Source organism: Bufo gargarizans, chromosome 1 (assembly GCF_014858855.1).
Source record: "Bufo gargarizans isolate SCDJY-AF-19 chromosome 1, ASM1485885v1, whole genome shotgun sequence".
NCBI classification, from domain to species: domain Eukaryota; kingdom Metazoa; phylum Chordata; class Amphibia; order Anura; family Bufonidae; genus Bufo; species Bufo gargarizans.
The window spans coordinates 534,742,305-534,814,393 of NC_058080.1; the positions used below are offsets into that span (position 1 = coordinate 534,742,305).

The 72,089-nt window shown below is 47.1% G+C and overlaps 1 protein-coding gene across 3 annotated transcripts; it reads left to right on the plus strand.

Moving 5' to 3' along the window:
* The first annotated feature begins 19,220 nt into the window (after window positions 1-19,220).
* LOC122924385 (T-lymphocyte surface antigen Ly-9-like) lies at window positions 19,221-52,661 on the plus strand. 3 transcript variants are annotated; one of them, XM_044275415.1, is made up of 5 exons: window positions 19,221-19,696; window positions 47,457-47,747; window positions 48,911-49,186; window positions 49,444-49,548; window positions 52,283-52,661. In XM_044275415.1, the coding sequence occupies exons 1-5, from the start codon at window positions 19,618-19,620 to the stop codon at window positions 52,540-52,542; spliced, it is 1,011 nt and encodes a 336-aa protein (XP_044131350.1). In that variant the 5' UTR covers window positions 19,221-19,617; the 3' UTR covers window positions 52,543-52,661. The 3 variants fall into 3 exon arrangements, with proteins under 3 accessions (XP_044131350.1, XP_044131349.1, XP_044131351.1); XM_044275414.1 differs by lacking the exon at window positions 19,221-19,696 and adding an exon at window positions 38,542-38,723; XM_044275416.1 differs by lacking the exon at window positions 19,221-19,696 and adding an exon at window positions 44,191-44,328.
* Window positions 52,662-72,089: the final 19,428 nt, after the last annotated feature.

The window sequence follows — 72,089 nt, forward strand, 5'->3', positions numbered from 1 at the left end:
CTACAGCTACTACTTCAAAGCAAGGCAGCATGAGTTGCGGTCCTGCAGGTGAGCTGACCCTGTAAAAAAATGGGCCCCACAGAAAATTTTTGAATGGGGCTCCATCCCACAGTAATCTTTTAGTGACCCCTTCCTTTCATTCATGCCGCCCCCATTCCTGTGGCTAGTAAAGATCGTTCTCTCAGACCAGGCCCGCCATCAGTTTTATACACTGTCTATACTGGCAATGTATATAATTTAATTGTGTGATACTGTTGTATCTGAGTCAACCTGTCAGCATTGCCAGTGGAGAAGCGGATACGCTTATCTGTTATAATGCCACCAGCAGCACTAAATACACGCTCAGACAAAACGCTGGTGGCAGGGCAGGCCAGCACCTCCAAGGTGTAGAGCGCAAGTTCGTGCCACGTGTCCAGCTTGGAGACTCAGTAGTTGTAAGGTACTGAGGGATCATTGAGGACGCTGACACGGTCTGCTATGTACTCCTTCACCATCTTCTAAAAATGTTCTCTCCTTGTGGCAGTAGGCCACACATCAGGGTGATGGTGCTGGTGGGGTGCCATGAAAGTGTCCCATGCCTTGGAGAGTGTTGCCCTGCCTCTGTTGGAACTGCTGTGTGTTCCCTTTGTCTCTCCTCCTCGTTTGGCCAAAGAAGTACGGACTCTGCCGCCAGCGTTGTCAGATGGAAAATTTTGGAGCAATTTTCCAACAAGGACCTTCTGATATTGCACCATTTTGCTCGTCCTCTCCACCAGAGGAATGAGAGATGAGAAGTTCTCTTTGTAGTTGGGGTCGAGAAGGGTGAATAACCAGTAATCAGTGATATCTAAAATGCGTATAACGCAAGGGTCGCTGGAAAGGCAGCCTAACATGAAATCAGCCATGTGTGCCAACAGGCAAGACGTCGATGTAGACATCAGGATGACTCTCCATCTCCTCATCCTCCTCTTCTGCCCATCCATGCTGAACAGATGGAATTAAAGTTCCATGGGTACTACCCTCTGTAGCAGAGGCAACTGTCTCCAGATCCTCCTCCTCCTCCTCTTCATGGTCCAATTTGCGCTGAGAAGACAAACTTAGGGTGGTCTGGTTTTCACCCTGTGTAATGTCCTCCCCCATTTCCTTGTCTGCCACATTCAGAGCGGCGTCCTTAATTGTGAGCAGCGATCGTTTGAGTAGACACAGAAGTGGGATGGTTACGCTGATAATAGCATTATCGCCACTAACCATCTGTGTGGATTCATCAAAGATTTTTAAAACCTCACAGAGGTCTGATATCAATGCCCACTCCTTACTTGTGAATAGCGGAAGTTGACTCCAAAGGCGACGACCATGTTGCAGCTAGTCAACGTATTGATTGGACCAGATTTTTTCCTTTACGGCCTCTTCCAATGAGCACGAAGAGGGCTAATGCCACAGAAAAATGAATCCTTATGGACACTAGCTAAAGCGGGTGCTGGGTTCTTAAGAGCAGGGGGAACCTCAAGGTGAGCAGGCTGCTGCAACTTGTCTAAAAGTGCCCATAGCAACAACTCCATCTCTGTACTAGCACCGCCCGCCCCCCATGCCCCAGTGTATTGGTACTCACCATTCGCAGGAAGGGGTGTCGCCGTCGAAGGACCTGGTACAGGAACCTCATCCCGGTGGACCGCCGAAGTGACCAGGCTAGGGGCCCTGGATGGATGGCTAGGCACCGGCCTCTTACGTTTTGACCGCGAGGTCATGCCAGACTCCTCAGATATGCCCGACGACCCATCAAAAGACACCTGGAGGATCTGGAGGGCCTACTGCTCCCGGAGACCCTGGAACTGCGATGGGACAGGCACCTGCGGTAATCATGCCGCCCCCGCCTCCTGTCTCCCTGTCAGGAGGAAGGGGAAATAGATAGCTCCCTGCGCCTGTGAGATCTGAAAGGCTCCAGCTGAGGCCCAGATTGAACCAATGGCCCTAAAGGGACAATGGCTGCGGCAGCGGGAACATCCCCATGCTGCATTACTACTGTAGCTGGGGGCACAATAGGTTGCGAGGGGGTTCTCAGGGGGAGGCAAGCTTTCACGCACGCACATTATGGCCAACAACCTTGGCTGCCACGTGTTGCCCGACACACACGTGCCGAGAAGTACTGGTGGAGGAAGGGGCGGGGCCACGGTGCAGCACTGTGGATCCTCCAAAGGCTGGCCCGAATAAGCAGGCAGAAGGGGGACTATGCCCCGTGGCAGCAACCTACTAGGTACAGGAGCAGGCACAGGGGAGAGCTAAGATCACTCAAAAAGGAGCAAAGCCAACCCTCACCAGGAGGGCCTCCTTAAGGGCAGCATCTCCCGCGGACATCATTGGAGTGGACAGAGCACGAAGGGGTACGTACCAACTTCGCTTTCACTGTCAAGAGGAAGTGCCAGGGACAGGGAGGGGGCATAAGTAACCTATATGTTCCCTGCACCGCCCCCTCAGAGCATTGGGGAGGAACCCCATTAATTTTGCCCTTACTGGCCAAAGTCCATCCCTCTTAACTCATTCCATACAGCAAAGGGGCCAAGCTCCCAAACACCATGAAAAAGAGAGGTGGGGGAGATACCATCAGTCCCTAAGCCCCCTCCCTATACTGTTGGTTGCTTGCCATATTGTGCCCAGTAATAATAATGCTCCCAACAGGGGCGTAGCTATAGGAGGTGCAGAGGTAGCAGTCGCTACCAGGCCCAGGAGCCTGAGGGGCCCAAACACCTTTGTGCCACATAAGAAAATACCAGTTCTACATAAAGTGCATGTTGGTCAAGTTACACCTCTGGCTGTGGTAGAACCTCATAATACAAACCTCAGCTGCTGCAGAACCTCCTAATACACACCTCAGCTGCTGCAGAACCTCCTAATACACACCTCAACCTCTGCAGAACCACCTAATACACACCTCAGCTGCTGCAGAACCTCCTAATAGACACCTCAGCTGCTGCAGAACCTCATAAAACATACCTCAGCTTCTGCAGAACCTCATAATACACACCTCAGCTGCTGCAGAGCCTACTAATATACAGTGCAGTGTTGCGGCAAATTACTTCATGGGGGTGCAGTGTGGGACAAATTACTTTATGGGCGCCATTGGGGGAGAAATTACTATATGGGGGCAGTGAGGGGGAAAAGTACTATATGGGGGCAGTGAGGGGGCAAAGTACTATATGGGGGCAGTGAGGGGGCAAAGTACTATATGGGGGCAGTGTGGGGGAAATTACTATATGGGGGCAGTGTGGGGGAAATTACTATATGGGGGCAGTGTGGGGGAAATTACTATATGGGGGCAGTGTGGGGGAAATTACTATATGGGGGCAGTGTGGGGGAAATTACTATATGGGGGCAGTGTGGGGGAAATTACTATATGGGGGCAGTGTGGGGGAAAATACTATATGGGGGCAGTGTGGGGGAAAATACTATATGGGGCAGTGTGGGGGAAATTAGTATATGGGGTAGTGTGGGGGCAAATTACTATATGGGGCACTGTGGGGTAAATTATTATATGGGGTAGTGTGGGGGAAATTACTATAAGTAAGAGGTATGTGACGCTGTATTCTCCTATATGTATAGCTGGCTAAGATTTTAATTTGTAGATGTCACCTGCAGTCCTATGTAACAGCCCAGATAAGGCCTCATGCACACGACCGTTGTGTGCATCCATGTCCGTTGTTCAGTTTTTCGTGATTTTCTGCGGACCCATTGACTTTCAATGGGTCCGTTGAAAACTCGGAAAATGCACCGTTGTTCATCCACGTCCGTGATCCGTGTTTCCTGTCCGTCAAAAAAATATGACCTGTCCTATTTTTTTGACGGACAACGGTTTACGGATCCATTCAAGTCAATGGGTACGTGAAAAAACACGGATGCACACAAGATTGTCATCAATGTCAGTGATCCGTGTCCGCCTGCATAAAAGCTTTTTCAGATCTAAGTTTTCACTTTGTGAAAACTCAGATCCGACAGTATATTCTAACACAGAGGCGTTCCCATGGTGATGGGGACGCTTCTAGTTAGAATATACAAAGAACTGTGTACATGACTGCCCCCTGCTCCCGGCCGGTCACAGACAGCGGCACCTGAGGGGTTAATTGTGCTGATATCAGCCCCCTGTAAGAGATCAGGTGCTGCCAGGCAGCAGGGGGCAGTCATGTACACAGTTCTTAGTATATTCTAACTAGAAGCGTCCCCATCCCCATGGGAACGCCTGTGTTAGAATATACTTTCGGATCTGAGTTATCACGATGTAACTCAAATCCGATGGCATATTCTAACACAGGCGTTCCCATGGGGATGGGGACGCTTCAAGTTTAAATATACCCTGACTTTACATTGAAAGTCAATGGGGACGGATCCGTTTGCAATTGCACCATATTGTGTCAACGTCAAACGGATCCGTCCCCATTGACTTGCATTGTAAGTCAGGACGGATCCGTTTGGCTCTGCACGGCCAGGCGGACACCAAAACGACTTTTTCTTTTATGTCCGTGGATCCTGCAAAAATCAAGGAAGACCCACGGAAGAAAAAACAGACATGGATCACGGACCAACGGAACCTGTTTTTGCGGACCGTCAAGTGCATGAGGCCTAACAGTGCTAACTTTCTGTGTGCAAATAATGTAGTAGATGTTCCCTGCAGTCCTATGTAACACTCCACATAACACAATAATTCACTCCCAACCCCCCCTATTGGCGATCTGTCTGCTTAGCCCCCCCCCCCCCCCCACATAAGCGGTCTGTTTACTATCCAACCCCCACCCCTGTTACCGCTTGGGTCGGTCGGCAGGCTCAGTGAAGGACGTGAAGGGACGTCAGCGGCACCGCGGCACCAGGGCGGAGCTTGATGGACGTCCCCTACGGGATTTCTCTGCACTGGTCAGAACATGATGACTACACAAAGAAGTGGTCACCAGAAAAAATTAAACAGCATTTGGTGTCTCAGTCAGCCAGCCAGCGAGAGTGGGGTGCACTTGACCTAATTGAGCTGCTGCCAGGGGGGAAAGGTGGTGCTGGGTCTCTAAGCTTTGGGTAGAGGGGCTTGGGGGGGTGACTCCATTTTCTACCGCACAGGGTGACACTAGCCTTAGCAACGCCGCGGCCTCCAGACGTGCCCGACCCAAGGTGGAGATGATACTCAGCTTGTCCCCGTCGCTAGACTAGCACTTCCAATCCCATCTGAGCCAATATCATCTTCCATCGAAGAGAGGACACATGACCACTGTTGCCAATCACAGGCAAGCAGGTCACTTAGGCCTATGATTGGCTGCAGTGGTCACGTGTCCTTTTTGTTTGTATTATGAGGTTCTGCAGCAGCTGAGGTTTGTATTATGAGGTTCTGCAACAGCTACTTTTGGCCCAGTACAAAATCTGTTACAGGCCACCATCTACCAGGTATGTGTGTTCTGGTGTCTTTTGTGGCAGAGATCTTTGGGCTCTAAGTCCCGGTGCGAATACTAAATCCTAACCTACTATAGCTATACCAGAGGCCAAAGATGTCTCTGTAGTCTTTGGGTGAAGTTGTCATGGCTGTTTGGGATCTATTAGTGTTGATTGAAAACCAAAGTGCTCGGATGCTCTACAGAGAATGGAAGTCAATGGGAGAACCCAAGCATTGAACCAGGAACCCCCTGCTCTGAAGAGGGGAGGGTGCTAGGTCCCACTGAGGTCTATGCAGAAGATCGCTGTACAGTGAGAGAAACCCTCAGTGAGTCCACACTTAGGAGTCCCTGTTCTGACTCCATATATACCTACGTCCATATATGGAGTCAGTGCTTGTGGACACCCAGTGTATGTAAATCTAATTTAGCCTCTATTTCTGAAAAGCTTCTGCCAGGATTTGAACTCACAACCTTCTACATTAGAGCCAAGACTTAACCACTACACTATAGAACGGCATGTTAACCTGCAGTTAAATATAAAATGTTACTTCTGCTATATAGGAATACTTACTAAATGAGAAACTACTATAAGGGTTTTTCTAACACAGTTTATCATTCAGCTTTATAACTGAGTGGCTCTTGCCTCTAATGTAGAAGGTTGTGAGTTCAAATCCCAGCATAAACTTTTCAGAAATAGCAGCTAAATCGAGATTTAAATACACTGACTCGAGCATCGCGCTCAAGCACGAGCATCATGATGCTAAAGTCAAAATTGTGTTCGGCTGAGCATGCTCGATCAACACTAGTATCTCTCATATATATATAATGACGAAAAAAGGACAGCACTCCAGATAAAAAGCAGTGGTGTTTAATAACCCATGTGGATGGCAACGTTTCAGCTGAAACAAGAGCCTTTTTCAAGCAATGAACACAGTGTATGCCGGGGTATATATAGTCCAACCCCCATTACATCATAAGACAATCAATCAACAATCAAGATTAAAACTAAAGTGCAGAGGTGCATATACAGTATCAAAATACAGGTACAAATGTGTATAACCCATAGGCGAACGTATCGCTACAGTGCTATGGCAAATATATAATACATAGTGTATATATTATAACCTACAGAGAGGTAATTGGTGCTCAAAAACAGGTGTACACAGGGTGGGAGGAACAAGAAATAATGACGCTACAAAAAGGAGGGGAGAGCGGTGACATACCCAGCGCCGCACATCGCGTCAAACATGTCACCTACCGTTGAATCCGCCGTTCAGCTACAGGCAATGCGCAGACGTCAGAGAGCGTCCGATCACGGCATGACGTCACCACCAGTCATTGCGGAGACATGCGCACTACTACTAAGTATCCTGGTCGGCCATTTTACAAAAGGTCAATGTGTCCCATCACTGTGTGTGCGCATGTCCATATGAAAAATAGATAGGACAGCGCAAAAAGGACCTCCCTGTTGCCAAACATTTTACGGAATTCAAACATTCCGATAAAGATCTTAAATGTTGGGCCATTGATCATGTACCCATACCTAGACGTGGGGGGAACAGGGTGTTGATCCTTAAAAAGAGAGAGCTCTTTTGGATCTACACTCTTAACAGTTTGAAACCCAATGGACTCAATGTGGATTACAATCCGGGGATTTATGTCTAGATAAGCGGTTTGCCCCCATTTGTTTGATATGCAATATGCGACTCCCCTTCTGTGGTACATAGTGTACTATGAACACTATTAAGCCAATTTTTCTGCTCTTTTCTTTCTTTTTCATTCACAGAGAAGAATGACGCTGCAGTATCGATAAGTGGGACGTACCCGGTGCATATACATTGTGTCTACATGTCTCCAGTTGTCTATATGAAAGTTTTTAACTTTATTCACACTTTTCTGGTTTGGCTAGCTACTCAATGTTTCATATTGTGTGTGATTCCACACTGGTGATAGAACTATGGGCGATTTATGGGCGACGTGTGTGAGGGTCGCAGCGTATCCCGTTGTGGTCTCCAATATACTTTGCCCATATAGTGCTGGATCGGTATCTCTATTGAGCTGCAGTTTCCCGCTTGTCCCCCATGAATTCATGTCACATAACACGGCTCTCTCCTCCGTGTTGCGCTGTCCTATCTATTTTTCATATGGACATGCGCACACACAGTGATGGGACACATTGACCTTTTGTAAAATGGCCGACCAGGATACTTAGTAGTAGTGCGCATGTCTCCGCAATGACCGGTGGTGACGTCATGCCGTGATCGGACGCTCTCTGACGTCTGCGCATTGCCTGTAGCTGAACGCCGGATTCAACGGTAGGCGACACGTTTGACGCGATGTGCGGCGCTGGGTATGTCACCGCTCTCCCCTCCTTTTTGTAGCGTCATTATTTCTTGTTCCTCCCACCCTGTGTACACCTGTTTTTGAGCACCAATTACCTCTCTGTAGGTTATAATATATACACTATGTATTATATATTTGCCATAGCACTGTAGCGATACGTTCGCCTATGGGTTATACCCATTTGTACCTGTATTTTGATACTGTATATGCACCTCTGCACTTTAGTTTTAATCTTGATTGTTGATTGATTGTCTTATGATGTAATGGGGGTTGGACTATATATACCCCGGCATACACTGTGTTCATTGCTTGAAAAAGGCTCTTGTTTCAGCTGAAACGTTGCCATCCACATGGGTTATTAAACACCACAGCTTTTTATCTGGAGTGCTGTCCTTTTTTCGTCATTGTTCATCTGGGGTAAGCAGCTACATCCCTGGACCTAGCACCCACCTTGTCTGTATCCAGTGCCGCCATTATTTTCATATATATATATATAATGAAGAAAATCCGCAGCACTCCTTGAAGTGTAGAAAAAATGTGTAGTTTTATTCACACATGTCAAATAAGACAACGTTTCGGTTCTCTCACAGAACCTTTTTCAAGTCAAGTCATATATATAGAAGGACGTATATATGTATGTATGTATGTATGTTCAGCGATCACTCAAAAATGCAACCATCGATTTCAGCGACACTTGCTATACACATCACTTGCTACCTGGAAAGAAATCTTGTGGGGTCTCAGCTCTCTAGGACGTACCGTTCCTGAGATATTCCCCAAAATTTACCTGCATTAGCCAATTTAAGACTGCAAGTCTTTCTCCTTATATCCCAACACACGGTCACATGTCTCTTATCAGCCAATAGAAGCTCGCAGGCTGTTAGTCTCCACATACATACAGTTTTACTCCAGCTTTCCATAACAACCCGGCCATTTTCCTTCACTGCTGTAGGTCAGCTTTAGGCTAGGGCTACACGACGACTTGTATCGCGCGACAATAAGTCTTACGACACATAGGGCACAACTACACGTGTCGCACCAATGTCGCGTGACAATTTTTCTAATGATAGTCTATGGTGTTGCGCTGCGACATGTGACATGCTGCGACTGCTACGCGACAGTCACAGGAAAATCCATATAAAAAATTGTTGAGACAAAATATCGCACGACACATGTCGTCGTGTAGCCCTAGCATTAAAGGGGCAGGGCACTGTGGAGGTCACTGTTAAAGAGGCGTTCACTGTAAATGTTACTGTTAAGGGGGCAGGCCGCTGTGGAGGTCACTGTTAAAGGGGCGGACACTGTGGAGGTCACTGTTAAGGGGGCAGGGGCCACTATTAAAGGGGTAACTGCTGTGGAGGTCACTGTTAAGGTAGCAGGGTACTGTGAGGTCAATATTAAGGCAGCGGGGTACTGTGGAGGTCACTGTTAAGGGGGCGGGCCCCTGAGGAGGTCACTGTCAAGGGAGTGGGGTGCTTTGAAACTCACTGTTAAAGGGGCGGGCTGCTATGAAGGTCAAAGTTAAGGGGATGGGCTGCTGTGGAGGTCCCATTTTAAAGTGGCGGAGCACTGTGGGGGGGATCAGTGTTAAGGAGTGGGGGACTGTGGAGGTCACGGTTAAAGGGGCGGGGTTCTGTAGAGGTGTAACAGTCCTACAGGCTCACCTGAGTCAGAGGACAGCTGGCTGGAGGTAGGAGTGGAGCCCAGTGGCAAGGACCGCAGGCAGGTAGTAGGTGCAGGAAGTCTGGCAGAGGCGTAGTCGGTAGGCAGGCGGCAGTAAGTGTGGTCAGACAATCCGGATGGCAACGGTGGTAGCAGTTCAGTAGGTAGGGACAAAGCAGAAGAGTAGTCGGTAGTCAATTCCTGGTCAGCAGTGGATTTCCAGTAGTAAGTAGCAAGAGCAGCAGATGAGGAGAAGCTTGATCAACGCTCAGGAGCTCAATAATCAGCAGGCTGGAGTACAAGGGGCTGGACTTATATAGGGAAGTACCAGGTGTGGGGAATCAAGGGTGATGAGCAAGGCTTGGCAAGACTGAGGTTAAATAATAGGCTTCAGGAAGAAATGGCCAGAGAGGACGGTAGCCTAGTAAGCAGGGCTACCACCTGGGATGTGGCTGGTCACAGGTTCGAATCCCGACAGTACTCCCCCCCCTTCCAAGGTGACCTTGGGACACTGCAGGGGCAGGCTTACCGGGGTGCTGTTGGTCTTTTACCAGTCTAGGGGCGTTGACATTTTCTTCTGGCTCCCAGGAGTTATCCTCGGGAGGGTAACCCTCCCACCCAATTAGGTATTGTAGTCTTCCCCGGTGGAGCCTGGAGTCGAGGATCTTTGCAGCAGCGCATTCTTCTTCACCCTGTACCCTCACGGGTGATGGAGGGGGCGAGAGGCGGCCTGTGAAGGTGTTCTCCACGTATGGCTTGAGGAGTGAGCAATGGAAGACAGGGTGCACCCTAATGGAGTCCGGAAGGTTGAGCCGGAACGTGACCTCGTTGATTTGTGCGGTGATCCAGAACGGATCCATGTATCTTTTGGCCAACTTTTTGGAGGGGACCTTCAATCTGAGGTTCCTGGTGGACAGCCACACCTTGTCTCCCACATGGAAGCTCGGGGTAGGTTTGCAATGTCTGTCTGCTCCCTGTGTAAAGCGCCTCTGGGCAAGCTGGAGGTTGTCAATAATGTTCTATTGTGCCTCCTGTAGGGTTGTTAGGCGTTTGGCCACTGCTGGGAGGGTGGAGGCGACAGGTAGGTGGGGAATAAACACCGGGTGCGAGCCTGTGTTAGCAAAGAAGGGGCTGTGCTTGGTTGAGCTGTGCTCAGCATTGTTGTAGGCGAACTCGGCCGTGGGGAGATGGTCAAGCCAGTCATCCTGCAGGTGGGAGCTGAAACAACGTAGGTACTGCTCTAGGGTCTGATTAGTTCTCTCCATCTGCCCGTTTGACTGAGGGTGGAAAGTGGAGGACAGGTTCACTTTAACCCCGAGCGCCAGACAGAAGTTCTTCCAGAACTTTGAGGCAAATTGTACGCCTCGGTCGGAGACCACGTCGTCCGGGATCCCATGCAGCCTGAAGACCTCTTTGAGAATAAGATCGGCCGTCTGTTTGGCGGTGGGTAGGCCTTTGTAGGGGATGAAATGGGCCATCTTGGCGAGACGTCGACCACGACCAGGATGGTGTTCATCCCTTTTGAAGGAGGAAGGTCTACCACAAAGTCCATGGAGATCGAGCCCCAGGGGCGGGAGGGAATCGGGAGGGGTTGTTACAGACCCACGGGAGAGGAACGAGGAGTCTTATTGCGGGCACAGACCGTGCACGAGGAGATGTACCTCTTGATGTCCTCCTTGTATGTTGGCCACCAGAAGGAGCGGGAGAGAAGCTCCTGGGTCTTTCTTGTGCCAAAATGGCCGGCCAGCTTGGAGTCATGATTGAGTTTGAGCACTTCGAGCCGTGCGATTTCTGGTACATATAGTTGTAGGTCCTGATGAAACCAATGACCGTTCTTAAACGTAAGGCTGACATTCCCTGTGGGGTGGGCGAGGAAGGGGTCATTTTCGTATCCTTCTTTGATTGTGCCCAGGAGTTCTTTAGAGTAGGTGGCCCCTACGACCCTTCTCTCGGGTAGGATGTAATTTTGGCCCTTGTTACTCTGTGAGGGCTCGGAAAACATTCTGGAGAGGGCGTCAGCCTTGCCGTTTTTTGATCCGGGGCGATAGGTAATAAGAAAGTTGAAGCGGGAAAAGAATAGGCTCAATCTGGCCTGTCTGGCTGAGAGTCTCTTAGCGCTGCGGATGAACTCGAGGTTCTTGTGGTCAGTTAGTACGATTATGGGGTTGGTGGCTCCCTCCAGCAGGTGTCTCCACTCGGAGAAGGCATCCTTGATCGCCAGTAGTTCTTTGTTCCCGATGTCATAGTTCTTCTCGGAGGGAGACATCTGGCGGGAGAAATATGCGCACGGGTGTAATAGCATCCTCTCCCCTGTCTGTTGTGACAAAACTGCCCCCACCGCGGAGTCTGATGCATCCACTTCGACTGTAAATGGCAGCTCGGGGTTCGGGTGGATTAGGATTGGAGCAGAAGTGAAGAGGAGTTTCAATTTGGTGAAGGCCTCCTGGGCCTCGGGTGTCCAGGAGAAGGGGACTGCCTTCTTGGTGAGTTGGGTGATTGGTGCTATGACCTTGGAGAAGTTCCGGATAAACTTCCGATAGAAGTCAGTGCCCGTTGCCGCTTCTGCCGACTTCCGTGCTCATGGAGCGTCCCCATCACCATGGGAACGTCTCCATATACTAGAATGTACTGTCGGATTTGAGAATTACGTTGAAATCGCAATTCGATTAATTCAAGTTATAATAATCGAATTGCGATTTCAACTTAACACTGCTATATTTTATATTCGTTAATTCTAGCCTAATATGGAATATAGCAGTGCTAAGTTGAAACAGCCATGCGATTTTTTTGAGTTATATTAATCGCATTGCGATTTCAACTTTTTACGTATATTCTTAATATTGCTCTAACTTCGTCTTTTAGACTATTCGTAATATTCTAGAAGACGAAGTTAGAGCAATATTACGAATATTCTAAAAGACGAAGTTAGAGCAATATTACAAATATTCTAAAAGACGAAGTTAGAGCAATATTACGAAATTTCGTAAAATACACATAGATTGTATTTTAGCTAATATACTGCTATAGTAATTTTTTTAATAGTGTACATATTTTACAAAACTTAAGTTCAGAAGAGGCAAAAAAAGATTAGAGAAAAAAAAAAGGATTATAGCACTATATTAGCTAAATTACAATCTATATGTGTATTTTACAAAATTTCGTAAAATACACATATTAGCCTAGCCATAGTCAATTAGCATAGGAACGTTGCCTTATACTATTAAAAGAAATAATCGCAATACGCGATTAATTAAATCGCATATTATTCGCGATAATTGGAATAATTGCGAATATTCGATTTCGACGAATATAACACGAATATTCACTCGAATATTCGCGAAATATCTCGAAATCGAATATGGCACCTCCCGCTCATCACTAATGGGCAATAGTAAATGTAACATCCAGAGTGTCAGCCGACTGGCACCCCCTGACTGGTGCAGGGAAGATGATGTCAATTTGTTTCCTGGTAACTGAGAAATATCAGGTGGGGACTTCCAAGATTACTTGCTGTTCTCTTGATTAAAGACGTAAAGGAAGTCATATGACTTTAAAGATTCAACAGGCTCTTTAATCCAGTGGACGTCTCAGTGACATACATGCTCTCAGGGGCGTAGCTAGAAATGACAGGGCCCCATAGCAAAAAAACTGTTATTGGCCCCCCCGTCCCGGATCTCCCACATACCTCTCGGACCTCGCCACCACATCCGCAGCTCCTCATGCGCTTGCGACGGTTACGCATAGGACTGAGCACAGACAGTTGGTCACTGGCAACGCATTTGTGCCAGTGTAGGAAATGTATGAATCTAAGTGTGGGTTCACACCTGAGCGTACTCTGTATGCGATTTTTCAGGCGTTTTTATCGTGCGTTTACATACGCGCGAGAAAACAAGCAAACGCCCATTGTCGCTCGTTCCCGCTAAGTCTATGTGCAGGAAAGTGCGACAATACGCCCCAAAGAAGCTCCTGTACTTCTGGGGGCGTAGGGCGTTTTACAGCGCGTTCGTACGTGCTGTAAAACGCTCAGGTGAGAACCATGCCCATAGGGAATCATTGGTTTTTGCCTGTTGAGTGTTTTACAGCACGTAGGAACGCGCTGTAAAACGCTCAGGTGTGAACCCAGCCCAAATGTCTGTGTATTATAGAAGATTGTTAAAGAGGACCTTTCACCTGGAAAAACACTGTGAACTAAGTATGCAGACATGTAGAGCGGCGCTCGGGGATCTCACTGCACTTACTATTATCCCTGGGCGCCGCTCCGGTATCCCGTTATGCCCTCCGGTATCTTCTCTCTGTAAGTTATAGTAGGCGGTGTCTGCCCTTGTCCTGTGGGCGTCTCTTTCTCCTAGGCTGCAGCGCTGGCCAATCGCAGCGCACAGCTCTCAGCCTGGGAGTTTTTTTTTTCCCAGGCTGTGAGCTGTGCGCTGCGATTGGCCAGCATACTTAGTTCACAATGTTTTTCCAGGTGAAAGGTCCTCTTTAAATTGTACAGGGGTCTGTAACACAGGAAGGTGAAAGTACATATTGTGGGGGGTGCATGTGTATTAGACAGAAAGAAGGGATATGTATCTTGTGTAGTTTGGGTATTAGGGAGAGTAAGGGGAATATATCTAGTGCTGATACACGTGTAGGTGAAGAGCGGCTCTGTAACAGCAATAGATATATACACTCCCTACTCTCCCTAATACCCAAACTACACAAGATACATATCCCTACCTTCTGTCTAATACACATACACCCCCCACGATATGTACTTTCACCTTCTTGTGTTACAGACCCCTCAGATAGGATTAGGTGGCTGTGTCTTCGCCAAAACGCCACTAACCATTACCACACCACACTATTAAATAATGCAGCTGCGCCTGCCAGGCTTGAGCAGATATATGTGTGAATATGGATTAGGGAAGATGCTGAGATCCGGCTGTACCTCACTGTGAGCGACCGCCCGATCTCAGCCTCTTCCATATTCACACATATACCTGCTCAAGCCTGGCAGGCACAGCTGCATTTGTGGTAATGGTTAGTGGGATTTTGGCAAAGACACAGCCACCTAATCCTATCTGAGGGGTCTGTAATACTTGTCCGCTCTAGTCTCCAGTTACAGTACTCCACGTCTGACTCCACTCACTGACTGACGCTGCCACCTGCCGCTTTGGTCGGACACACATCGCAACAGGGACAGACTCAGTCCCACTCCACAGCCAGCCCTCACCTCAGCCACTTGAACCGACACAGTGAAGCCATACCGTACCGCGCGCGCCGCCAAGCCAGCCAGCCACCCACACTCCAGCAGCTCGCCTCGCAGCTTCCTTGTACATGCTGCTTCCGCCTCCTCCACTTCCGGCGAACCACAGCCCAGACTGCCTCTCTGCCTCCAGCTACGAGTCCGACCGCCCCCTATCACAGCGCCACGCCCCGGGCCCGGCCCTCTCGCCACATGATTTTTATTTTATTTATTTTTAATCCTCAGTCGGCGGCGGGCCCCCCAGTGGCGTAGGGCCCCATAGCCATTGCTATGGCTGCTATGGCGATCCCTACGCCACTGCATGCTCTTATTATCTGCTTCCAGCATGAAGCCCACCATGCTCCTCCTTGTACTACCACTACTAATCTGTGCTGCAGCAGGTGAGATCCGCATGCTGTATATAGCCTGTATGGGTAGTGTGTTAGACGCAAGTACAGTATACATTGGGCATAGGGATTAGTGTGCACCCTCATTCAGATAACAAGATTTAGATACAAAAATAGGCGTCATTTGGTTTGAAAAGGGAAATTGTAACCACAGGGAACAATGTTACTTTTTAGTTTTGATTCTTAATTGTGTCATGACCTGTAATTGTATGATGAAAGACTTAATGATTTATACTTATCATACAGTCATCTCACGAAAAGTGAATAGGCAAATATTATGGCGGCAGTATAGTGTTATGGGCCTGTGTCTTCTGTATGTGGGCCGGGTGTCCTACCGGGGATCTGTGTGTAATCTCTGGAACCTCTCTACTGTATATGTGACTCATCCTAATTGCTAAATATTCTTTCTGTATAAGCTTTGTCTCTAAGATCTGGTATGTTAGGGTTAGATTAAATATCAGGGGACCGCCATGGGGTCCAACATTACCCCTATATTAATACAAGCCAATATCTACAAATACTGTGTAGATAATGACCTAAATGTCAGCATGACTAACTCATACTCCCCTCACTGTCTAGAAGATTGTAAACTCGTCTTGAGCAGGCCTCTGATTCCTTGATATAACTTTGCTTTCTTTTCCTTTTCCTGTTCATACTGTATTAGAGCTGGTATTTATATATCTGCTTCTATGTAAGGCCCAGGGCTGCACAATATAGTAGTGATATCTGAATAAAGGATAATCCTCTAAGATATCTGCCTTCAAGAACTGTATACTGCAGAATGGAAGTGTTCTTGCCTGCTGTACTATAAGTCTCACAATTGGATGAATCAAATCATTACAAGGTCGTGTCCTCAAATAAATTGAAACAAATTAATTAATATCTATTTAGGTCCTAAGGTAGTTAAAATATATAAAAAAAAGAAACCATGATGAAGCCAGGAGGGTGTGTAAAGGTGCTGCAGATCATTTATGGGTATTTCCCTAATGACTCATACATTTCTTTACATCATTGTATCACCTGATAACACGTCATGGAGGGGGGGGGGGGTGAAATCTTGATAGAAGATGTTTATGTTATTTACAATCCCATTATCTATCAATTTATCAGACATTTTATCATCCCCTTACTGACTGAAGCCCCCCACATTCCTACCTATACTTCTACAGCTATGGAGGAGACCCACGTGCTCTATATAGTCCTGTATGTACCTATATGTGAAAACCACTGAGCTGTGAGTTCAGTGGGCAAATCCTCTTAAGTATGTACCTATGGTTCGGTTAGGGTCCTGGGGATGTGTGTCTAGCATATGAAACCTCCCTATGGTATCTGTGACTCATCTTAAGTGCAAAACATTTTTACTGCATAGATTTTGAATCCTTGATCTCATACGGCAAAGTTATATTTCAGGGGACTGTCATGGGGTCCCAAACTACCCCTGTTCTATAGCAAGAGCATCTATAGCATTTCTTACACATTGCTGAGGACTACATGAGCGAACATGCATTTTTTAAATTCTGGTTTGGGTATTTGTGCAATTCCGTTATCGATTCTGTTATCACGGAATATAACGGAATGCTATGATGGAATGTACAACAGAAACCTTTAAGAGGCATTCCGTTTTGCATTCCATCATAAGAGAAGTCAATGGGCGGCATAACCGATCCGTCTGGTTTCTTTTATGATATGCATCCCGTCACAGCATTCCGTTATATTCCATGATAATGAAATCCATAACGGAATTGCACAAATACCTGAACACCGAACTTGTAAAATGCAAGTTCGCTAATCCCTACTGATGACATCACTGGTACTTGCGCCCTTCATCCACACAGTGCGCAGCGACATCATGTGGTCCAGTTCTGCAGAGGTTACTCAAATAAGAAGTCAAACATAACTTTATTTACAACATGAATGTGCTTTACTAAAGAGACTTCAGATAATAAACAGCAGCATTAATGAACAGACCTGTACACACTGCAAGGAAAAGGCAAGGAAGTGGCGACATAAAGTGTCACTCCACCTTCACGTAACACAAATTCAATTTAGAATCCCATAATAGGGTGTTGTGCCCAGTTCTTCAACTACAGTCCTCCAAGTCATAAAGAAAAAGTGTTGTGTGTTAAACTTTTTCAGCAGCCACCACTAAGGGAGCTCACTACATACGGATCATACAGCCACCACTAGAGGGAGCTCACTACATACAGATTATACAGCCACCACTAGAGGGAGCTCACTACATTCAGATAATACGGACACCACTAGAGAGAGCTCACTACATACAGATTATACAGCCACCACTAGAGGGAGCTCACTACATACAGATTATACAGTCACCACTAGGGGGAGCTCACTTCATACAGATTATACAGCCACCACTAAGGGAGCTCACTACATACGGATCATACAGCCACCACTAGAGGGAGCTCACTACATTCAGATCATACGGACACCACTAGAGAGAGCTCACTACATACAGATTATACAGCCACCACTAGAGGGAGCTCACTACATATATATTATACAGCCACCACTAGAGGGAGCTCACTACATTCAGATCATACGGACACCACTAGAGAGAGCTCACTACATACAGATTATACAGCCACCACTAGAGGGAGCTCATTACATACAGATTATACAGTCACCACTAGAGGGAGCTCACTACATACAGATTATACAGCCACCACTAGAGGGAGCTCACTACATACAGATTATACAGCCACCACTAGAGGGAACTCACTACAAACGGATCATACAGCCACCACTAGAGGGAGCTCACTACATTCAGATCATACAGCCACCACTAGAGGGAGCTCACTACATTCAGATCATACGGACACCACTAGAGAGAGCTCACTACATACAGATTAAACAGCCACCACTAGAGGGAGCTCACTACATACAGATTATACAGCCACCACTAGAGGGAACTCACTAAAACGGATCATACAGCCACCACTAGAGGGAGCTCACTACATTCAGATCATACAGCCACCACTAGAGGGAGCTCACTACATTCAGATCATACGGACACCACTAGAGAGAGCTCACTACATACAGATTATATAGCCACCACTAGAGGGAGCTCACTACATACAGATTATACAGCCACCACTAGGGGGAGCTCACTACATACAGATTATACAGCCACCACTAGAGGGAGCTCACTACATTCAGATCATACGGACACCACTAGAGAGAGCTCACTACATACAGATTATACAGCCACCACTAGAGGGAGCTCACTATATTCAGATCATACGGACACCACTAGAGAGAGCTCACTGCATACGGATCATACAGCCACCACTAGAGGGAGCTCACTACATACGGATCATACGGACACCACTAGAGAGAGCTCACTACATACAGATTTTACAGCCACCACTAGAGGGAGCTCACTACATACAGATTTTACAGCCACCACTAGAGGGAGCTCACTACATACAGATTATACAGCCACTTCTAGAGGGGGCTCACTTCATACAGATTATACAGCCACCACAAGGGGGAGCTCACTTCATATGGATCATACAGCCACCACTAGAGGGAGCTCACTACATACAGATTATATACTACATACAGAATATACAGCCACCACTAGAGGGAGCTCACTACATACAGATTATACAGCCACCACTAGAGGGCGCTCACTACATACAGATTATACAGCCACCACTAGAGGGAGCTCACTACATACAGATTATACAGCCACTACTAGAGGGAGCTCACTACATGCTAATAATACAGCCACCACTAAAGGGAATTCACTGAATACAGATTGTACAGCCACCTTTGGAGGGAGCACAGGGTGCCTCAGGGACAGAGCAGAATATCTGCAGGATCTTATTAGACCCTGCTCAGCTCTGCTCCTACACAGGGGGCGGGTTTTCCCCATAACTGGAGTTCCTTTGGATTGTCCCTGTTACAGTGGAAATAGTTAAAAATATGAGTTGCAGTGTCTCTCTAAGGTCTTTCTGTGACCTCGTAGGGGACAACTTTTGTGACAATTAGTTTTTTAATAATAATAAAATGTTCAATGATCTCCAGCACATCCCCCTGTGTAATCAGGGATGGTCTACAGATAATCCACTACTCCCCATTCACTTTGCATCGGCCTGTGTAATAGGTCGTTGCTAACAAGTGACGATCGGCGTTTTTTGTTTTATCCCTCTTGAAATAGAGCGATGTGACAGTGCGGCCCTCCAACCAAAAAAAGTTGTACTTCCCTCCCTGGTCCTAGAGACACAGAGACAGGGGCCTGATTTTGCTATTAAGTAAACTTCCATTAAATTTCCCAGTTGTAAGAAAAATAAGTAATAAAAAATAAAGTAGCTGAAGCCCGGCCCAGGTGCTCCGATCCCGGCAGTTTAACCCCTTACATGGGCAATAGTAAATGTAACATCCAGAGTGTCAGCCGACTGGCACCCCCTGACTGGTGCAGGGAAGATGATGTCAATTTGTTTCCTGGTAACTGAGAAATATCAGGTGGGGACTTCCAAGATTACTTGCTGTTCTCTTGATTAAAGACGTAAAGGAAGTCATATGACTTTAAAGATTCAACAGGCTCTTTAATCCAGTGGACGTCTCAGTGACATACATGCTCTTATTATCTGCTTCCAGCATGAAGCCCACCATGCTCCTCCTTGTACTACTACTCCTAACCTGTGCTGCAGCAGGTGAGATCCGCATGCTGTATATAGCCTGTATGGGTAGTGTGTTAGACGCAAGTACAGTATACATTGGGCATAGGGATTAGTGTGCACCCTCATTCAGATAACAAGATTTAGATACAATAATAGGCGTCATTTGGTTTGAAAAGGGAAATTGTAACCACAGGGAACAATGTTACTTTTTAGTTTTGATTCTTAATTGTGTCATGACCTGTAATTGTATGATGAAAGACTTAATGATTTATACTTATCATACAGTCATCTCACAAAAAGTGAATAGGCAAATATTATGGCGGCAGTATAGTGTTATGGGCCTGTGTCTTCTGTATGTGGGCGGGGTGTGCTGCCGCGGATCTGTGTGTAATCTCTGGAACCTCTCTACTGTATATGTGACTCATCCTAATTGCTAAATATTCTTTCTGTATAAGCTTTGTCTCTAAGATCTGGTATGTTAGGGTTAGATTAAATATCAGGGGACCGCCATGGGGTCCAACATTACCCCTATATTAATACAAGCCAATATCTACAAATACTGTGTAGATAATGACCTAAATGTCAGCATGACTAACTCATACTCCCCTCACTGTCTAGAAGATTGTAAACTCGTCTTGAGCAGGCCTCTGATTCCTTGATATAACTTTGCTTTCTTTTCCTTTTCCTGTTCATACTGTATTAGAGCTGGTATTTATATATCTGCTTCTATGTAAGGCCCAGGGCTGCACAATATAGTAGTGATATCTGAATAAAGGATAGTCATCTAAGATATCTGCCTTCAAGAACTGTATACTGCAGAATGGAAGCGTTCTTGCCTGCTGTACTATAAGTCTCACAATTGGATGAATCAAATCATTACAAGGTCGTGTCCTCAAATAAATTGAAACAAATTAATTAATATCTATTTAGGTCCTAAGGTAGTTAAAATATATAAAAAAAAGAAAACTTGATGAAGCCAGGAGGGTGTGTAAAGGTGCTGCAGATCATTTATGGGTATTTTCCTAATGACTCATACATTTCTTTACATCATTGTATCACCTGATAATACATTATGGGGGGGGGGGGGGGAAATCTCGATAGAAGATGTTTATGTTATTTACAATCCCATTATCGATCAATTTATCAGACATTTTATCATCCCCTTACTTAATGAAGCCCCCCACATTCCTACCTATAATTCTACAGCTATGGAGGAGAACCACGTGCTCTATATAGTCCTGTATGTACCTATATGTGAAAACCACTGAGCTGTGAGTTCAGTGGGCAAATCCTCTTAAGTATGTACCTATGGTTCGGTTAGGGTCCTGGGGATGTAAGTCTAGCATATGAAACCTCCCTATGGTATCTGTGACTCATCTTAAGTGCAAAACATTTTTACTGCATACATTTTGACTCCTTGATCTCATATGGCAAAGTTATATTTCAGGGGACTGTCATGGGGTCCCAAACTACCCCTGTTCTATAGCAAGAGCATCTATAGCAGTTCTTACACATTGCTGAGGACTACATGAGCGAACATGCATTTTTCAAGTTCTGGTTTGGGTATTTGTGCAATTCCGTTATCGATTCTGTTATCACGGAATATAACGGAATGCTATGATGGAATGTACAACAGAAACCTTTAAGAGGCATTCCGTTTTGCATTCCATCAAAAGAGAAGTCAATGGGCAGCATAACGGATCCGTCTGGTTTCTTTTATGATATGCATCCCGTCACAGCATTCCGTTATATTCCATGATAATCCATAACGGAATTGCACAAATACCTGAACACCGAACTTGGAAAATGCAAGTTCGCTAATCCCTACTGATGACATCACTGGTACTTGCTCCCTCCATCCACACAGTGCGCAGCGACATCATGTGGTCCAGTTCTGCAGAGATTACTCATATAAGAAGTCAAACATAACTTTATTTACAACATGAATGTGCTTTATTAAAGAGACTTCAGATAATAAACAGCAGCATTATTGAACAGACCTGCACACACTGCAAGGAAAAGGCAAGGAAGTGGCAACATAAAGGGTCACTCCACCTTCACGTAACACAAATTCAATTTAGAATCCCATAATAGGGTGTTGTGCCCAGTTCTTCTACTACAGTCCTCCAAGTCATAAAGAAAAAGTGTTGTGTGTTAAACTTTTTCAGCAGCCACAACTAAGGGAGCTCACTACATACAGATTATACAGCCACCACTAGAGGGAGCTCACTACATACGGATCATACAGCCACCACTAGAGGGAGCTCACTACATACAGATTATACAGCCACCACTAGAGGGAGCTCACTACATACAGATTATACAGCCACAACTAGAGGGAGCTCACTACATACAGATTATACAGCCACCACTAGAGGGAGCTCACTACATACAGATTATACAGCCACCACTAGAGGGAGCTCACTATATACAGATTATACAGCCACCACTAGAAGGAGCTCACTACATACAGATTATACAGCCACCACTAGAGGGAGCCCACTACATACAGATTATACTGCCACCACTAGAGGGAGCTCACTACATACAGATTGTACAGCCACCACTAGAAGGAGCTCACTACATACAGATTATACAGCCACCACTAGAGGGAGCTCACTACATTCAGATCATACGGACACCACTAGAGAGAGCTCACTACATACAGATTATACAGCCACTTCTAGAGGGGGCTCACTTCATACAGATTATACAGCCACTTCTAGAGGGGGCTCAATTCATACAGATTATACAGCCACCACAAGGGGGAGCTCACTACATTCAGATCATACGGACACTACTAGAGAGAGCTCACTACATACAGATTATACAGCCACCACTAGAGGGAGCTCACTACATACAGATTATACAGACACCACTAGAGGGAGCTCACTACATACAGATTATACAGCCACCACTAGAGGGAGCTCACTACATACAGATTATACAGCCACCACTAGAGGAAGCTCACTACATACAGGTTATACAGCCACCACTAGAGGGAACTCACTACATACGGATCATACAGCCACCACTAGAGGGAGCTCACTACATTCAGATCATACAGCCACCACTAGAGGGAGCTCACTACATTCAGATCATACGGACACCACTAGAGAGAGCTCACTACATACAGATTAAACAGCCACCACTAGAGGGAGCTCACTACATACAGATTATACAGCCACCACTAGAGGGAGCTCACTACATACAGATTATACAGCCACCACTAGAGGGAACTCACTACATACGGATCATACAGCCACCACTAGAGGGAGAAACCAAAAAACAAAAAAATTTATTATACTGGCAATTTTGGAGGAGCTGCTCAACCCCTGACACAGTAGCGTGTCCTCAATTAGGGGAAGCAACCCGACCGCATGTGGACCGCGGTAATCGACTAACCCCAGCAAAATATGCATACAATGGAGGATGTCGGCGCGGTCCACATGCACCACAAGAGCAAACTACACAGAATGTAGCAATCATATGAAACACAGAGAAAGAATGCACCAAACAGATATAACACTGACTATGCTGGCAAGACACAAATGAAGATATTAAAAGCTGAGACTTTCGCCAATATATACCAGTGATGGATATATCGGAGCCCATCATGCACCACGTCACGGCTCTCAGCATGGCAAGGGGTACTAACCGCTGCTCTAACTATGGTGTGAACACGGTCTGGGGGTGATATAATTCAGCCGACATCCTCCATTGTATGCATATTTTGCTGGGGTTAGTCGATTACCGCGGCCCACATGCGGTCGGGTTGCTCCCCCTAATTGAGGACACGCTACTGTGTCAGGGGTTGAGCAGCTCCTCCAAAATTGCCACTATAATAAATTTTTTTGTTTTTTGGTTTCTGCCTTGTTAGATTTGAGTGCGTTTGCCTTTACCTGGCATTCAAACACTCCTTTGCACCTGGTAACCTCCATCACATGGTCTGATGTGGGTGTGGCTCGCGGCCTGGCTTCATTCACATTGCACAACCGCAGCACTCATGCTGGGCGTTCGTGGGAAGCTTTGCTGCGAGCTGAATTATATGACCCCCAGACCGTGTTCACACCATAGTTAGAGCAGCGGTTAGGACCCCTTGCCATGCTGAGAGCCGTGACGTGGTGCATGATGGGCTCCGATATATCCATCACTGGTATATATTGGCGAAAGTCTCAGCTTTTAATATCTTCATTTGTGTCTTGCCAGCATAGTCAGTGTTATATCTGTTTGGTGCATTCTTTCTCTGTGTTTCATATGATTGCTACATTCTGTGTAGTTTGCTCTTGTGGTGCATGTGGACCGCGCCGACATCCTCCATTGTATGCATATTTTGCTGGGGTTAGTCGATTACCGCAGTCCACATGCGGTCGGGTTGCTCCCCCTAATTGAGGACACGCTACTGTGTCAGGGGTTGAGCAGCTCCTCCAAAATTGCCACTACATTCAGATCATACAGCCACCACTAGAGGGAGCTCACTACATTCAGATCATACGGACACCACTAGAGAGAGCTCACTACATACAGATTATATAGCCACCACTAGAGGGAGCTCACTACATACAGATTATACAGCCACCACTAGGGGGAGCTCACTACATACAGATTATACAGCCACCACTAGAGGGAGCTCACTACATTCAGATCATACGGACACCACTTAAAGGAGCTCACTACATACAGATTAAACAGCCACCACTAGAGGGAGCTCACTGCATACAGATTATACAGCCACCACTAGAGGGAGCACACTACATACAGATTTTATTACAAGACTCGGAGGCTCATATTGCTATTCTCCTTCTTTACTCTGACCAATAGCAGCAAAGATAAAAAGAAAATATTGAACATTTGAACAGCCCCTCCCCATAGTCCCAGTATAACAGGCCACTCCGCCTGCAAATCCTCCTCTTTCTTTGCTGCTGACCGCAGAGATAAGTACCTGTGATATTTGTCTGATTACTATTACTATTATCTTATGTCGTTTTTTCCCCTTTTCTGGGTTTATGGGATATTCTATTGTGTTTGCAGATTGTTTTACGGGATCTCCCCCATTTTCTGGTTCTGTGTAACTCCTTGGCACAGCTCTGGTGACCCTGTTATTCAGGAGTACCCCCTGTGTGACCGATTATCTCCTTTTGGGGTTATTCATCCCCTTCTCTCTGTGCCTTCCCCTATCGGAGGTTTATTCTTGCGTCTGACTGAGTTTTTTCTCTCAGTCCCTTCACACTGCGCGCTCCCCCTCGGTCTCCCTCCCCCATCCGCTACTTTTTCGCGCCGCGGCTCACCTCTGATCTTGCCGCCGGCTCTCCTGCTTGCTGCGCTTCGCTCCGCCCGAGATCTCGGGCGCTTCCGCTTCCGGTTTCAGTGCGGCGCTCCGGAGTCTCGGCGAACCTCTGCTCTGCATCTGCTCTCTGGCTCCTGTGCTCGGCGGCTTCTCTACTTACCGGCTCCTGTGCTCGGCGGCCTCTCTACTTACCGGCTCCTACCTTCTGTCAGGTTTTTTATATCCCCACTCTAGCTCTTCTCCCTGGCTGGGGTAAATCCTCACCAGCGGAGTACATAGGGTAGGATTAGTTTTTTCAGATTAACCCTATCACTACCGATATAGAGGCAGGCTGTGTGATCATGCCTAATACAGATCTCAGTGGGCAGGGCCCTATGGAAGGGCCCTCAGGTTGATTTAACCCCTTCCGGGGATGATTGTGACACAGGGATGCCCCCTGCGGATCCTTCCCTAGTTTTTCAAAATACGTTATCTAATGTGATTGCTGCGGCTATGGGATCAATGACTTCGGTCATTTCCCAGTCCATTGCCCAGGCCCTTGCCTCCCATCCAGCTGCCTCTCCCACTCCACAGCCCGCTGCGGTTTCTAAACCAACCGGGCCAGGGCCTGCCTCCAGAACACGCTTGACTGGTGACGTTGTCTCCACCAATGTTGGCGCGCTAGGTCCGCGCAAAAGAGCCTGTACGCGTCAGGCAGAACATACGCGCAGTTGGAAATGTGCTAGAGCACAGCAGGATACAGCTTCCGGCTCTGAGGTCGGTTCTGATGAGGAGGCTATAGATGACGCCTTTGAGGAGGCAGAGGACGACCCTTCTGGGGTCATAGATTCTAACCCCTTATCCGGGTGCAGCTCCATGGTTTCAGCAGCAGATGTGTCATTGACAGACCCATCAGGGGAACCTCTCTTTGACCCGGATTCCCTCCACCACCCTCGGTCGGCGGAGTGGTTGCCGTTGGAGCATGTCTCCAAATATTTGGAGGCCCGCGTGCGTTGCCCCCTCTCCAAAGAGGCGCGCAACAAGCTTAGGGCAGAATGCCCCAGACCCATAATTCCCAACAGGGTTTGCGAGACTCCAGCGGTAGACCCCAAAATGACCCAATTCCTCACCAAATCTGGGTGGAATCCGAGAAAGGGTCTGGAGTCGGCCCTGCGCGCTTGTCAGGACAAGCTCCTGGACATATTTGGCCCCCTGGCAAAGATCTTTGACTTGGCCGAGGCTGCCAAGGCCGAGGGTAAGCATGTAGACCCTCTAGAGCTGCGCGAGTGGGTGCAGCGCGCGATTTGCGTAGCAGGAAACGTTAACACGTCCCTGGCTATTGAACGGCGCAAGGCCATTCTTTTCAAGATTGAGCCTAAACTCTCCAACTTGGCGCTTACCGAAGCCGGTAAGGAGGCCCAGGGCCTGCTGTTTGGCGAGTCCTTTATTAAGGACTTAGGACGGTTTGTCGGTGCTTTTACAGCACTCGATAAAGCCCAAAGTTCAATGAATCGGGTGTTTCACGGTAGGGTCTCTACCAGGGCCGGCAGTTTCAGAGACATCATCCTTTTTCCCTTCCCGGGGAGGATCCTGGAGGCCTAGAGGATACAGAGGAAACCCTGGTTCCAGACGTCCTTATGGTAAGACCGATGCCTCATTTCAATTCTTTGACTGTTTGTGTAGGGGGCAGACTCCGGCTCTTTTCTCAAGCTTGGTCACGCATCACCTCGGACCAATGGATTCTCTCCACGGTCAGGGGTTTCCACATAGAGCTGACATCTTCTCACCTATCCATTCCACCCCCACACCCGGCAATGCTTTCGGTAGAGAACCGCATACTTGTGGACTCAGAGCTATCAGATCTCTTCCGCAAAGGGGCCATAGAGCCAGCACCGGCATCCCCTGGTGCAATAATCAGCAACATTTTCTTGGTGGTGAAAAAAGGGGGCCAGCTACGGCCCGTCATCAATTTACGCGCTCTCAACGCGTTCGTCAGGTACCGCCATTTCAAGATGGAGGGCATCCATCTCCTTCGGGACCTAATTCAAGTGGGCGATTGGATGGTCAAGTTGGACCTGAAGGACGCTTATCTTACCGTCCCTGTCGAGGACGCGTCCAGGAACCTTCTATGTTTCTCTTGGAAGGACAGGATTTGGCGGTTTACATGCCTCCCTTTCGGCCTCTCTTCAGCTCCGTGGTGCTTCACCAAGCTGATGCACCCTGCTGTGGCCTGGCTACGCAGTCGGGGAGTTCGCCTCATCGTCTATCTGGACGACATCCTGATCATGGCACAGGATCATGCAGGTGTTACTGAATCACCTTCGCTGGACTATGGATCTCCTGTTGGATCTGGGTTTCCTCCTCAATCAGGAAAAGTCCTGTCTCACCCCGGCTCGCGAGATGGAGTTCCTGGGGTTTCTGGTGGATTCCATGGCAGGGACTCTCAGCCTACCACCGACCAAGGTTCGGTCCATACGGAAGGAATTGTGCAGAGCCAAGTCGTCCTCCCAGATCCCGTTGCGTCAACTAGCCAGGATTATAGGCCTTCTAGCATCATCTATCCAGGCGGTCTTCCCAGCCCCACTACATTACCGGGCCCTCCAGCGACTGAAGATTTCCCACCTCCGGACGGGGGCTTCCTATGCGGATTGGATTTCCCTGGACGAGGAAACCAAGGAGGAGCTATCCTGGTGGATCCACAATTTACATGCTTGGAACGGCAAGGCTATTTTCGGTCATCGTCCGGACTTCGTGGTGGATTCGGATGCCAGCCTGTCGGGCTGGGGAGCTCATTGCGAGGGGATCTCTACCGGGGGCGGATGGTCAGCGGACGAAGCGGGATTCCAGATCAATGCGCTGGAACTGCTGGCAGGTTCGTTCGCAATCAAGAGTTTCACGAGAGACACGGCCAAGGCCTGCATTCAACTTCGCATGGACAACGTGTCGGCAGTGCGTTACATCAACGGCATGGGCGGAACCCGTTCCACCATCCTATCTCGGTTGGCGAAGGATTTCTGGGACTACTGTCTGGACAAGGAGTTGATTGTCTTGGCAGAATATCTTCCAGGCGTCCAGAACATTCGGGCGGATTGGAGCTCTCGATATCTCTCCGACTCCAGCGACTGGCAGTTGGATCCAGCGGTGTTCCGTTCCTTAACATCTCTTTGGGGACCTTGCTGTATCGACCTGTTTGCCTCCCGCCTGAACACGCAGCTGCCACATTTCTACAGTTTGCACCAGGACCCGGAGGCCGAAGCGGTGGACGCGTTCCTACGGGATTGGTCAAGGGGCCTGCTTTACGCATTTCCCCCCTTCCAGCTGATTCCCAGGACCCTGATTCACGTACGCCGTCACGCAGCGGATCTGGTTCTTCTGGTCCCGTTTTGGAATTCCCAGTCGTGGTTTCCTCCCATTCTGGAGATGATGATAGAGACCCCGTACCTGCTTCCGACATCTCAGACTCTCCTCCGAGGGCCGAATCACCAACTACATCCTCTTCTCCTGGACGGATCCCTGCACCTGTTGGCGTGTCGAATTTCAGGGGACCCTGGGAGGTCCCGGGAGTTTCGGGAACAGCTAGAGTCCTCTTGGAGAGCGCTTGGGCCCCAGGTACCAGAAGATCTTACAGATCTGCCTGGGGATCTTGGGATCGCTGGTGCGTGGCTAGGGACTTGGATCCCGTTTCGGCACCTGTGACGGAGATCTTGCATTTCCTGTCTTCTCTTTTCGACCAGGGCAAGGCCTATCGCACGATCAGCCTTTTCAGGTCGGCCATTTCTGCCTCCCATCAGGGATTTGATGGCACCCCTGCGGGGCAACATCCTTTGGTATGCCGTCTCTTGCGTGGCTCTCGGATGTCTCGGCCTCCTAGGCCTAGATTTTCGGCTACTTGGGACGTGTCTTGTGTCCTTTCTTTTTTATCTTCTTGGCCTCAGAATACAGACCTTTCCTTAAGGCAACTGTCGGCGAAGCTGGTCACTCTTTTCTGCCTAATCTCCTGCAAGCGGGTGTCCGACGTCCGGGCTTTGGATTATGATGCCCGCTCGTATACTCCGGAGGGGGTCTCCTTTGACATCTCTAGGAGGACCAAGACTCACATACGCTCAGTCGCTTATCCTGCTTTCCCGGCCTCACCTTCTCTCTGTCCGGTGGAATGCCTCAAAGAGTATGAGGCTCGCACTTCCCTTCATCGTTCACGGGAGTTTTCTCATCTTTTCCTCTCTACCATTTGTCCTTTTGCCCCGGTGACCATTCCCACGCTGGCTAGGTGGATGAAGTGGGTCATGGAATTGGCGGGCGTGGACACTTCCATTTTTTTCGGCGCATTCCGCTAGGGGGGCATCTGCTACCTCTTTGGCGGTGTCTGGCGCCAGGTTGGAGGACATTTTGAAACTGGCGGACTGGTCCAGAGTCTCCACGTTCAGGGAATTTTACTTTCATCCAGGTCCTCACGTTTTCTCGTCAATTAATGAGAATTTATCTTAACTTTGAACTTGCAATACGAGCCTCCGGGTCTTGTAATAAAATCAGGTGATTTTCCTATTTCATGACGTAAAGTCATGATTTTATTAAAGACACGGAGGCGAGTATTGCCCGCCCTGAGTTCCCTCCCTATATGTATGTCTAGTATTCTGAATGATGTTTATTCTACAGATGTTATTGCTTTGTTGTCATACGCTTATTGATCTTAACTCTATGAGTTTTTTCCTGAGTAGGTTTATCGCAACCAGTTGATTTTGGATACCATGTCCCAATTTTGTTACTATCATTTTCTGTTTTTTTCACCTTTTCAGGTTGAGACCGGCCTGGTGTGCGGTATCTATTGGTCTACGTCGTCGGCAGTTTGGTTCCAGCCGATCGGTTGATGTGGACAGGACGAGGAGCATCCTTCGGTGCTGTTTCCGGCTCTTCCCGTTTCGCTTCCGGATGGAAGGCAGTTGTTGTTCCATGATGTTCTGGGACTCTTGGTTTTCCGGTTCTGTTGGATGTTCGGACTTGAGTTACAAAGAAAGAGGAGGATTTGCAGGCGGAGTGGCCTGTTATACTGGGACTATGGGGAGGGGCTGTTCAAATGTTCAATATTTTCTTTTTATCTTTGCTGCTATTGGTCAGAGTAAAGAAGGAGAATAGCAATACTCGCCTCCGTGTCTTTAATAAAATCATGACTTTACGTCATGAAATAGGAAAATCACCTGATTATACAGCCACCACTAGAGGGAGCTCACTACATTCAGATCATACGGACACCACTAGAGAGAGCTCACTACATACAGATTATACAGCCACCACTAGAGGGAGCTCACTACATACAGATTATACAGCCACCACTAGAGGGTGCTCACTACATACAGATTATACAGCCACCACTAGAGGGAACTCACTACATACGGATCATACAGCCACCACTAGAGGGAGCTCACTACATTCAAATCATACAGCCACCACTAGAGGGAGCTCACTACATTCAGATCATACGGACCCCACTAGAGAGAGCTCACTACATACAGATTAAACAGCCACCACTAGAGGGAGCTCACTACATACAGATTATACAGCCACCACTAGAGGGAGCTCACTACATACAGATTATACAGCCACCACTAGAGGGAACTCACTGCATACGGATCATACAGCCACCACTAGAGGGAGCTCACTACATTCAGATCATACAGCCACCACTAGAGGGAGCTCACTACATTCAGATCATACGGACACCACTAGAGAGAGCTCACTACATACAGATTATATAGCCACCACTAGAGGGAGCTCACTACATACAGATTATACAGCCACCACTAGGGGGAGCTCACTACATACAGATTATACAGCCACCACTAGAGGGAGCTCACTATATTCAGATCATACGGACACCACTAGAGAGAGCTCACTACATACGGATCATACAGCCACCATTAGAGGGAGCTCACTACATTCAGATCATACGGACACCACTAGAGAGAGCTCACTACATGCAGATTATACAGCCACCACTAGAGGAGCTCACTATATTCAGATCATATGGACACCACTAGAGAGAGCTCACTACATACGGATCATACAGCCACCACTAGAGGGAGCTCACTACATACGGATCATACGGACACCACTAGAGAGAGCTCACTACATACAGATTATACAGCCACCACTAGAGGGAGCTCACTACATACAGATTATACAGCCAGCACTAGAGGGAGCTCACTACATACAGATTTTACAGCCACCACTAGAGTGAGCTCACTACATACAGATTATACAGCCACCACTAGAGGGAGCTCACTACATACAGATTTTACAGCCACCACTAGAGGGAGCTCACTACATACAGATTATACAGCCACCACAAGGGGGAGCTCACTTCATATGGATCATACAGCCACCACTAGAGGGAGCTCACTACATACAGATTATATACTACATACAGATTATACAGTCACCACTAGAGGGCGCTCACTACATACAGATTATACAGCCACTACTAGAGGGAGCTCACTACATACAGATTATACAGCCACTTCTAGAGGGAGCTCACTTCATACAGATTATACAGCCACCACAAGGGGGAGCTCACTTCATATGGATCATACAGCCACCACTAGAGGGAGCTTACTACATACAGATTATATACTACATACAGAATATACTGCCACCACTAGAGGGCGCTCACTACATACAGATTATACAGCCACCACTAGAGGGCGCTCACTACATACAGATTTTACAGCCACCACTAGAGGGAGCTCACTACATACAGATTTTACAGCCACCACTAGAGGGAGCTCACTTCATACAGATTATACAGCCACCACAAGGGGGAGCTCACTTCATATGGATCATACAGCCACCACTAGAGGGAGCTCACTACATACAGATTATACAGCCACTTCTAGAGGGAGCTCACTTCATACAGATTATACAGCAACCACAAGGGGGAGCTCACTTCATATGGATCATACAGCCACCACTAGAGGGAGCTCACTACCTACAGATTATATACTACATACAGATTATACAGCCACCACTAGAGGGCGCTCACTACATACAGATTTTACAGCCACCACTAGAGGGAGCTCACTACATACAGATTTTACAGCCACCACTAGAGGGAGCTCACTTCATACAGATTATACAGCCACCACAAGGGGGAGCTCACTTCATATGGATCATACAGCCACCACTAGAGGGAGCTCACTACATTCAGATCATACAGTCACTACTAGAGGGAGCTCACTACATACAGATTATACAGCCACCACTAGAGGGAGCTCACTACATGCTAATAATACAGCCACCACTAAAGGGAATTCACTGAATACAGATTTTATTACAAGACCCGGAGGCTCCTATTGCTATACTCCTTCTTTACTCTGACCAATAGCAGCAAAGAACAAATAAAAATATTGAAACATGTCATCAGCCCCTCCCCATAGTCCCAGTATAACAGGCCACACCGCCTGCAAATCCTCCTCTTTCTTTGCTGCTGACCGCAGAGATAAGTAGTGCTTTGTTACTGTTTTTCTCATTATGACTTACTGATGATTTTATAATTCTTTGGAAATTTGTCTTGATTAGTTTTTTCCCCTTGTGGGGCTATTTGGGGGTGCATATAGGTGATTTTTATATTGTGCCTGTTAGATTTATCCTTTTTCCCCTATCTTATTGGTCTCTTTTGGGGTTTCTCCTATTGGTGGTTCGGATCCCAGGACGGACATCTTGTTTTCCCTCTGGTTTCTCCCTCACTATGCCCCCTTCTGTTCCCCCCTCCTAATCGGGCGGCTCTTTTTCCCGCCGCCGCTTACCCAGTGCGGCCGCGGCTGCGCTCTCTTCCTTCCCGGCAGGCGCGCCCGAGATCTCGCGAGATCTCGGGCGCTTCCGCTTCCGCTTTGTGCGTCTTCTCGGCCTGGAGCTTGGCTGCCTCGGTCCGTCCCTGGGTGTCCGGTTAGGTTTCTTTTCGCAGCGTTTCTCTTGTTACTGGCCTGGGGCAAATCCCCATCACCAGTTCCTTCTCCCCAGACGCTCCTGTGGCTGTTGCTTGTTCTATTGAGCGGCCATTGTTAGCGTTTGCTGTGTGGTTGAGACTGGGGTTTTAACCCTGTGTTTTCCCTCATACCATAACTTGCTAGATCGCCTATTATATTATACTAAAGCAGTACCTTTATCAGTACACACTTGCACAGGCCATCATGCCTAAAAATGTGCATACTGGCCAGGGCCCTGCAGCGGAGGACGTCCCTCTGGTGGATTTAACCCCTTCGGGGGAGGATGGCCATATCCCGATCCCTGGGGATCAGACCATTGATTTTCAAGCGTCGCTGTCCAGCGCCATAGCTGCAGCCATGGGTTCAATGACTTCGGTCATTTCCCAGATTATCGCTCAGGCCCTGGCTGCCCATCCGACTACCTCTCAGACCCCGCAGCCCGTCATGGTGTCCTCACCCACCGGGCCAGGGCCGTCTGCCTCCAGAAAAAGAATTCAGAAAGGTGATGATGTTTCCACCAATGTTGGCGCGCCTGGTCCGCGCAAGAGAGCCCGTACGCGTCGGGCAGAACGCACGCGCAACTGGAAAAGTGCTAGAGCACTGCAGGAGATGGATTCCGACTCTGATATCGGATGCGAGGAGGAGGCTTTAGATGACGCCTTTGAGGAGGCAGAGGAGGACCCATCAGGGGTCATGGAGGATAACCCCCTACCCGGGTGTAACTCCCTAATGTCTGCTGCAGAAGGTATGCCTGCACCATTGACGGATCCCTCTGGGGAACCATGTTCGACCCAGATTCGCTCCACCACCCCCGCTCGGCTGAGTGGTTACCATTGGAGCACGTCTCCAAATATTTGGAGGCTAGAGTGCGATGTCCTCTTTCCAAAGAGGCTCGCAATAAGCTTGGGGCGGAGTGCCCCAGACCCGTCATCCCTAACAGGGTGTGCGAGACTCCAGCGGTCGACCCCAAGATGACGCAGTTCCTCGCCAAATCTGGTTGGAACCCGCGTAGGGGTCTGGAGTCGGCGCTACGATCCTGCCAGGATAAACTCCTGGACATATTTGGCCCGCTAGCTAAGCTTTTTGACCTGGCAGAGACAGCTAAAGCCGAGGACAAGCAAGTTGACCCACTGGAATTGCGCGAATGGGTACAGAGGGCCATTTGCATAGCAGGGAACGTGAATACGTCCTTGGCTATAGAGAGGCGAAAGGCCATCCTCTTCAAAATTGAGCCAAAGCTGTCAAACCTAGCTCTGACGGAGGCTGGAAAGGAGGCCCAGGGCCTTTTATTTGGAGAACCGTTCATTAAGGACCTAGGGAGGTTTGTGGGGGCTTTCACGGCCTTAGACAAGGCCCAGTCCTCCATGGAGCGAGTTTTTCACGGTAGGGTCTCTACCAGGGCCTGCAGCTTCAGGGGCCGCCTGTCCGGCCGTGCCCAATTTCAGTCCCGTGGTTCGGGCCGAGGCTCCTACTCCCAGAGGTCTTCATTCCAGGAGCACAGACGAGAACAGTCTTCGTTCTTCCCTTCACGAGGAAGCTCCTGGCGTCCAAGAGGATATCGAGGAAATCCGTCTTCTAGACGTCCCTACGGTGAGTCTACCAACTCATTTCAATTCTTTAAAGGCTTGTGTAGGGGGCAGACTACGTCTTTTTTTTTTTTTCTCCAGCTTGGTCCCACATCACCTCGGACCGTTGGGTCCTGTCCACGGTCAGGGGTTTCCATATCGAGCTGACGTCCTCTCCACTATCCCTCCCACCTCCGCACCCGGCAATACTCTCAGCGGAGAACCGTATACTGGTCGACTCAGAACTGTCGGACCTTGTCCGCAAAGGGGCCATAGAACCGGCTCCGATGTCCCCTGGCCTTATAATCAGCAATATTTTTCTGGTGGCAAAAAAGGGGGGCCTACTTCGGCCTGTTATCAATTTACGCGCCCTCAACGCGTTCGTCAGATACCGCCATTTCAAAATGGAGGGCATCCATCTCCTTCGGGACCTCCTTCAGATGGGCGATTGGATGGTCAAGCTGGACTTGAAGGACGCTTATCTTACTGTCCCAGTAGAGGACGCGTCCAGGAACCTTCTCTGTTTCTCTTGGCAGGACAGGATTTGGCGGTTCACGTGCCTCCCATTCGGCCTCTCTTCAGCTCCCTGGTGTTTCACCAAGCTGATGCGCCCGGCTGTGGCGTGGCTACGCAGTCGTGGAGTTCGTCTCATCGTATATCTGGACGACATTCTGATCATGGCCCAGAATCGGTCAGTATTACTGGATCATCTTTGCTGGACCATGGATCTTCTGTCAGATCTGGGTTTCCTCCTCAATCAGGAGAAATCTTGCCTCACCCCGTCTCACGTGATGGAGTTCTTGGGGTTTCTGGTGGATGCCACGGCAGGGACGCTCAGCCTACCTCCGGCCAAGGTTCGGTCCATACGGAAGGAGTTGTGCAAAGCCAGGTCGTCTTCCCAGATCCCTCTGCGCCATCTAGCCAGGATCATAGGGCTACTGGCCTCGTCTATCCAGGCGGTTTTCCCAGCCCCTCTTCACTACCGGGCTCTACAGCGCCTGAAGATCTCCCACCTTCGGGCGGGGGCTTCCTATGCGGATTGGATCTCGCTGGACGAGGAGACCAAGGAGGAACTATCCTGGTGGATCCACAATCTACGGGCTTGGAACGGCAAGGCGATCTTCGGCCATCGTCCGGATTTCGTGGTGGATTCGGATGCCAGCCTGTCGGGCTGGGGAGCTCACTGCGAGGGGATCACGACCGGAGGCGGTTGGTCAGAGGCCGAGGCGGGATTCCAGATCAATGCGCTGGAACTGTTGGCTGGATCATTCGCGATCAAGAGCTTCACGAAAGACACGGCCAGATCCCGCATCCAACTTCGCATGGACAACATGTCAGCGGTGAGGTACATCAACGGCATGGGCGGAACCCGCTCCACCATCTTGTCTCGTCTGGCGAAGGATTTCTGGGACTACCGTCTAGACAAGGAGTTGGTTGTTTTGGCGGAATATCTCCCTGGCGTCCAGAACATTCATGCGGATTGGAGCTCTCGGTATCTTTCCGATTCCAGCGACTGGCAGTTGGATCCCGCGGTGTTCCGTTCCTTAATGTCAATTTGGGGTCCTTGCTGCATCGACCTGTTTGCTTCCCGTCTCAACTCGCAACTACGACGTTTTTACAGTTGGCGCCCGGACCCGGAAGCCGAAGCGGTGGACGCTTTTCTGCAGGATTGGTCCAGAGATCTGCTTTACGCGTTTCCTCCATTTCAGCTGATCCCCAGGACCCTGATTCAGGTGCGACGTTATTCAGCGGATCTGGTGCTGCTGGTCCCTTTTTGGAGCTCCCAGTCGTGGTTTCCGCACCTTCTGGAGATGATGATAGGGATCCCGTACCTGCTCCCGACGTCTCAGACTCTCCTCCGAGGTCCGAATCACCAACTACATCCTCTTCTCCTAGACGGATCCCTGCGCCTGCTGGCATGTCGGATTTCAGGGGACCCTGGGAGGTCCCAGGAGTTTCGGGAACAGCTAGAGTCCTCTTGGAAAATGCGTGGGCCCCTGGCACCAGAAGATCTTACAGATCGGCCTGGGGATCTTGGGCTCGCTGGTGCGTGGCTAGGGACTTGGATCCCGTATCGGCACCTGTGACGGAGATCTTGCATTTCCTTTCTTCTTTATTTGACCAGGGCAAGGCTTACCGCACAATCAGCCTGTTCAGATCGGCTATTTCTGCCTCTCACCAAGGTTTTGATGGTACCCCTGCGGGGCAACATCCTTTAGTATGTCGTCTCCTGCGCGGTTCTTGGATGTCTCGTCCTCCTGGACCTAGATTTTCCGGTCGGTGGCTTATCCTGCTTTCCCGGCTTCACCTTCACTTTGCCCAGTGGCCTGCCTCAGGGAGTATGAGGCTCGCACTTCTCCGCATCGGTCACGTGAGTTCCCGCATCTTTTCCTTTCGACCATTCGTCCTTTTGCCCCAGTGACCACTCCCACGCTGGCTAGGTGGATGAAGTGGATCATGGAGCTTGAGGGCGTAGATACTTCTGTTTTTTCGGCGCATTCTGCTAGGGGGGCGTCTGCTACCTCTTTGGCGGTTTCTAGCGCCAGACTGGAGGGCATTTTGGAACTGGCGGACTGGTCCAGAGTGTCCACGTTCAGGGAATTTTACTTCCGTCCAGGTCCTCACGTTTTTTCGTCAATTGTTGGGAATTTATCTTAACTTTGAACTTGCAATAGGAGCCTCCGGGTCTTGTAATAAAATCAGGTGATTTTCCTATTTCATGACGTAAAGTCATGATTTTATTAAAGACACGGAGGCGAGTATTGCCCACCCTACGTTTTCCCTCCCTATGTGAGTTTTAAAATTGGAATGATTTTGATTGTGTGTCATTTGCATATTGATTTAACTCTATGAGTTTTTTCCTGAGTAGGTTTGTCGCAACCATTTGTTTGGGAATACAATGCACCAATTTGCTTCTATCATGGCTCTGTTTTCACCTTTTTTCAGGTTGAGATCGGTCAGTTCCATGGTGTCCTTTGTTCTACGTCCTGGTTCGGAGGGTCGGCAGTTCGGTTCCAGCCGGTCATGTGACGTGGACAGCTTCAGGAGGTTCTTCAAGGTTGTTCCTGGTGTTCCTGTTCGCTTCCGGATGGATGGCGCTTTTGTTCCCAGGCTGTTCCGGTTCCTGGTTGGCGGTTCGGTTGGACTGTTCGGTTTGGATTTACAAAGAAAGAGGAGGATTTGCAGGCGGTGTGGCCTGTTATAGAGAGACTATGGGGAGGGGCTGATGACATGTTTCAATATTTTTATTTGTTCTTTGCTGCTATTGGTCAGAGTAAAGAAGGAGTATAGCAATACTCGCCTCCGTGTCTTTAATAAAATCATGACTTTACGTCATGAAATAGGAAAATCACCTGATTGTACAGCCACCTTTAGAGGGAGCACAGGGTGCCTCAGGGACAGAGCAGAGCAGCAGGATCTTATTAGACCCTGCTCAGCTCTGCTCCTTCACAGGGGGCGGGTTTTCCCCTTAACTGGAGTTCCTTTGGATTGTCCCTGTTACAGTGGAAATAGTTAAAAATATGAGTTGCAGTGTCTCTCTAAGGTCTTTCTGTGACCTCGTAGGGGACAATTTTTGTGACAATTAGTTTTTTAATAATAATAAAATGTTCAATGATCTCCAGCACATCCCCCTGTGTAATCAGGGATGGTCTACAGATAATCCACTACTCCCCATTCACTTTGCATCTGCCTGTGTAATAGGTCGTTGCTAACAAGTGACGATCGGCATTTTTTGTGTTATCCCTCTTGAAATAGAGCGATGTGACAGTGCGGCCCTCCAACCAAAAAAAAGTTGTACTTCCCTCCGTGGTCCTAGAGACACAGAGACAGGGGCCTGATTTTGCTATTAAGTAAAGTTCCATTAAATTTCTCAGTTATGAGAAAAATAAGTAATAAAAAATAAAGTAGCTGAAGCCCGGCCCAGGTGCTCCGATCCTGGCAGTTTAACCCCTTACATGGGCAATAGTAAATGTAACATCCAGAGTGTCAGCCGACTGGCACCCCCTGACTGGTGCAGGGAAGATGATGTCAATTTGTTTCCTGGTAACTGAGAAATATCAGGTGGGGACTTCCAAGATTACTTGCTGTTCTCTTGATTAAAGACTTAAAGGAAGTCATATGACTTTAAAGATTCAGCAGGCTCTTTAATCCAGTGGACGTCTCAGTGACATACATGCTCTTATTATCTGCTTCCAGCATGAAGCCCACCATGCTCCTCCTTGTACTGCCACTCCTAATCTGTGCTGCAGCAGGTGAGATCTGCATGCTGTATATAGCCTGTATGGGTAGTGTGTTAGACGCACGTACAGTATACATTGGGCATAGGGATTAGTGTGCACCCTCATTCAGATAACAAGATTTAGATACAATAATAGGCGTCATTTGTTTTGGTTCGAAAAGGGAAATTGTAACCACAGGGAACAATGTTACTTTTAGTTTTGATTCTTAATTGTGTCATGACCTGTAATTGTATGATGAAAGACTTAATGATTTATACTTATCATACAGTCATCTCACGAAAAGTGAATAGGCAAATATTATGGCGGCAGTATAGTGTTATGGGCCTGTGTCTTCTGTATGTGGGCCGGGTGTCCTACCGGGGATCTGTGTGTAATCTCTGGAACCTCTCTACTGTATATGTGACTCATCTTAATTGCTAAATATTCTTTCTGTATAAGCTTTGTCTCTAAGATCTGGTATGTTAGGGTTAGATTAAATGTCAGGGGACCGCCATGGGGTCCAACATTACCCCTATATTAATACAAGCCAATATCTACAAATACTGTGTAGATAATGACCTAAATGTCAGCATGACTAACTCATACTCCCCTCACTGTCTAGAAGATTGTAAACTCGTCTTGAGCAGGCCTCTGATTCCTTGATATAACTTTGCTTTCTTGTCCTTTTCCTGTTCATACTGTATTAGAGCTGGTATTTATATATCTGCTTCTATGTAAGGCCCAGGGCTGCACAATATAGTAGTGATATCTGAATAAAGGATAATCATCTAAGATATCTGCCTTCAAGAACTGTATACTGCAGAATGGAAGTGTTCTTGCCTGCTGTACTATAAGTCTCACACTTGGATGCATCAAATCATTACAAGGTCGTGTCCCCAAATAAATTGAATTTGTTTATTAATATCTATTTAGGTCCTAAGGTAGTTAAAATATATAAAAAAAATAAAACATGATGAAGCCAGGAGGGTCTGTAAAGGTGCTGCAGATCATTTATGGGTATTTCCCTAATGACTCATACATTTCTTTACATCGTTGTATCACCTGATAATACATTATGGGGGGGGGGGGAAATCTCGATAGAAGATGTTTATGTTATTTACAATCCCATTATCGATCAATTTATCAGACATTTTATCATCCCCTTACTTAATGAAGCCCCCCACATTCCTACCTATAATTCTACAGCTATGGAGGAGAACCACGTGCTCTATATAGTCCTGTATGTACCTATATGTGAAAACCACTGAGCTGTGAGTTCAGTGGGCAAATCCTCTTAAGTATGTACCTATGGTTCGGTTAGGGTCCTGGGGATGTGTGTCTAGCATATGAAACCTCCCTATGGTATCTGTGACTCATCTTAAGTGCAAAACATTTTTACTGCATACATATTGACTCCTTGATCTCATATGGCAAAGTTATATTTCAGGGGACTGTCATGGGGTCCCAAACTACCCCTGTTCTATAGCAAGAGCATCTATAGCATTTCTTACACATTGCTGAGGACTACATGAGCGAACATGCATTTTTCAAGTTCTGGTTTGGGTATTTGTGCAATTCCGTTATCGATTCTGTTATCACGGAATATAACGGAATGCTATGATGGAATGTACAACAGAAACCTTTAAGAGGCATTCCGTTTTGCATTCCATCAAAAGAGAAGTCAATGGGCGGCATAACGGATCCGTCTGGTTTCTTTTATGATATGCATCCCGTCACAGCATTCCGTTATATTCCATGATAATCCATAACGGAATTGCACAAATACCTGAACACCGAACTTGTAAAATGCAAGTTTGCTAATCCCTACTGATGACATCACTGGTACTTGCGCCCTCCATCCACACAGTGCGCAGCGACATCATGTGGTCCAGTTCTGCAGAGATTACTCATATAAGAAGTCAAACATAACTTTATTTACAACATGAATGTGCTTTATTAAAGAGATATCAGATAAACAGCAGCATTAATGAACAGACCTGTACACACTGCAAGAAAAAGGCAAGGAAGTGGCAACATAAAGTGTCACTCCACCTTCACGTAACACAAATTCAATTTAGAATTCCATAATAGGGTGTTGTGCCCAGTTCTTCTACTACAGTCCTCCAAGTCATAAAGAAAAAGTGCTGTGTGTTAAACTTTTTCAGCAGCCACCACTAAGGGAGCTCACTACATACAGATTATACAGCCACCACTAGAGGGAGCTCACTACATACGGATCATACAGCCACCACTAGAGGGAGCTCACTACATTCAGATCATACGGACACCACTAGAGGGAGCTCACTACATTCAGATCATACAGCCACCACTAGAGAGAGCTCATAACACACAGATTATATAGCCATTACTAAAGGAAGCTCACTACATACAGATCATACAGCCACCACTACATAGAGCTCAATACATATAGGTTATATAGCCACCACTAGAGGGAGCTCACTACATATAGATTATATAGTCATCATTAGAGGGAGCTCACTACATACAGATTATGCAACCACCACTAGAGGGAGCTCACTACATACAGATTATACAGCCACCACTAGGGGGAGCTCACTACATACAGATTATACAGCCACCACTAGGGGGAGCTCACTACATACAGATTATACAGCCACCACTAGAGGGAGCTCACTACATACAGATTATACAGCCACCACTAGAGGGAGCTCACTACATACAGATTATATAGCCACCTCTAGAGAAAGCTCCCTACATACAGATTATATAGCCACCTGTAGAGAAAGCTCCCTACATACAGATTATGTAGCCACCAGTAGGAGGAGCATAATACATACAGATTTTACACCACCACTAGGAGGAGTTTACTACATATAAATTTAAAGCTACCACTAGAGGGAGCTCACTACATACAGATTATTCAGCCACCACTAGAGGGAGCTCACAGATTGTATTACCACCTTTAGAGGGAGCCCTGGATGTCTCAGGGACGAATTTGGGCGAATATTCGTCATATATTCACAAATTCGTGCTCTCCAATAATTCTTTTCTTGATTGTGAAAATCAGCAATCGGAAAATTCACAATAAAAATTTGCGATACGAAAATTTGCGATCAACACGACTCCTAAAGTCAAAGATATTGCAGCCTTCTCATTGGCCCACAAGCAAGAAGCAGGGAGGGATCATGGGTACTGATGAAAAAAAATCTAGAATATTCTTGATTACGAAGAAATAGCCCTATATTCTAGATATTAGCAAATTCTCAAAGTGGCAATATTCACGATCAACACTATCCAGCACATCCCCCTGTGTAATCAGGGAAGGTCTACAGATAATCCATTACTCCCCATTCACTTTGCATCGGCCTGTGTAATAGGTCGATGCTAAGTCTTCTTTCACACTGGCGCTTTGGCTTTCCATTTCGGAGATCCGTTCAGGGCTCAGCGGTTTAAAACGGATCAGTTTGCATTCTAATGCATTCTGAATAGAAAAGGATCCGCTCAGAATGCATCAGTTCAGGCCTCATGCACACGGCCGTTGTTTGGGTCCGCATCCGTTGTTTTGGCGGCTCGGATGCGGACCCATTCACTTCAATGGGGCTGCAAAAGATGCGGACAGCACTCCGTACGGTTTGCGGACCGCAAAAAAACGGAATGGTCATGTGCATGAGGCCTCAGTCTCCATTCCGCTTTGGAGACAGACACCATAAATGCTGTTTGCAGCGTTTTGGTGTCCGTCTGATGAAACTGAGCCAAAAGAATGCGTCCTGACACGCAATGTAAGTCAAAGGGGACGGATCCGTTTTCTATGACACAATCTGGCACAATCGAAAACGGATCCGTCCCCCATTGACTTTCAATGGAGTTCATGACTGATCCGTCTTGGCTATGTTACAGATAATACAAACGGATCCGTTCTTAACAGATGCAGATGGTTATATTATCTGAACGGATCCGTCTGTGCAGATCCATGACGGATCCACACAAAATCCAAGTGTGAAAGTCGCCTTACAAGTGACGATCGGCATTTTTTGTGTTATCCCTCTTGAAATAGAGCGATGTGACAGTGCGGCCTCCCTGGTCCTAGAGACACAGAGACAGGGGCCTGATTTTGCTATTAAGTAAAGTCCCATTAAATTTCCCAGTTATGAGAAAAATAAGTAATAAAAAATAAAGTAGCTGAAGCCCGGCCCCGGTGCTCCGATCCCGGCAGTTTAACCCCTTACATGGGCAATAGTAAATGTAACATCCAGAGTGTCAGCCGACTGGCACCCCCTGACTGGTGCAGGGAAGATGATGTCAATTTGTTTCCTGGTAACTGAGAAATATCAGGTGGGGACTTCCAAAATGAGTCAAGAGAACAGCAAGTGAAGACTTAAAGGAAGTCACATGACTTCAAAGATTCGACAGGCTCATTTATCCAGTGGACATCTCACTAAGATACATGCTCTTATTATCTGCTTCCAGCTTAAAGCCCACCATGTTCCTCCTTGTACTACTACTCCTAACCTGTGCTGCAGCAGGTGAGATCCGCATGCTGTATATAGCCTGTACAATATACATTAGTGTGCAGCTCTATCCCTGGCTAAAGCCTCGTGCTCTCATACTTCTCTGAATAACACCATTCAGATACAATGATAGACGTCATTGTTTTCGAAAAGGGAAACTGCAGCCACAGGGAACAATGTTACTTTTAGTTTTGTAATTAACTATCATGACCTATAATTATATGATGTGTGTAAGACTTAATGATTGATACTTGTCATACAGTCATTGTGTCAGTACAGTGTTGTGGCTCCATGGCTTCTGTATGTGGGCAGGACGTGCACCCGTGGATCTGTGTGTAATCTGTGGAACCTCTCTACTGTATATGCGACTTATCATAATTGCAAAATGTTCTTTCTGTAAAAGCTTTGTCTCTAAGATCTAAGCATATTAGAGTTAGATGAACTGTCAGGGGACCGCCATGGGGTCCAACATTACCCCTGTGTTAATAAAAGCCAATTTCACCACATACTTTGAATATAATAACTAAATGTCAGCCATGTATGCCGCACACATAACTCATGCTGTCCTCGTTGTCTAGAAGATTGTAAGCTCGTTTTGGGCAGGCCTCTATTTCCTTTGTATATCTTCTTAACCTTCTTTGCCTTTTCCTGTATATACTGTATTAGAGCTTGTATTTGCGACTTGACGGCTATGTAAGGCGCAGTGCTGCACAATATGGTGGTGATATATGAATAAAGGACGATCATCTCAGTTATCTGCCTTCAAGAATGGCCTACTGCTGTACAGAGGTCTTCTCAGCTATTGTCCTACAAGTCTCAGAATGTCAGAATTCCTTGGATGCACCAAATCACTACAAGTTATCAATCAAATAAAATGTCTGCGCCTTAATGATTCCTGAAGACTGTGATCAAAGTGGTGTGATTTTGGAGTGACGTTGGCCTAATGACTCACTCATATCTCTAGATCATAACATGGCCGGATACAGCACACATTAGGGGGTGTGAAATCTCAGCAGATGAGGTTTATGTTAATTTACATTACTAAGGCTGTTTCATCAGACCTTCCATCACCCCCTCACTGACTGCTTCCAAGATGGAGACCTCCATGTTCCTGCCTGTACTATTACTCAGTAATGTTGTTGCTGCAGGTGAGAGTAATGCACTGTATGTAGTCCGGCGTGTATGGGGAATTACATGCACCTCTATAGTGTGCGGAAACTACTGTGCTGTGAGCTCCCTGGACACGTCCTCATCATATCTACATTCTGTCTCTAGAATATACATGTGGATTATAGGTTCTGATAGGAAACGTGAGACACAGTGAACTATGTCGGCTTCTTCTTTATTACTGTAACTTACAGATATAAACTATGTCTATAGAAGTAAACTATGTGTATGGCTTGGGTGGGGTCTGAGAGATAGGTCTAGTAAATAGAATGTCTCTATGGTATCTGTGACTCATATTAAGTGCAAAAGATTTTTACTGTATACTTTTTGTCTCTATCATTTGATATGTCAAGGTTATACTTCAGGGGACTGCCACGGGGTCCAACACTACCCCTGCTCTATAGGTATTGTTGTACAACAAGTTTCAGCATTGGAAGATTTTTTTTGTAACCTCATAAAAAGGGCAGTGTAATATGTACCATTGTTATATTCTGTATTCAGTGTCTCACAGTTTACCCAATGTTAAACAAAGACAACCAACCAGACAACATCTCTACTGAACATATATAAATCCCACTATGTGTAAACTAATTAACATTATTCCAAATATCTCCACCTCACACAGTGACTTACCTTCATCGTCCTCCTAGGGTCATTCTACTGTATAATTGTGTATCCTACCAGGACTACACTAAACTGATATTAAACAATTACAAATAACAGACTGAGTCCATGATATCATTGTCCTGATGAGCTGTATACAATTCCAGATGATGTCAACTGCAGTATCAGTGATGACTTCTCAGTCTAATATCAATGTAGATTGCCCTCCTCTGAGAGACAGAGATCCACCTCTGTAGTGCTAAATATTGGAGGTACTTACAGAATCATCCAATGTCCATCAGATTTACAGAGCTTGCAACATGTCTAAGTATATTACTCAAACTACGAGCCTTCTTCAGACAGTTGCCCCTTATCAACACAAAGGATGCTTGGTCATCTGGATAGGAAGCCTCTGATATAGGTCTCAGTGGGTGCTGAGAGTCCCACGACTGGTGTAGGGAGAAGGACAGGGAATTATTTCAAGGAAAAGGGATATTCAGATTTGCTCTCCAAAAGAAAGAAAGCTGTCTCTGTAGGTGCCACCTAGTGGAAGTAGCTGATGAGGGGCAAGAAGCCTGAAACAGTTGTCTGCAGACGGGTCACTTTTCCTGTTAGAGAAGGTCCTTAGTTTGCTAATATCCTTAGTCATGTTGTTATGTTAAGGGGTCAGTCAATGACTATAGGGCAGCTACCCCCACTAGGTGACAGTACAGAGAGATCTTTCTTTCTCTTAGAAGAAATCAAATCTGAATATAATTTTTGTAGGTTCTACAAAATCCCAGTGCCAGTTCTGATGCTTCCCCTCCCCCCAGTAAAAGAAATGAAATCCTTGACGATGTGTCAAAAATCCAATATGATCTAAATGGATGTTTTCTGTAGGTCCTTGTGTCTGAGGATTTCTTCCATCAGGAGATATGATCTTCAGGTCTCATTTATGAACTCCTTATTCTCCCTAAACTGGAGACAATCTGTAGGATTTTATTACTATACCAGGGCTTTCATCCAGATGAAAAGGTAGAAGATCAGGAATAATGTGAGATGCGAGATTATTATGGACTTTGTCCTTAAAATTCCATAAATTAATAAAAAAACACAAGACGGTTTCTGAGGAATTTCTTGTAGTTTCTGAGAAGATTGTCTCCAGGGTTTCGGGAGCCACCGTCCTGTATGACCTCAGTTGGTCTAAGATCCCAAAGGTTCAGTTCTGGTTCTGTCCATGAGCAGCTCTCTTTCTAGTTGTGTCTTTTTGCCCGAGCTCAGTCTCCTCGGTGTGGAATGTTCTAGGCGTACACTCCTCGTCTGTACTTTTATAGTGGCTGTGCCTCGCCCTTCTGTGAAGTCTTATCCTCCTGACGTATGTGTAAAGTCCCAACAGCTCAAAAGAGAAATGCAACCAAGACTCTGTCCTCCCAAAACTACAGAAACTGCACCCCCCATACCCCTGGTGTTTCCAGTATTGGTAATGGAGGTACCATTCCTGACACATAAACTCTGTGGAGCAGCAGACTCAGATTGTAAAAAAGAAAGTTAATTGCTTCAGAGCTGTATTCCCAATTACTGTCACATACAAGGCTGAATTCACAATTCTGATGTTGTATTGCGCCTTATACTCAGGTGACATCCGTGGCTGTAATCACAGTTCTGCTATTATACTGCACCATACACTCATGTGACATCTGCGACTGCGTTTACAGTTCTAGTTCACCCCCAGCAGTCTGGACACCTTGAGACACATGAAGTTGCATCATGTCACATCCAGAGCTGCACTTAGTGCTGATGTAATTAGGGCCGCACCCGGCACATCCCCAGCAAACACCCCTGACAGTCTGGATCTTCCCTTAGCATCAAATGAAGCCCATTACATGTATTTACCGTACCATAGAAAGGCTAACCCTAACCCCCTCGAACTTGTCCTGCTTACACAGCTGAGAAATTGTTACAATGTATCAGTGTAAATAACTGCTATAGCAGGGAGATTGTTACAGTGTATAAGAGCTGTCAACCTGGAATTACCTACACTAGTACACTGTAACAAGCTCCTCAGCTGTGTAGAAGACCTAAGAAGAGAGCCAAGTGTCTAACAGTGGAAATCCATCCATCAGCCTAGAGGGGGTCTCAGAGAGGTGCAGCCCCTGTTATTCCTCCATAAGTGAGACTGGAAAACCCCGGTAGTACCTGAGGGTACAGTAGGTAGAAGCGAAGGAGCTGCATTACCTACCTGAGGTTGGGACAGGACAGTCTGGCCGAAGCCATGTGGAGGAGATAATGGTGTTACTTGGGTTGGCTGGTGACATATAGACAGGACAATGCTGTTCTTTATGTCTGTCATGTCACCAGTGGGTTTGTAGGATAGATCCAAGCATTAGACACCCTGAGTGGGCTCTCTGCACCAGGCTGTCCTTCTTGTGTTCAGTATCTTCATAAAAAGAGTTTGTAGTACATTATAGTTTTAGGTGTTAAAGTTTTTGTGACCTAATTCTTCTTCTTCTTCTGTAAATTCCTCCAGGGAATGCTGAGATCCCAATATATGGAGCTGTTGGGTCATCATTCACTTTTCCACCAGTAAAAATTTCTCCTGGAACTCCATATGATTTAAGAATAAGAGACAGCCAAACACTTATAGCCACCTATCATGACTCTGAGAATGTGAGGCCACCGTATAAACACCGGGCTAGCTTCTCAAGAAATGGGACTGACCTGAGGCTTGTTCTGAGACAACTGACCAAAGAAGACAGCAAGACGTATGAGCAAGTGGTGAACATGAAGGTTGTGGCTCAGATACATCTCAATGTGATTGGTGAGTCCTGCTATTGAAGACCAGTACTTCACATTTCCTTAATCTCCTACCATTTCTTCTTTGGAAAGAATACTACAAAGTCCAAAGACCAGGATAAAACTGATAGAAGTCCCTGTAGTATGCACCTTGCTTGGATAGTGGTCATGTAGTATAATTGTGGACATTGAAGTAGTTGTTGATCTGATTTTATCATCTCAACAATGTACCTTTTTGGAGAAGAAAATGTTAAAATTGGGTTGAAATATCTGTGTTTAGGTTACACTAGAAATTTTATTCTGCAACTGGTTTTGCATTTGTAAACCTGGTTGCAGAGTGCAAGGAACTCTCCAACCTCCACCCCATCCAGGAATGGACTTTTCTGGTTGGTTCCTTAGGTCAGGGTCCATGGAGTACTCAGTAATTGGTGGTGTATACAATGCACAGGACATTAAGCAGACAGGCGTTATAGAGTGGAAATGGGGGTCTGGATAACCAAGGGTTAATTCCTGGGAAAACAATCACGTTGGTAAAAATTATCAGAAATGAGCACAACTGAGCCTTCAAAGTCAGAAAACACAGTCAGGACTAGTAAGTTCAGAGGTAGGGTCAGAACATATTCGGGGGAAACTATCAATAGAGTTTCTCCAGGAAACCGATCTACATTGTGGTGGAAGCTTCATTTGTGGAAATGTGAAATTTTTTAAGATTTTCTGCAGCTTTTCTGCGCAGACAGGCAGAGATTATACAAATTTGTTGGATCTTACTCTAGAGCAGTTTTGACTTGGCCCGGCTACTTTAGCAATGTTTGTGCTAGCGATTGTTAGTCCATCATGAGGTTTTCATCGATCAGTGTGAAGACTTTTTAAAGGAACGCCGATCAACCTCTTGTTAATCAGCACACATTATGACTCCACATGTCCCTTTAAGTACAGTATGTCCTGACATGGTCACCGGACACTGTTGGAGCTGTAGACTGACAGTACCACATTGAAGGGAAGAGTTGTGAGGAGCAGGAGCAAAGTGCTGGGCCAAAGGGTGTAAACCATCAAGCTAGAGAGGACAGATGTGAGAGTTTATGTTAAGGGATTACTGGGAAGAAGACAATGCATGTAGAAATGTGTCATCTCCATCTATGGGTCTAGTACAGGAGCTTTTTCTGACTATATAACTTCATCTTTCTATAGAACCAGTGACTAAGACAACCCTCCGGAAAGTGAATGTAACCATAGATGGCAGCCAATGTCATGTCCACCTACAGTGCAGCGCCCAGGGAGCAGATCTCCTCAGTGTGAGATTTCATAAAAATGGAGAAGAGATCACTGGGAAAATCACCAGGATAAGCAATTCCAGCTTCTTGATTATTGACCCCTTGGATCCAGGGTCTGCCAAGACCTACACCTGTGAAGCTTGGAACCCTGTAGGAAATGAGACGTCTCCAGAGATTCTATTGCCATCTACTGGTAAGTCAAAGTCACTAAAGTACTAACTTTGGGTTCTCTTCACATCTTGGGGCATTGGATTCTCACATAATGAAGTGAATGGGACGTTGTGTCTGTACCTGGTTTTAATTCTTCTCATCTAGGATTCAGTCCTAGGTCCACCAAGGAAGGACGTGGTTTATAACCTCCACTATTCACAATGCCTGAGGATATACCTTTCTGTGTTGGGACAACTAATAGTAATAGGTGACCCATGATGATGTCTGTTTCTCTTTCAGACAATGATAAGTGCAAGAATGCAACATGGAACCCTCGAAACTCGTGTATCATCGTAGTTGTCGTCCTTGGTATCATCATTACTGCTTTCCTACTTTACAGGAAATGTAAGTAGACCTTTCCTGTCAGATGCTTTATTGGAAAGCATTGTCTGTTTGCACCTTTACAACCAAAATATATTAAACTGAGAAAAACTGACTGTAGAACAGATTGGCCATAGACATGACTGGACTGGGATTTAGCACCTAGACTTAGAGCCCTGTGCAGAACATCCTGACATTGGCCCACGTGGGTGGCCCACCGTGTAACCTAAAAGAGAGGCCCATCAGAGAATTGTCAACTGGGGCCTTAAATTGAGGTTTTAAGTCGCTTGTTTTCTACAACAATAAAAAAGTTTTCAATCTGAGGTTATGGCCAAAAAACAGAGCACAGACGAAACCTGCGCCTAGCGCTTATCTGTCATCAGCCACCTGCATAAACGAATACCCCTGTCTGTATAAATAATGCACCCCTTTGTGCCCCAATATAGATAATTGGCCATTAATGCCCCTCGGTAGTTATTATAGCCCCAGTAGAGATATTAGTGACCAGTTGTGACCCCCCCCCCCTAGTGGCAACATTAAACAAAACAATTAAGATACTCACCTAACCCATGTGCAGGTGATGGGACACCCGCTCCTCACTGGAAGCAACAGGACCTGACACTCCCAGCGTGATCATGTGACCTCATCAGGTTCTGCTGCCTCCAGTGAGGACCCATCGAGTGCAAATGGATGTGTTTTTTTTAAACTCCTGAAAGGCCCTTTTTTCACTAATGTTCCCTTTTTAATGGCTGTTAGATGGCGCACTCCAGGCTAAACGGCTGTCTAAAACCGCCCCATTGATATCATTGGGGTTCATCTGACATTTCCTATTTTTGACGGCACCTTTATAAAATGGCCATGTGAATAGCTCTATTGACTTTGGCTCTAAATACAGCTGTATGGCGGCCGCTACATAGTGCCGTGGGCATGTAGCCTAAAGCATATGAAGGAGGTATTGGAGAATAGGTCCCTAATACAGCATCAGATGGAGCATCTCTAGGCGGCACTACTGTACTGTTTGGACTTGTAATAAGGCGGCCTTGTCAGGACTGCTAACCATGAGAAGCCGGTACAGCGATCTCCGTATTTGAACATCTGCTCCTCCTCCCCTGTATCTGCCAGACCCTACAGGCTGTGTACCGGCTTCTGTCCGTCTGTCTGCATTCTATTCTGGTGTTCCTGTTCCTGCTCCACTGATTTTGTTTTGTAGTCCTTTTGTGCAGCACCTCAGACCTGGAGGAATCCTGTACACCAACATGTGAGGCATGTTTGGCAATGGTTGTCAAGGACAGGGCTCCCCACCCAGTTCATCTCCTCTTGGTAGGAGTGGTCTCGTCCTGCTTCCTGCCTGAGCTCCTACTCCAAGGGACCATATCCAGTTCTCTTGTGAGACCTTTACTCCAGTAACAGTGTTAGAATCGAGAACATTGCTTCTGAAAAAGATTCAGTGAGTCTAGACAGTAGAGTGATCAGCAAAATCATAGTTTTACAGACCCTGCTGCAGGTGAGGGACTACAGCCCAAACATCCATCACATAGACCTTTTCCAGGCCAGTCAAACACCAGGTCTGTATCATACCGTGAACATCTATATTCACAAGTGCCTGCAAGTGCTATTAAATTGCCATATAACCATAAAGCATACCTCATCATCTTGTGATGGAACTGCACTTTGTACTGAATGCTGCTTGATTTACCACAAGTTATATTTTGAACTAAGTAAAGACAAACATTTATTCTATTACTTCTGGCCTGATTCTTCAAACCACCTTCCCACCGATCCACAGGGAGCAACGGCCTGAGGGAGTGCACCATCTCACACAACATCCCATCACGGCTACCATCCCCATCCTCTGCACCAGCTCCTTAGGGGCTCGCTGTGTTTGCACTTATGCCAAATATCTTGTTTTATTGTCTGCCTGTGTCCTGTGCCTTGGTTGGTTCTGTCTTGGTTCCTTTCTATGATGTCGGTGGGTCAGCAGGCAACCACTTCTGCAGTTGGTACAGTGTCTCCACAACCAATGTCCATAACACATGATAATTCATTGCAGTCTATGGGAGAAGAGATTCGATGATCATATTTTAAGTTCCTCTAGGGGGACCATAAAAAAGTAGGGGAAAAAAAGTCAAAATAAAGTTTTTAAAAATGTATAAAAATTCAAATCACCCCTCTTTCACCATATTAAAAAAAATAAACAATAAAATGAAAAATGTATAAAAAAATTAATGCAAACTTTATCCTGGACGGTTAACAGAAAAAAAATCTAAATGGTTGAGTCAGTATTTTTTCATCTCTTCACCTACAAAAAATATATATATATTTATTTATTTATTTAAGTATAAAAATACATGAAAATCTCTCTAAATATGATACTGTTGTTTTCATAGTGACCTGGAGAATGAAAGCCACAGGTCAATTTTACTGAATAGTGAACTCTGTAAAATCTGTGGTGGAATTACATATTTTTCCCCAATTCCATCCCATTAATAATTTTTTTCCAGCTTCCCGCTACTTCCTATAAAATATTAAATGGAGGCATTAGAAAGTACAACTTGTCCTGCAAAAAAAAACTCTCTCTCATACAGTTAGGTGAACAGAAGAATAAAATAGTTATGGTTCTGTGAAGGCAGGGACTGATAAACTAAAATGCCAAAATGGAACATCACCTGGTAATGAAGTGGTTAATGCGTGTAGATTTGTCATCCCATTGACCTTCATGTCAGACAAAGAGAACATGAAACTTTCCTTCTTCCCACAGGTCAACACACAAGTGGAGAGAAAGCACCGCTAATCAACGAGAAACCATCTGAAGAGGAAAAAAGTGAAGATTCCTCCTGTATAGTACCTGATCCAGAAGAACCTGGAGACATGACCCTGGGCAATGGCCAGGGGGGGCCAACAGCCGAGAATATCCAAAACAGTTCAGATCCAGGTCATTGTGGACAAGAAGATAAATCCAGCGTGGAATTAAAACCCCTTGTCTCGGTCCCTGACGGTGGTCAAGAAGCTATTGGATGATGTATATGCAGCCAGCCAGTCGCAGGGGCAACACGTGAGGTGCATGGTAGACTGATGAGGGGCCAAATACTATAACACACTGTTATGGGGGAATCTGTGGATGACACTGTTATGGGGGATCTGTGGATGACACTGTTATGGGGGAATCTGTGAATGACACAGTTATGGGGGATCTGTGGATGACACATGTAGTGTATCACTAGGTAGGGGTGGGCACTACACAAGGGTCAATTGGTGTGCGCGTTGCTCCTGTTCACAAGGGACAGAAATGTTATATTTAATTGTGCATTTAATGTATTTTCTAATGTGTTTTTATATGCAATGTTCCCCTCTATGATGCAATAGCAGGCCTAGTTGGGTGTAGTTAGACATCCCAGACACTAGAGGGAGATAGGGAGCCCCTAGTATAAATGTCCAGGCCCAGACAGGGAGGGGTCAGGTCATAGTCAGGAGTCTGTGGAGACAGAAGTGAGAAGGCACCAGCCCAGGATATGCTGAGGGCCTCCTCCTGACATGCAGCTGGACAGTCCAGGTTTCTAGCTGCACCAGGAGGCTAGATGGAGTACAGCCTGCTTGGAGACCAGTAGTGTATTCCAGGGGACTAGAGGAGTTACCTCGTCAGCCTGAAGCTCCTGAGGCTAAGCTTAGCTCAGTTGAGACACCCCAGTAGCAGGACAGAACCTCCTGGGAGAAACCCACAGTCCTTCACCAGACAAGTCAGGATATTACAAGAAAAGATAAGTAACCCTGATGGGCAGATGCTTTAGAAAGCAAAGCAAGGATTTAATACGAGAGGAAGATATATAGATAGTAACCAAGGATTTAAGCCACCATTTAGGCATCCGGGCCTTGGGATAGAAAGCCAGACAGGAGTTCTAGAAAGGACAGTGTACGCTATTTCTGAGGAAAGGTACAACCTGATTCTGAGCGCATTGTGGATTTACCCTCTGAGTATCTTGCATAATCAATACCTGCCATCTTGTGGAATAAGCCTGCTTGTAAAGCTGTGATCTAAGAGACTGTGTTACCATCTGTATGTACAAAGTTGGACTGTTAAGTAAAGCAACGTTTGGTTCACTATACCACCTGTGTACCTCGCTTATTCCAACTATACACCGGTGTGCCACCGTCACGAAAGTTAAAGGGACCTTGCCCCAGGCACTCAAAATACCCGTAACATCCAGGGCACCTCATCCACCATCAGGCCTGGTCCCTACATACAGAGTGTGCCCCAGAGGAACCGTGTCTACCTCTCCTTCACTGCCACGCGCCTGCCCAGGGTTCTCCAATACAGTGAGCAACCCTCGATTGCCCATAACCGTGACCTCACCTCGCTATACCCTGCAGGTCTGGCGTGTTGCACACACTGTTATGGGGGATCTGTGGATGACACACTGTTATAGGGGATCTGTGGATGACGCACTATTATGGGGGATCTGTGGGTGACACACTGTTATGGGGGATCTGTGGGTGACGCACTGTTATGGGGGATCTGTGGATGACACACTGTTATGGGGGATCTGTGGATGACACACTGTTATGGGGGATCTGTGGATGACACACTGTTATGGGGGAATCTGTGGGTGACACACTGTTATGGGGGATCTGTGGGTGACGCACTGTTATGGGGGGATCTGTGGAGGACACACTGTTATGGGGGAATCTGTGGATGATCACACTGTTATGGGGGAATCTGTGGATGACACACTGTTATGGGGGATCTGTGGATGACAGCACTGTTATGGGGGATCTGTGGATGACACACTGTTATGGGGGATCTGTGGATGACACACTGTTATGGGGGAATCTGTGGATGACACACCTGTTAGTGGGACTGTGATGCACACTGTTATGGGGGAATCTGTGGATATCACAATGTTATGGGAATCTGTGGATTGACACACTGTATGGGGGATCTGTGGGTGACGCACTGTTATGGGGGGATCTGTGGAGGACACACTGTTATGGGGAATCTGTGGATGACACACTTGTTACACTTGGGGGGATCTGTGAATGACTCACTGTTATGGGGGATCTGTGGTGACGCACTGTTATGGGGGGATCTGTGGGTGACGCACTGTTATGGGGGGATCTGTGGGTGACACACTGTTATGGGGGATCTGTGGGATGACACACTGTTATGGGGGAATCTGTGGATGACACACTGTTATGGGGGATCTGTGGATGACACACTGTTATGGGGGATCTGTGGATGACACACTGTTAGGGGGATCTGTGGATGACACACTGTTATGGGGGATCTGTGGATGACACACTGTTATGGGGGATCTGTGGATGACCCACTGTTATGGGGGATCTGTGGATGACACACTGTTATGGGGGATCTGTGGCTGACACACTGTTATGGGGGATCTGTGGATGACACTGTTATGGGGGATCTGTGGAGGACACACTGTTATGGGGGATCTGTGGGATGACACACTGTTATGGGGGATCTGTGGATGACCACTGTTATGGGGGATCTGTGGATGACACACTGTTATGGGGGGATCTGTGGATGACACACTGTTATGGGGGATCTGTGGATGACACACTGTTATGGGGGGATCTGTGGATGACACACTGTTATGGGGGATCTGTGGAGTGACACACTGTTATGGGGGATCTGTGGATGACACACTGTTATGGGGATCTGTGGATGACACACTGTTATGGGGGATCTGTGGATGACACTGTTATGGGGGATCTGTGGATGACACTGTTATGGGGGATCTGTGGATGACACACTGTTATGGGGGATCTGTGGATGACACACTGTTATGGGGGATCTGTGGATGACACTGTTATGGGGGATCTGTGGATGACACACTGTTATGGGGGATCTGTGGATGACACACTGTTATGGGGATCTGTGGATGACACACTGTTATGGGGGATCTGTGGATGACACACTGTTATGGGGGATCTGTGGATGACACTGTTATGGGGGATCTGTGGATGACACACTGTTATGGGGGATCTGTGGATGACACACTGTTATGGGGGATCTGTGGATGACACACTGTTATGGGGGATCTGTGGATGACACGTTATGGGGATCTGTGGATGACACACTGTTATGGGGGATCTGTGGATGACACACTGTTATGGGGGATCTGTGGATGACACACTGTTATGGGGGATCTGTGGATGACACTGTTATGGGGGATCTGTGGATGACACTGTTATTGGGATCTGTGGATGCACACTGTTATGGGGAATCTGTGGATGATCACACTGTTATGGGGGATCTGTGGATGACACACTGTTATGGGGGGATCTGTGGGTGACGCACTGTTATTGGGGGATCTGTGGAGGACACACTGTTATGGGGAATCTGTGGATGACACACTGTTATGGGGGATCTGTGGATGACACACTTTATGGGGGATCTGTGGGTGACGCACTGTTATGGGGGGATCTGTGGTGACGCACTGTTATGGGGGATCTGTGGGTGACGCACTGTTATGGGGGATCTGTGGGTGCCACACTGTTATGGGGAATCTGTGGATGACACACTGTTTGGGGGAATCTGTGGTGACACTGTTGGGGATCGTGGATGACACATGTTATGGGGATCTGTGAATGACACACTGTTATGGGGGATCTGTGGGATGACACACTGTTATGGGGGACTGTGATTGAACACTGTTATGGGGGATCTGTGAATGACACACTGTTATGGGGGGATCTTGAATGACACACTGTTATGGGGGGATCTGTGAATGGGATGACACACTGTTATGGGGGATCTGTGGATGACACACTGTTATGGGGGAATCTGTGGATGACGCACTGTTATGGGGGGATCTGTGGGTGACACACTGTTATGGGGGAATCTGTGGGGACGACACTGTTTATGGGGGAATCTGTGGATGCACCTGTTATGGGGGGATCTGTGGGTGACACACTGTTATGGGGGATCTGTGGATGACACTGTTATGGGGGATCTGTGGATGACACACTGTTATGGGGGATCTGTGGATGACACACTGTTATGGGGGATCTGTGAATGACACACTGTTATGGGGGATCTGTGGATGACACACTGTTATGGGGGATCTGTGGAATGACACACTGTTATGGGGGATCTGTGGAATGACACACTGTTATGGGGGATCTGTGGATGACACACTGTTATGGGGGATCTGTGGATGACACACTGTTATGGGGGGATCTGTGGATGACACACTGTTATGGGGGATCTGTGGATGACACACTGTTATGGGGGATCTGTGGGATGACACACTGTTATGGGGGATCTGTGGATGACACACTGTTATGGGGGATCTGTGGATGACACACTGTTATGGGGGATCTGTGGATGACACACTGTTATGGGGGGATCTGTGATGACCCACTGTTATGGGGGATCTGTGGATGACACACTGTTATGGGGGATCTGTGGATGACACACTGTTATGGGGATCTGTGGATGACACACTGTTATGGGGGATCTGTGGATGACACATGTTATGGGGGATCTGTGGATGACACACTGTTATGGGGGATCTGTGGATGACACACTGTTATGGGGGATCTGTGGATGACACACTGTTATGGGGGATCTGTGGATGACACACTGTTATGGGGGATCTGTGGGTGACACACTGTTATGGGGGATCTGTGGATGACACTGTTATGGGGGATCTGTGGGATGACACACTGTTATGGGGGATCTGTGGGTGACACACTGTTATGGGGGATCTGTGGATGACACACTGTTATGGGGGATCTGTGGATGACACACTGTTATGGGGGATCTGTGGATGACCACTGTTATGGGGGATCTGTGGATGACACACTGTTATGGGGGATCTGTGGATGACACACTGTTATGGGGGCTGACCACTGTTATGGGGGGAATCTGTGGATGACACTGTTATGGGGGGATCTGTGGGTGACACACTGTTATGGGGGAATCTGTGGGTGACACACTGTATGGGGGAATCTGTGGATGACACTGTATGGGGGGATCTGTGGGTGAACACTGTTATGGGGGATCTGTGGATGACCACTGTTATGGGGATCTGTGGATGGCACACTGTTATGGGGGATCTGTGGATGACACACTGTTATGGGGGATCTGTGACTGACACACTGTTATGGGGGATCTGTGGATGACACACTGTTATGGGGGGGTCTGTGGATGACATACTGTTATGGGGATCTGTGGATGACACACTGTTATGGGGGATCTGTGAATGACTCCACTGTTATGGGGGATCTGTGGATGACACACTGTTATGGGGGATCTGTGGATGACACACTGTTATGGGGGATCTGTGAATGACACACTGTTATGGGGGATCTGTGAATGACACACTGTTATGGGGGATCTGTGAATGACTCACTGTTATGGGGGATCTGTGGATGACACACTGTTATGGGGGATCTGTGGATGACACACTGTTATGGGGGATCTGTGGGTGACACACTGTTATGGGGGATCTGTGGATGACACTGTTATGGGGGATCTGTGGATGACACTGTTATGGGGGATCTGTGGATGACACACTGTTATGGGGGATCTGTGGGTGACACAGTGTTATGGGGGATCTGTGGATGGACACTGTTATGGGGGATCTGTGGATGACACACTGTTATGGGGGATCTGTGGGTGACACACTGTTATGGGGGATCTGTGGATGACACTGTTATGGGGGATCTGTGGATGACACACTGTTATGGGGGATCTGTGGGTGACACACTGTTATGGGGGACCTGTGGATGACGCACTGTTATGGGGGATCTGTGGATGACACACTGTTATGGGGATCTGTGGATGACACACTGTTATGGGGGATCTGTGGGTGACACACTGTTATGGGGGATCTGTGGATGACACTGTTATGGGGGATCTGTGGATGACACACTGTTATGGGGGATCTGTGGGTGACACACTGTTATGGGGGATCTGTGGATGACACTGTTATGGGGGATCTGTGGGTGACACACTGTTATGGGGGATCTGTGGATGACACTGTTATGGGGGATCTGTGGATGACACACTGTTATGGGGGATCTGTGGGTGACACACTGTTATGGGGGATCTGTGGATGACACACTGTTATGGGGATCTGTGGATGACGCACTGTTATGGGGGGATCTGTGGATGACACTGTTATGGGGGATCTGTGGATGACACTGTTATGGGGGATCTGTGGATGACACACTGTTATGGGGGGGTCTGTGGGTGACGCACTGTTATGGGGGATCTGTAGATGACACTCAACCACTCTCAAACCCAACTGGTCAAACTTGTTAAATGGATCCCAAACACAATATGCACAATAACACCCCCCACCCCCTCCAACACTTAATTAACCCCTTCATGGCCTAAACATTTTTTTTCAAAGCTGAACACAAAGCTAAATAGAGCTGGGTGGGCTGGCAAGGGAGGGGTTAATAACAATGATGGAGGATCCTGGCCCTGTGGGATAATCCAGAAAACAGCTTTGCATTTTACCCCTGAGCAAAGACCACACAACAAGTTGGACATGCAGTACTTTTAGTCCGGCGGCCTTTCGCCATGCACTGCCGTGCTGCGCCGGAGCTCCACCCCCGTCCCCATTATAGTCAATGGGGACGGAGTGGCGGTCCGGCGAAGTAACGGCAGGACGGATCTGACAGGGTGAACAGCCTGTCGGATCCGTCCTGCCGCTAGTGTGAAAGTAGCCTTACAATCTCATGGCTTCTGAGCAACAGTCATCTGTCACTTCTCTTATCTCTCTGCTCCTGTCCCTTAACCCTATCACTGCCACAAAAGCATCAGCCTCAGTGTAAACTGTTCTAGTGACTCACGGCTCTTTTAACTCAAAGAAACGAATGAGTCTCTAACTAAGTCGGATCTTTAGATTATTTTAAAGGGTTTCTACCACATCGTTTTGACAAATTTAGCTGTCAGACACTAGCGATCCGCTAGTGTCTGCTCTACCAAACAATCCTAATATAATAGCTTTTTGTGCAGCCGTTTCCATAAAAAACGAACTTTTATTGATATGCTAATGAGCCTCTAGGTGCTATGGGGGTATCTTTTCAGCACCTAGAGGCTCGGTCTACCTTCACAAAATGCCACCCAGCGCGTCCCTCCAGCACGCCCATCTCCTCTGGAATGCGATCCTACCTCTGAGTCAGCGGACGAATTCTCGCGCCTGCGCCGTGCGCGTCTGTCTTCGGCGCAGTAAATGTCTGACCGCTGCCTGCACAGACATCTCGGTCATCGGCGCAGGCGCAGTGAATGTCTGACCGCTCCCTGCACAGACATCTCCACTGCGCCTGCGCCGATGACCGAGATGTCTGTGCAGGCAGCGTTCAGACATTTACTGCGCCTGCGCCAAAGACAGATGCGCCGAAGACAGAGGTAGGATCACATTCCAGAGGAGATGGGCGGGCTGGAGGGACGCGCTGGGCGGCATTTTGTGAAGGTAGACCGAGCCTCTTGGGGCTGAAAAGATGCCCCCATAGCACCTAGAGGCTCATTAGCATATCAATAAATGTTCGTTTTTTATGGAAACGGCTGCACAAAAATCTATTATAATAGCATTGTTTGGTAGAGCAGACACTAGCGGATCGCTACTGTCTGATAGCTAATTATGTCAAAACGATGTGGTAGAAACCCTTTAACCTGTGACTCAGTGTGTGACTCAGACTCAGAGCTGCTAGTGCTTGCCTTGCCTCAGCTCTGATTGGTTGGTGGGCTGGGAGGGGAGGGGCTGGCAGAAGCAGCTTCCACTCTAGGATCAGATTACACTCCTCCCGAGTCCCGCCCCTCCCTGCTGCCAGCGGCTCTGCTATTGTGTGCTGTGACTCACTGACTCAGCTCTGATTGGTTGGTGGGCGGGGAGGGGAGGGGCTGGCAGAAGCAGCTTCCACTCTAGGATCAGATTACACTCCTCCTGAGTCCCTCCCTGCTGCCAGCGGCTCTGCTATTGTGTGCTGTGACTCACTGACTCAGCTCTGATTGGTTGGTGGGCGGGGAGGGGAGGGGCTGGCAGAAGCAGCTTCCACTCTAGGATCAGATTACACTCCTCCTGAGTCCCTCCCTGCTGCCAGCAGCTCTGCTATTGTGTGCTGTGTGACTCACTGACTCAGACTGAGCGGCTTCACACGGATCGGTTCAGTGAACTGAATCGATTCAAATGAATGATTCGTTCATGAACTGGACATCACTAGCAAGGAATGATCAATTGCCCCCCTCTAGCGATGCAATAAAGTTCAACTCAAGTCACTGACAAATGAGAGGGGGTAAAAAAAAAGTTTTTTTTTTTTTTTTTTTACATTGGAACTGGCCGGGCCCCCCACAGGGTCTGGGCCCCTTACTGGGGTATCGGCTGTACCCCCCCGATGGCGGCCCTGCTCACGGTTAGCAGATAGCTGCCCTGGGCTGGCAGCACAGTGTTGAGGTGGACAGCACGAAATCCTCCGGGGCACGCTCTGTGGTAGGAAGCATCAGCCAAGATGGTGGTTGAGGTGCCCTTGATGTTAGGGGTGCTTAGGGTGCTTGTTGCGGCTGAGTCCCTTGATGTTTTTTGTCGTGACGCCAGTACCGTTAATCGTGGTACAACCATAGGTAGCAATAATGAGGAGAAATGGGACAGAGCGCAGGACCTAAGTCTAAAAAACCTGGAATCAGTATTCAAACTATACAGGCATTTACGTTGCATTCAATATTTAACCCCTGAGGGTTGACACCATTCAGCATCAGGGGTTAAATATTGAATGTGATGTAAATGCCTGTATAGTTTGAATACTGATTCCAGGTTTTTTAGACTTAGGTCCTGCGCTCTGTCCCATTTCTGGAGTGTATTTATAAGATAGGGGGAGGCACAAGTTTTTATTTATTTATTTAGTTTTCATTTGTTTTAAAATTGCCGGCATCTGCTGTTTGAAATAAGGTTTGAAGACCTATTCCTTTTAAAGAAAAAGAGCACATTAGGAGTTTTAGATGACGTATGATAGGGGAGGTGTTCCTTGATAATTAAAATCCAGTGGTATCCATTTGGTAATTACCGCCCCAGATGAAGCATTACGGCGAAACCCGCGTCGGGCACTACTGACTGTTTGTAACACGCTTTTACAATTGTACTTTTGTATATTAAATATCTTTTATGTGACATATTGGTACTTATTTCACCATTTTGTGACCTCCTTCCCTTGAGATCGTTGGAAGTGTGAATCTGGTGTTATCCCTGGTAAACCCCCTTTTACCCATTGGATTGCGGTTTGGTTCCGAATATCCATTGAATCGACGGCTCCAGGCTCGGGTCGACTACACACACAAAGTGCCCCTACAAAGAATGCCGTCGGTACCTCCACCTGTGTGGTATATTCTTGGAATCTTACCTTTGGAAGTGAAAGTGAAGCGACATCTCACCCCTCTCTATCGTGGTGTAGAGTAATGTCTGCCCAATTGACGGCTTGAGGCGCACTTTCATCACACCTGTGAAGCACTCCTGTTGAGGACATTGACCGGACTTCTATCCATGCGCGCTTGTAGTGGAGTCTTGTGAGTATAACCTATTCACAAGGTGCGGCAACTATTGAAAACATACTACACCATAGTGCGGTTTTTCAATTTTTTTAGGTTTCCATGCCATTGCTGGGATAGATGTGTGCATGTGGTCCTATTAATTGAAGGCATTTTTCGAATGCAAACGCATAAGAATTAACTAAAATAGTAAAAGAACTTTCTCTAGCAGCACAATCCTTTTGTATTACGATTAATGACAATATAATTATGTAGACGGACAGTAAAATTACACTTAACATGTAGCAGGGAAAGAGAGTTTAGTAACATACTTCGGGAAAGTAACATTTTGGAAAGAAGACACCCCAAGATATTCCGTGAGGGGCATGAATTTTTTTTTTTGGCACAAGTTAGCGGAAATTGATTTCCGCTAACTTGTGACAAAAAGTTCAATCTTTCATGGACTCAATATGCCCCTCAGCGAATACCTTGGGGTGTCTTCTTTCCAAAATGAGGTCAGTTGTGGGGTGTTTGTACTGCCCTGGCATTTGAGGGTCTCCGCAATCATTACATGTATGGCCAGCATTAGGAGTTTCTGCTATTCTCCTTATATTGAGCATACGGGTAATGAGATTTTTTTTTTTCCATTCAGCCTCTGGGCTGAAAGAAAAAATGAACGGCACGGCACAGATTTCTTCATTCACATCAATCAATGTGGATGAGAGGGGAAAGGCGTCTGCCAGGACATAGGAGCTCCGCCCAACATCCAAACCCACTCAGCCCGTATGCCCTGGCAAACCCGATTGCTCCATTCACATCAATCGATGTGGATGAATAAATCATTGCCGGAATTTTAAATTTTTTATATACAAAGTGTTTGCCAAAGCATATGAACACCACCGCCCCTCAGCTCATAAGCCTCGGCAAATGTATCTTTTACTGCAGAGGAGAAATCTCGTCTTGCAGCGCCGCATACACCGACTTTTGTGTAATCTGACAGCAGCGCAATGCTTCTGTCAGAATGCACATCAGTGCTGCAGCTAGTCGATCGGTTGTTCCACCTGGTAAAAAAAACAAAAATAAAACAGGCCGCAACATAATAAATGTATTAACAATAACTTTATATAACATTTGAAACAGAACATTAACTTTTATCAACTTTATTGAACTTTTGGAACATTAACTTTTTTGCTTACCTGTGATTTTTTTTTATTTTTTTTATTTTTTTACCATTATAGGACAAACCTCTCCTTCCCCATGGGACAATGTGCAAAGCGCAAATCGCCCAGAGATGTGGCGAAGTACATTATGCACTTTGTCCCAGGTGAAAGGAGACGTTTGCAGCAGCTGTGAGTGAATGGGCCCTAATAGCCCTGTGTGCCTGTCCTGGTGAGATGTGATCCCTATGCTAGGTGTACCTGTGTGTGGTACTTCCGGAAACACTCCCCTAAGCATAGGGCAGGGTGGTCAGGGCAGTCAGGACAGAAATAGCGGGTGTCACGCCTTATTCCACTCCTGCTACAGACACAACATCTTTTTCGGGGTGACGGTCGGTTTGAGGTACCAGCAACGACATTGGGGAAATGTCGCTCGTGTAGACGGCTCACTACACTGGTGGATGGGGCCACGGAACCTCCTGGATACAGGAGGTTCTCGATGATCTCTTCCTGAAATTTGAGGAAGGATCCTGTTCTCCCAGCCTTACTGTAGAGAACAAAACTATTGTACATAGCCAATTGAATTAAATATACAGACACCTTCTTATACCAGCGTCTGGTCCTGCGGGAGAGTAAATAAGGAGCCAACATCTGGTCATTGAAGTCCACCCCTCCCATGAGCGAATTATAGTCGTGGACACAGAGGGGCTTTTCAATGACACGGGTTGCTCGTTTAATTTGGATTGTCGTGTCTGCGTGAATGGAGGAGAGCATGTAAACGTCACGCTTGTCTCTCCATTTCACCGCGAGCAGTTCTTCGTTACACAAGGCAGCCCTCTCCCCCCTTGCAAGACGGGTGGTAACGAGCCGTTGGGGGAAGCCCTGGTGACTAGGTCACGCGGTGCCACAGCAGCCAATCTGTTCTAAAAACAAATGCCTGAAGAGGGGCACACTTGTGTAGAAATTGTCCACATAAAGATGGTACCCCTTGCCAAATAAGGGTGACACCAAGTCCCAGACTGTCTTCCCACTGCTCCCCAGGTAGTCAGGGCAACCGACTGGCTCCAGGGTCTGATCTTTTCCCTCATAGACACAAAATTTGTGCGTATAGCCTGTGGCCCTTTCACAGAGCTTATACAATTTGACCCCATACCGGGTGCTCTTGCTTGGGACGTATTGTTTGAAGCCAAGACGCCCGGTAAAATGTATAAGGAACTCGTCTACACAGATGTTTTGCTCAGGGGTATACAAATCTGCAAATTGGGTGTTAAAGTGGTCTATGAGGGGCCGGATTTTGTGGAGCCGGTCAAAAGCTGGGTGGCCTCTGGGACGAGAGGTGCTGTTGTCACTAAAGTGCAGGAAACGCAGGATGGTTTCAAATTGTGTCCTGGACATGACAGCAGAGAACATGGGCATGTGATGAATTGGGTTTGTGGACCAATATGACCGCAATTCATGCTTTTTTGTCAGGTCCATGTTGAGGAGAAGGCCCAGAAAAGTTTTAAATTCGGAAACTTGGACGGGTTTCAACCAGAAAGACTGGGCATAAAATCTTCCCGGGTTGGCGGCTATAAATTGAGTGGCATACTGGTTTGTTTCTGCCACGACTAAGTCAAAGAGCTCCACCGTAAAGAACAGCTAAAAAAAAAAAACTGTGCCGATCCGATCTGAGCTGTCTCAACCTGAACTCCAGACTGGGCGGTGAAAGGGGGAACTACAGGTGCGGCTGAAGCTGGGGGCTGCCAATCAGGGTTTGCCAGCACCTCAGGGACTCTAGGGGCTCTACGGGCCTGTCTGTGCGGTGGCTGCGACGGGGGAACTACTGCACGTGCCACCGTACCAGCTTCAACTGCCCTTCTGGTGCTCGCCACTTCACCATGTTGTACGGCAGTGCTGGTATTAGGTCCAGGATGGGCTGCGCTGCTGGTGTATGCCTCACCACGTAATCCGACAGCGCCAGCCCCACTGTCACGGCCACGGTTATGGTCGTGACTCCTCAACCGCATGCAGTTGCCTGCGGTTTGGTTTTAGTGTTCAATCACAGGTGAGGGCCGCTGGTGTGTGGCCTCACTTGTGGTTGCCGTGGGCAACTAGTTGTATAGTGTTGGTTTCAGCAGAGCAGCCTGAGCGGTGCTGGGCAGCTTGCTGCATGGCATGCAGTTGCACCTAACAACCTTCATGTTGGGTGTTGTGTTTGTTTGTCTGGTGTGCACTGCGTTTTGTGTTGTGTGTGCACTAGGACTCTTCCCTTCACTGTGGCTGACCGTGGCAACGTTTGGTTGGATGTGTACATGTGTTGGCAGTGTCCCGACCTTCGGGCTGACTCCCAGGACATGTTTGCCACCCATGTCGTTGCCTGCGGCAACAGCCACAGTGTGATCTTGGTTTGGACACTTCCCCTTTAAGTGGTGTTTTCCCTTCCCTGGTGTTGGAAGGGTTAACTCCCTTTCTGTGTGTGTGAGACACTGGGTGTGTCTGTGTGGGTGTGGCCTCTTAGGCCTATAAAGCCTCAGTGTTTGGCATGTTTCAGTAGGTTGCTTCAGCCATGCTTAGCTGGAGCAGCCTCCTGTGTATATCATCTGCCAGTGGGGGCAACCCTTGTGGTCATAGGTTTATCTGTGAAGTTTATGTCTTGATGTTCAGTTGATGTTTTCCTTTGTCTCTGTTTATTTGCAACTACGGATGTCCTGGTTACCTGTGTGTTATGTGTGCTGTGTCCTCTAGTTGTTCTGTGGACATTAGTAGTGCATGCATGGGTTCCAGTCAGCGTGGCTGTGACAGGTACGTGTGGAACTAGTAGTTCGCCTGTCATATCTGTATGTTGTATGTGTTTCCCCATTCCTTGTAGCTTGGCCAGTGGGACCCCTGTTCCTCCGTGTCCAGAAGGAACAGGCCGTCTTACCTTGACTCCTAGTTCAGGGACCGAGCGGAGGGAGAGTTAGGGATCTGAGGTTCCTGAGCATGGGCCCTCCTACCTTCAAGGTCGGCCATGCAGCTAGGAGTTAGGGTCAGGTTAGGGACGCTTTAGGAGGTGACCTGCTCCCTAATCCTGTCGTCCTGGCCGAGCAGCCTAACATCTTCTGGCATCGCACGGCTGAGGGTTTTCCCCATCCTCAGCCGTGACACCCACTCTGCTGCCCTTGAAGCGGATCCTGCGCAACCTGTGGTCTAGCAACACGGGGCCGGGTACGCCTGGTGGTATCAGGGACCTCAACCTCATTGTTTGAACTTTGGGTCAGACTGCCACTGCTTTCTACAGGTTCATATTCTGACCCGCTTGATTCGTCAGATGAGGGTTCCCATGTCACCACCAGACATCTGAGAAGCTCTGACAGACGTCCTTCAGAACCTCCTCCTGGAGGTTTCTTTTGTTTTGCTTTCATTTTCTCATCTCGTTAGTCTCTCTCAGCTGTCATGTAGTTGCACTGATTGCATCCCTTTAAATCCCTACCCATACTGCATCACTTTGCGGTTTATATCACTTCCTGGAGTGTGTGCATGCTGATCCTACTTCTGAGTCTTCTACAGATAAGTTTGTTCGTTCATTTGTGTTTTCCTGTTTGCTGGATCCCAGGTGACCCTGACTCCCTCCGTATCAAGTGTAGGGAGCCGGTGGTCATGTCCCCTCACTATTATGGGGTGTTCAGTTGTTATACAGTCGAGGTACGAGGATATGCGATCAACTACCATTGGGATTTTCGCATAGGCTGAGCAGTTAGGGAGAGAGCCAGGTCTGATGCAGGGCTCTCCCTTTTGTTCCTTAGTTTTGGATCCAGTCAGTCGGATCTTCATTTTGTGTCTTCTAGTTTCCTGTACATCTTCCGTGAACTTATAAACCGCCAAAACCATCTTAAGCATGGATCCGGTTTCACTTTTGACTGAACGCATGCAGGGTCTTTCATTGGAGGTAGCAGATCTCCGTAAGACTCTTTCTCAGTTTCAAGTGACTGGTTCAGCTTGCGTTCATGGAGTTTGTTCTGAGCCTAAGATCTCGCTCCCGGATACGTTCTCCGGGGGTAGTGAGAATTTTGTTTGTTTTAGAGAGGCTTGCAAACTTCATTTTCGCCTACTTTCCCATTCCTCTGGTGATGAGGAACGGAGGGTGGGGATCATCATCTCGCTGCTCAGGGATAACGCTCAGTCCTGGGCCTTTTCGCTGCCGGTGGGGGCACGGCCCCTCCGTTCAGTGAATGAATTATTTTTAGCCCTGGGTCAGATATATGATGATCCGGATCGTATTGCTCTGGCTGAGTCTAGACTACGTCTTTTATGTCAGGGTAAACAATCCGCAGAGATATACTGCTCAGAATTTCGGAGATGGGCAGCTGATACTGGTTGGAATGATGCTGCACTCCGAAGTCAATTTTGCCATGTTCTTTCAGAGGGATTGAAAGATGCATTTGCCTACCATGAGAGACCTACCTCCTTGGACTCTGCCATGTCTCGGGCCGTTCGTATTGACAGGCGTCTTAGAGAGAGAGGAGAGATCACTCCTTCCTGTCATACTCAGTCCAAGGACAGTGCGGCGTTCTCATTCAGTGCACAGGGGTCTCAGTCACTCTCAATCCCTTCTGAGCAGGAGCCCATGCAGCTGGGTTTGCTTGTCTCGGACAATAGAAGATTCAGCTCTTATAGGAAGGTTTGTTTCTGTTGTGGAGGTATAAATCATTTGGCAAATGTTTGTCCCTCTAGGAGATTCAGGCAGTTTTTTGAGAGTAATAAAGAAACAAAAAGAAAAAAATACTCTAAAAACGTTACATCTGTTACTATTGGCAGGGTTGATGCGGAAATTGAAGGTTTTCCGTTTGCTTGTAGTTCCCGTTTTGTCCTGCCTGCCAGGGTGGCGCTAGAGAGCAAGAACATTTTTTGTGAGATTTTTGTAGATAGTGGAGCAGCTGTTAATCTCATTGATAGTCAATTTGCTATAACTCATGGTTTCCAGGTATGCACTTTGGAAAAGGAAATACCTGTTTTTGCTATTGATTCCGTTCCACTTTCTCAGAAATCGTTAAAGGGCATAGTTCACAATATCCGTTTGATTGTGAGTGATACTCATGTTGAGGATGTGTCATGTTTCGTCCTTAGCGGATTACCTACTCCTCTTGTGTTGGGGCTACCCTGGCTCACTAAACATAACCCCACCATTGATTGGCAAGCGAGGCAAATAAATGGTTGGAGTGACTTTTGCAGAGAGAATTGCCTCACGACATCTGTTTCTGAGGTTGCTACTAAGACTGTACCATCTTTTCTCTCTGAATTTTCGGATGTCTTCTCTGAGAGTGGAGTTCAGGATTTGCCCCCGCACAGGGAGTACGATTGCCCTATTAATCTCATCCCAGGCGCCAAGCTGCCTAAATCTCGTTTATACAATCTCTCCCAACCTGAGCGGATCGCTATGAGTGCTTATATCTCTGAGAGTCTGAGAAAAGGACACATACGACCCTCGAAGTCACCTGTTGCCGCTGGTTTTTTCTTTGTTAAGAAAAAAGATGGTTCTTTAAAACCTTGTCTGGATTTCAGGGAGCTGAACAGTATCACTATTCGTGACCCTTATCCGCTTCCTCTGATCCCGGACCTGTTTAACCAGGTTGTTGGGGCTAAAGTCTTTTCCAAATTAGATCTAAGAGGGGCATACAACCTGGTCAGGGTCAGAGAAGGGGACGAATGGAAGACGGCCTTCAATACCCCTGAGGGCCATTTTAAGAATTTGGTTATGCCTTTTGGTTTGATGAATGCTCCAGCTGTTTTTCAGCATTTTGTGAACAGCATTTTTTATCATTTAATGGGGAAATTTGTATTAGTGTATCTAGATGACATTTTGATTTTTTCTCCTGATTTCAAAACTCATAAGGAACACTTACGTCAGGTCTTGCTCATCCTGCGGGAGAATAAATTGTATGCGAAACTGGAAAAATGTGTGTTCGCGGTTCCAGAAATTCATTTTCTGGGGTTTCTTCTTTCCGTTTCTGGTTTTCGCATGGACCCCGAGAAGGTCCGCGCTGTGCTTGAGTGGGAGCTTTTCTGAGAATCAGAAGGCGCTGATGCGTTTTTTGGCTTTTGCCAATTATTACAGGAAGTTTATTTTGAATTATTCCTCTGTTGTTAAACCACTCACTGATATGACTAAAAAGGGGGTAGATTTTTCCTCCTGGTCGGTAGAGGCGCGTAAGGCCTTTTCTAATATCAAGGAGAGTTTTGCTTCCGCTCCCATCTTGGTACAACCTGATATTTCTCTACCCTTCATAGTTGAGGTTGATGCTTCTGAGGTGGGTGTGGGTGCGGTCTTGTCTCAGGGTCCCTCTCCTGCCAAATGGTGACCGTGTGCCTTTTTCTCGAAGAAACTCTCCTCCGCAGAGAGAAATTACGATGTGGGAGATAGGGAGTTGTTGGCCATCAAGTTGGCTTTTGAGGAATGGCGCCATTGGCTAGAGGGAGCCAGACACCCTATTACCGTGTTTACTGACCATAAAAATCTGGCCTACTTGGAGTCAGCCAAGCGTCTGAACCCAAGACAGGCCAGATGGTCTTTGTTCTTTTCAGGGTTTAATTTTGTTGTCACGTTCCGCCCTGGGGTTAAGAATGTGAAGGCGGATGCCCTGTCACGTTGTTTTCCAGGAGGTGGGAATTTTGAAGACCCGGGTCCCATTTTGGCTGAAGGTGTGGTGGTCTCTGCTCTTTATCCTGAATTGGAGGCAGAGGTTCAGGTAGCCCAGTCAGAGGCTCCTGATCTTTGTCCTCCTGGGAGGTTGTTTGTGCCTCTCGCTTTAAGACACAAGATTTTTAAGGAACACCACGAAACTGTCCTTGCTGGGCACCCGGGGGCAAGAGCGACAGTGGATCTCATCGCTCGGAGATTCTGTCTGGTGGTCGGCGCTTCATAAGTCGGTTGAGGGTTTTGTGGCAGCCTGCGAGACCTGTGCTCGTGCTAAAGTCGCTCATTCACGGCCATCAGGTCCTCTCCTTCCGTTACCCATTCCTTCCCGTCCTTGGACACATCTGTCCATGGACTTCATTACGGACCTGCCTCGTTCCTCGGGGAAGACTGTGATTCTGGTGGTGCTGGACCGTTTTAGCAAAATGGTGCATTTCATTCCTTTTCCTGGTTTGCCCAATGCTAAGACACTGGCGCAGGCATTTATTGATCACATTGTCAAATTGCATGGTATCCCTTCAGACATAGTCTCTGATAGGGACACGCAGTTTGTTTCCAGATTCTGGAAGGCTTTCTGTTCTCGCTTGGGGGTTCGGTTGTCATTCTCTTCTGCTTTCCACCCGCAGTCGAATGGCCAGACAGAGCGCGTCAATCAGAATCTGGAGACATATCTGCGCTGTTTTGTGGTGGAGAATCAGGAGGATTGGTGTTCTTTTTTGCCCCTTGCTGAGTTTGCTTTAAATAACCGTCGTCAGGAGTCCTCTGATAAGTCACCATAGTACATAAGGCCGAAAAAAGACATTTGTCCATCCAGTTCGGCCTGTCATCCTGCAAGTTGATCCAGAGGAAGGCAAAAAAAAACCCTGTGAGGTAGAAGCCAATTTTCCTCACGTTAGGGGAATTAAAATTCCTTCCCGACTCCAATCAGACATCAGAATAACTCCCTGGATCCCCGACCCCTCTCTAGCAGCTATAGCCTGTAATATTATTACACTCCAGAAATACATCCAGGCCCCTCTTGAATTCCTTTATTGTACTCACCATCACCACCTCCTCGGGCAGAGAGCTCCATAGTCTCACTGCTCTTACCGTAAAGAGTCCTCTGCTATGTTTGTGTACAAACCTTCTTTCCTCCAGACGCAGAGGATGTCCCCTCGTCACAGTCACAGTCCTGGGGATAAATAGCTGATGGGGGAGATCTCTGTACTGACCCCTGATATATTTATACATAGTAATTAGATCTCCTCTCAGTCGTCTTTTTTCTAAAGTGAATAACCCTAATTTTGATAATCTTTCAGGGTACTGTAGTTGCCCCATTCCAGTTATTACTTTAGTTGCCCTCCTCTGGACCCTCTCCAGCTCTGCTATGTCTGCCTGTTTACAGGAGCCCAGAACTGTTCACAGTACTCCATGTGTGGTCTGACTAATGATTTGTAAAGTGGTAGGACTATGTTCTCATCACGGGCATCTATGCCCCTTTTGATGCAACCCATTATCTTATTGGCCTTGGCAGCAGCTGCCTGACACTGGTTTTTGCAGCTTAGTTTGCTGTTTATTAAAATTCCTAGATCTTTTTTCCATGTCAGTGTTACCGAGTGTTTTACCATTTAATAAGTACGGGTGACTTGCATTATTCCTTCCCATGTGCATAACCTTACATTTGTCAGTGTTAAACCTCATCTGCCACTTATCTGCCCAAGCCTCCAATCTATCCAGATCCCTCTGTAGTAGTATACTGTCAGCTGTAGTATATATACAGTATACTGTCCTCTGTAGTATATATACAGTATACTGTCCTCTGTAGTATATATACAGTATATGTCCTCTGTAGTATATATACAGTATACTGTCCTCTGTAGTATATATACAGTATACTGTCCTCTGTAGTATATATACAGTATACTGTCCTCATCAGTGTTAATTACTTTACACAGTTTAGTGTCATCTGCGAAAATTGATACTTTACTGTGCAAGCCTTCTACAAGATCATTAATAAATATATTGAAGAGAATAGGGCCCAATACTGACCCCTGAGGTACCCCACTAGTGACAGTGACCCAATCTGAGTATGTACCATTAATAACCACCCTCTGTTTTCTATCACTGAGCCAGTTACTTACCCACATACAGACGTTTTCTCCCAGTCCGAGCATTCTCATTTTATATACTAACCTTTTATGCGGTACAGTGTCAAATGCTTTGGAGAAGTCTAGATACACGACATCCATTGATTCGCCGCTGTCAAGTCTAGAACTTACCTCCTCATAGA

Excerpts from the sequence above, each read along its gene's own strand:
- LOC122924385 (XM_044275415.1), top strand. The coding sequence starts at position 19,618 with ATGCTCTTATTATCTGCTTCCAGCATGAAGCCCACCATGCTCCTCCTT. Across the intron at positions 49,187-49,443 it reads GATTCTATTGCCATCTACTG|ACAATGATAAGTGCAAGAAT; the intron begins GTAAGTCAAAGT and ends TTTCTCTTTCAG. Across the intron at positions 49,549-52,282 it reads TTTCCTACTTTACAGGAAAT|GTCAACACACAAGTGGAGAG; the intron begins GTAAGTAGACCT and ends TTCTTCCCACAG.